Genomic DNA, 70644 nt, shown 5'->3' with positions numbered 1-70644 from the left:
GGCAGGGCTATTCTAGGCTTTACCTTGAGGAGAGGACTCACGTCAAGTTTCCTTTTAGCTCTAGAGTGTCTCAGGCGAGGCTCCTACCCAGTCTATGAAAGCACCCTGTTGATGTACAGAACACTCGTTCCCTTCCCAGAGCCCTGCCTACAGACACTAGAGACCCGTCCTAAAATTGTAATTTAGGTAGCTTCAAGGCAGCTTGAATGGAGCATTCAAAAGTGGTAAGCACGGCTTGTGCCATAAGTTCCCCGTTTCCAGCGAACATGCAGCCTACCTCCTTGTGATTTCTACCAAGTAAATATACACTCTAGCTACACACTGGGCCCTTCCTTGAATAAAGTTTATTTGGCACGGAATTCTGCGTGTAGCCAACCGCCTCCCCTTGGGAGCGCTCTGGGTAGGCTATCGGGCTCTGCTTCTTCTAAAACCCTGGAGTGTAAGAGGAAGAACTGTGCTTTGGTTACAGCAGGAAAGCAAGCCGACTTTCTCCTGTAAGGATGGGGTCTTAAGGTTTGACTTTAAAGAAGGAATGCGTTGCAGTTTTGGTTTCTCAGTGCTGCTCAGCCTAGGGCAATGAGGGAGATTTGCATGACATATAGGAATTGAGAGAACACATTGCCTGGAGTTGTTGGAGAGCTGAGGAAATCTAGCTCTTCCAAGGAAGAGTGCAGTGTGTTGCCCTACACACAAAATACACAGTGACTGGGAAACGTTTCCGGGCCTGGATGTTTCTTAGTAGCCCAGTGGAGCCTGCTGGTACTCGGTGCTCTTGCAGGGAATAGGGTGCCCACGAGAGGTCCTCGGTGTCTTGACAAGCTTACTAACCTTAAAAGAAAACAGACCTAAAACAAATGCCACAAGGAAACTGCTTCAAGCTCAGCTTCGGCAGGGCTAGTCAAGGCTTTACCTGGAGGAAAGAACTCACGTCAAGTTTCCTTTATCTCTAGGGCGTCTGAGGAGAGGCTCCCACCCAGGCTATGAAAGCACCCTGTTGATGCAGAGAACACTCGTTCCCTTCCCAGAGCCCTGCCTACAATGACTAAAGACTCGTCCTAAAACTGTTATTTAGGTAACTTCAAGGCAGCATGCATGGAGCATTCAAAATGGGAAAGCAAGGCTTGTGCCATAAGGTCACCGTTTCCAGCGAACACGCGGCCTACCTACTTGTGATTTCTACCAAGTAAATATACACTCTAGCTAAACACTGGTCCCTTCCTTGAATAAAGTTTATTTGGCACGGAGTTCTGCGTGTAGCCAACAGCCTCCCCCAAGGAGCGCTCTAGGTAGGCTATCTGGCTTAGCTTCTTCTAAAACCCTGCAGTGTAAGAGGAAGATCTGTGCTTTGGTTACAGCAGAAACGCAAGCTGACTTTCTCCTGTAAGGATGGGGTCTTAAGGTATGACTTTGTAGAAGGAATGCGAAGCAGTTTTGGTTTCTCAGAGCTGCTCAGCCTAGGGCAATGAGGCAGATTTGCATGATATGTAGGACGTGAGAGAACACATTTCCTGGGGCTGTTGGAGAGCTGCGGAAATCTAGCTCTTCCAAGGAAGAGTGCAGTGTGTTGGCCTACACACAAAATACACAGAGTGACTGGGAAAGGTGTCCGGGCCTGGATGTTTCTTAGTAGCCCAGTGGAGACTGCCGGTACTCGGTGGTCTTCCAGGGAATAAGGTGCCCAGGCGAGGTCCTCGGTGTCCTGAAAAGCTTACTAACCTTAAAAGGAAACAGACCTGAAACTAATGCCTCAAGGACTCCGCTCCAAGCTTCCACTTCGGCAGGGCTATTCTAGGCTTTACCTTGAGGAAAGGACTCACGTCAAGTTTCCTTTTAGCTGTAGAGCGTCTGAGGAGAGGCTCCCACCCAGGCTATGAAAGCACCCTGTTGATGTAGAGAACACTCGTTCCCTTCCCAGAGCCCTGCCTACAATGACTAAAGACTCGTCCTAAAACTGTTATTTAGGTAACTTCAAGGCAGCACGCATGGAGCATTCAAAATGGGAAAGCAAGGCTTGTGCCATAAGGTCACCGTTTCCAGCGAACACGCGGCCTACCTACTTGTGATTTCTACCAAGTAAATATACACTCTAGCTAAACACTGGTCCATTCCTTGAATAAAGTTTATTTGGCACGGAGTTCTGCGTGTAGCCAACAGCCTCCCCCAAGGAGCGCTCTAGGTAGGCTATCTGGCTTAGCTTCTTCTAAAACCCTGCAGTGTAAGAGGAAGATCTGTGCTTTGGTTACAGCAGAAACGCAAGCTGACTTTCTCCTGTAAGGATGGGGTCTTAAGGTATGACTTTGTAGAAGGAATGCGAAGCAGTTTTGGTTTCTCAGAGCTGCTCAGCCTAGGGCAATGAGGCAGATTTGCATGATATGTAGGACGTGAGAGAACACATTTCCTGGGGCTGTTGGAGAGCTGAGGAAATCTAGCTCTTCCAAGGAAGAGTGCCGTGTGTTGGCCTACACACAAAATACACAGAGTGACTGGGAAAGGTTTCCGGGCCTGGATGTTTCTTAGTAGCCCAGTGGAGACTGCCGGTACTCGGTGGTCTTCCAGGGAATAAGGTGCCCAGGCGAGGTCCTCGGTGTCCTGAAAAGCTTATTAACCTTAAAAGGAAACAGACCTGAAACTAATGCCTCAAGGACTCCGCTCCAAGCTTCCACTTCGGCAGGGCTATTCTAGGCTTTACCTTGAGGAAAGGACTCACGTCAAGTTTCCTTTTAGCTGTAGGGCGTCTGAGGAGAGGCTCCCACCCAGGCTATGAAAGCACCCTGTTGATGTAGAGAACACTCGTTCCCTTCCCAGAGCCTTGCCTACAGAGACTAGAGACCCGTCCTAAAATTGTTATTTAGGCAGCTTCAAGGCAGCTTGAATGGAGCATTCAAAATGGGTAAGCAAGGCTTGTGCCATACGTTCCCCATTTCCAGCGAACATGCAGCCTACCTCCTTGTGATTTCTACCAAGTAAATATACACTCTAGCTACACACTGGTCCCTTCCTTGAATAAAGTTTATTTGGCACGGAATTCTGCGTGTAGCCAACCGCCTCCCCCAGGGATCGCTCTGGGTAGGCTATCGGGCTTAGCTTCTTCTAAAACCCTGGAGTGTAAGAGGAAGAACTGTGCTGTGGTTACAGCAGAAACGCAAGCCGACTTTCTACTGTAAGGATGGGGTGTTAAGGTATGACTTTGTAGAAGGAATGTGAAGCAGTTTTGGTTTCTCAGTGCCGGTCAGCCTAGGGCAATGAGGCAGATTTGCATGATATGTAGGACGTGAGAGAACACATTTCCTGGAGCTGTTGGAGAGCTGAGGAAATCTAGCTCTTCCAAGGAAGAGTGTAGTGTGTTGGCCTACACACAAAATACAAAGAGTGAATGGGAAAAGTTTCCGGGCCTGGATGTTTCTTAGTAGCCCAGTGGAGCCTGCCGGTACTGGGTGTTCTTGCAGGGAATAGGGTGCCCAGGCGAGGTCCTCAGGGCCTTGAAAAGCTTACTAACCTTAAAAGAAAACAGACCTGAAACTAATGCCTCAAGCACTCCGCTCCAAGCTTCCACTTCGGCAGGGCTATTCTAGGCTTTACCTTGAGGAGAGGACTCACGTCAAGTTTCCTTTTAGCTCTAGAGTGTCTCAGGCGAGGCTCCTACCCAGTCTATGAAAGCACCCTGTTGATGTACAGAACACTCGTTCCCTTCCCAGAGCCCTGCCTACAGACACTAGAGACCCGTCCTAAAATTGTAATTTAGGTAGCTTCAAGGCAGCTTGAATGGAGCATTCAAAAGTGGTAAGCACGGCTTGTGCCATAAGTTCCCCGTTTCCAGCGAACATGCAGCCTACCTCCTTGTGATTTCTACCAAGTAAATATACACTCTAGCTACACACTGGGCCCTTCCTTGAATAAAGTTTATTTGGCACGGAATTCTGCGTGTAGCCAACCGCCTCCCCTTGGGAGCGCTCTGGGTAGGCTATCGGGCTCTGCTTCTTCTAAAACCCTGGAGTGTAAGAGGAAGAACTGTGCTTTGGTTACAGCAGGAAAGCAAGCCGACTTTCTCCTGTAAGGATGGGGTCTTAAGGTTTGACTTTAAAGAAGGAATGCGTTGCAGTTTTGGTTTCTCAGTGCTGCTCAGCCTAGGGCAATGAGGGAGATTTGCATGACATATAGGAATTGAGAGAACACATTGCCTGGAGTTGTTGGAGAGCTGAGGAAATCTAGCTCTTCCAAGGAAGAGTGCAGTGTGTTGCCCTACACACAAAATACACAGTGACTGGGAAACGTTTCCGGGCCTGGATGTTTCTTAGTAGCCCAGTGTAGCCTGCTGGTACTCGGTGCTCTTGCAGGGAATAGGGTGCCCACGAGAGGTCCTCGGTGTCTTGACAAGCTTACTAACCTTAAAAGAAAACAGACCTAAAACAAATGCCACAAGGAAACTGCTTCAAGCTCAGCTTCGGCAGGGCTAGTCAAGGCTTTACCTGGAGGAAAGAACTCACGTCAAGTTTCCTTTATCTCTAGGGCGTCTGAGGAGAGGCTCCCACCAAGGCTATGAAAGCACCCTGTTGATGCAGAGAACACTCGTTCCCTTCCCAGAGCCCTGCCTACAATGACTAAAGACTCGTCCTAAAACTGTTATTTAGGTAACTTCAAGGCAGCATGCATGGAGCATTCAAAATGGGAAAGTAAGGCTTGTGCCATAAGGTCACCGTTTCCAGCGAACACGCGGCCTACCTCCTTGTGATTTCTACCAAGTAAATATACACTCTAGCTACACACTGGTCCCTTCCTTGAATAAAGTTTATTTGGCACGTAATTCTGCGTGTAGCCAACCGCCTCCCCCAGGGATGGCTCTGGGTAGGCTATCGGGCTTAGCTTCTTCTAAAACCCTGGAGTGTAAGAGGAAGAACTGTGCTGTGGTTACAGCAGAAACGCAAGCCGACTTTCTACTGTAAGGATGGGGTGTTAAGGTATGACTTTGTAGAAGGAATGTGAAGCAGTTTTGGTTTCTCAGTGCCGGTCAGCCTAGGGCAATGAGGCAGATTTGCATGATATGTAGGACGTGAGAGAACACATATCCTGGAGCTGTTGGAGAGCTGAGGAAATCTAGCTCTTCCAAGGAAGAGTGTAGTGTGTTGGCCTACACACAAAATACAAAGAGTGAATGGGAAAAGTTTCCGGGCCTGGATGTTTCTTAGTAGCCCAGTGGAGCCTGCCGGTACTGGGTGTTCTTGCAGGGAATAGGGTGCCCAGGCGAGGTCCTCAGGGCCTTGAAAAGCTTACTAACCTTAAAAGAAAACAGACCTGAAACTAATGCCTCAAGAACTCCGCTCCAAGCTTCCACTTCGGCAGGGCTATTCTAGGCTTTACCTTGAGGAGAGGACTCACGTCAAGTTTCCTTTTAGCTCTAGAGTGTCTCAGGCGAGGCTCCTACGCAGTCTATGAAAGCACCCTGTTGATGTAGAGAACACTCGTTCCCTTCCCAGAGCCCTGCCTACAGACACTAGAGACCCGTCCTAAAATTGTAATTTAGGCAGCTTCAAGGCAGCTTGAATGGAGCATTCAAAAGTGGTAAGCAAAGCTTGTGCCATAAGTTCCCCGTTTCCAGCGAACATGCAGCCTACCTCCTTGTGATTTCTACCAAGTAAATATACACTCTAGCTACACACTGGTCCCTTCCTTGAATAAAGTTTATTTGGCACGGAATTCTGCGTGTAGCCAACCGCCTCCCCTTGGGAGCGCTCTGGGTAGGCTATCGGGCTCTGCTTCTTCTAAAACCCTGGAGTGTAAGAGGAAGAACTGTGCTTTGGTTACAGCAGGAAAGCAAGCCGACTTTCTCCTGTAAGGATGGGGTCTTAAGGTTTGACTTTAAAGAAGGAATGCGTTGCAGTTTTGGTTTCTCAGTGCTGCTCAGCCTAGGGCAATGAGGGAGATTTGCATGACATATAGGAATTGAGAGAACACATTGCCTGGAGTTGTTGGAGAGCTGAGGAAATCTAGCTCTTCCAAGGAAGAGTGCAGTGTGTTGCCCTACACACAAAATACACAGTGACTGGGAAACGTTTCCGGGCCTGGATGTTTCTTAGTAGCCCAGTGGAGCCTGCTGGTACTCGGTGCTCTTGCAGGGAATAGGGTGCCCACGAGAGGTCCTCGGTGTCTTGACAAGCTTACTAACCTTAAAAGAAAACAGACCTAAAACAAATGCCACAAGGAAACTGCTTCAAGCTCAGCTTCGGCAGGGCTAGTCAAGGCTTTACCTGGAGGAAAGAACTCACGTCAAGTTTCCTTTATCTCTAGGGCGTCTGAGGAGAGGCTCCCACCCAGGCTATGAAAGCACCCTGTTGATGCAGAGAACACTCGTTCCCTTCCCAGAGCCCTGCCTACAATGACTAAAGACTCGTCCTAAAACTGTTATTTAGGTAACTTCAAGGCAGCATGCATGGAGCATTCAAAATGGGAAAGCAAGGCTTGTGCCATAAGGTCACCGTTTCCAGCGAACACGCGGCCTACCTACTTGTGATTTCTACCAAGTAAATATACACTCTAGCTAAACACTGGTCCCTTCCTTGAATAAAGTTTATTTGGCACGGAGTTCTGCGTGTAGCCAACAGCCTCCCCCAAGGAGCGCTCTAGGTAGGCTATCTGGCTTAGCTTCTTCTAAAACCCTGCAGTGTAAGAGGAAGATCTGTGCTTTGGTTACAGCAGAAACGCAAGCTGACTTTCTCCTGTAAGGATGGGGTCTTAAGGTATGACTTTGTAGAAGGAATGCGAAGCAGTTTTGGTTTCTCAGAGCTGCTCAGCCTAGGGCAATGAGGCAGATTTGCATGATATGTAGGACGTGAGAGAACACATTTCCTGGGGCTGTTGGAGAGCTGCGGAAATCTAGCTCTTCCAAGGAAGAGTGCAGTGTGTTGGCCTACACACAAAATACACAGAGTGACTGGGAAAGGTGTCCGGGCCTGGATGTTTCTTAGTAGCCCAGTGGAGACTGCCGGTACTCGGTGGTCTTCCAGGGAATAAGGTGCCCAGGCGAGGTCCTCGGTGTCCTGAAAAGCTTACTAACCTTAAAAGGAAACAGACCTGAAACTAATGCCTCAAGGACTCCGCTCCAAGCTTCCACTTCGGCAGGGCTATTCTAGGCTTTACCTTGAGGAAAGGCCTCACGTCAAGTTTCCTTTTAGCTGTAGAGCGTCTGAGGAGAGGCTCCCACCCAGGCTATGAAAGCACCCTGTTGATGTAGAGAACACTCGTTCCCTTCCCAGAGCCCTGCCTACAATGACTAAAGACTCGTCCTAAAACTGTTATTTAGGTAACTTCAAGGCAGCACGCATGGAGCATTCAAAATGGGAAAGCAAGGCTTGTGCCATAAGGTCACCGTTTCCAGCGAACACGCGGCCTACCTACTTGTGATTTCTACCAAGTAAATATACACTCTAGCTAAACACTGGTCCATTCCTTGAATAAAGTTTATTTGGCACGGAGTTCTGCGTGTAGCCAACAGCCTCCCCCAAGGAGCGCTCTAGGTAGGCTATCTGGCTTAGCTTCTTCTAAAACCCTGCAGTGTAAGAGGAAGATCTGTGCTTTGGTTACAGCAGAAACGCAAGCTGACTTTCTCCTGTAAGGATGGGGTCTTAAGGTATGACTTTGTAGAAGGAATGCGAAGCAGTTTTGGTTTCTCAGAGCTCCTCAGCCTAGGGCAATGAGGCAGATTTGCATGATATGTAGGACGTGAGAGAACACATTTCCTGGGGCTGTTGGAGAGCTGAGGAAATCTAGCTCTTCCAAGGAAGAGTGCCGTGTGTTGGCCTACACACAAAATACACAGAGTGACTGGGAAAGGTTTCCGGGCCTGGATGTTTCTTAGTAGCCCAGTGGAGACTGCCGGTACTCGGTGGTCTTCCAGGGAATAAGGTGCCCAGGCGAGGTCCTCGGTGTCCTGAAAAGCTTACTAACCTTAAAAGGAAACAGACCTGAAACTAATGCCTCAAGGACTCCGCTCCAAGCTTCCACTTCGGCAGGGCTATTCTAGGCTTTACCTTGAGGAAAGGACTCACGTCAAGTTTCCTTTTAGCTGTAGGGCGTCTGAGGAGAGGCTCCCACCCAGGCTATGAAAGCACCCTGTTGATGTAGAGAACACTCGTTCCCTTCCCAGAGCCTTGCCTACAGAGACTAGAGACCCGTCCTAAAATTGTTATTTAGGCAGCTTCAAGGCAGCTTGAATGGAGCATTCAAAATGGGTAAGCAAGGCTTGTGCCATACGTTCCCCATTTCCAGCGAACATGCAGCCTACCTCCTTGTGATTTCTACCAAGTAAATATACACTCTAGCTACACACTGGTCCCTTCCTTGAATAAAGTTTATTTGGCACGGAATTCTGCGTGTAGCCAACCGCCTCCCCCAGGGATCGCTCTGGGTAGGCTATCGGGCTTAGCTTCTTCTAAAACCCTGGAGTGTAAGAGGAAGAACTGTGCTGTGGTTACAGCAGAAACGCAAGCCGACTTTCTACTGTAAGGATGGGGTGTTAAGGTATGACTTTGTAGAAGGAATGTGAAGCAGTTTTGGTTTCTCAGTGCCGGTCAGCCTAGGGCAATGAGGCAGATTTGCATGATATGTAGGACGTGAGAGAACACATTTCCTGGAGCTGTTGGAGAGCTGAGGAAATCTAGCTCTTCCAAGGAAGAGTGTAGTGTGTTGGCCTACACACAAAATACAAAGAGTGAATGGGAAAAGTTTCCGGGCCTGGATGTTTCTTAGTAGCCCAGTGGAGCCTGCCGGTACTGGGTGTTCTTGCAGGGAATAGGGTGCCCAGGCGAGGTCCTCAGGGCCTTGAAAAGCTTACTAACCTTAAAAGAAAACAGACCTGAAACTAATGCCTCAAGCACTCCGCTCCAAGCTTCCACTTCGGCAGGGCTATTCTAGGCTTTACCTTGAGGAGAGGACTCACGTCAAGTTTCCTTTTAGCTCTAGAGTGTCTCAGGCGAGGCTCCTACCCAGTCTATGAAAGCACCCTGTTGATGTACAGAACACTCGTTCCCTTCCCAGAGCCCTGCCTACAGACACTAGAGACCCGTCCTAAAATTGTAATTTAGGTAGCTTCAAGGCAGCTTGAATGGAGCATTCAAAAGTGGTAAGCACGGCTTGTGCCATAAGTTCCCCGTTTCCAGCGAACATGCAGCCTACCTCCTTGTGATTTCTACCAAGTAAATATACACTCTAGCTACACACTGGGCCCTTCCTTGAATAAAGTTTATTTGGCACGGAATTCTGCGTGTAGCCAACCGCCTCCCCTTGGGAGCGCTCTGGGTAGGCTATCGGGCTCTGCTTCTTCTAAAACCCTGGAGTGTAAGAGGAAGAACTGTGCTTTGGTTACAGCAGGAAAGCAAGCCGACTTTCTCCTGTAAGGATGGGGTCTTAAGGTTTGACTTTAAAGAAGGAATGCGTTGCAGTTTTGGTTTCTCAGTGCTGCTCAGCCTAGGGCAATGAGGGAGATTTGCATGACATATAGGAATTGAGAGAACACATTGCCTGGAGTTGTTGGAGAGCTGAGGAAATCTAGCTCTTCCAAGGAAGAGTGCAGTGTGTTGCCCTACACACAAAATACACAGTGACTGGGAAACGTTTCCGGGCCTGGATGTTTCTTAGTAGCCCAGTGGAGCCTGCTGGTACTCGGTGCTCTTGCAGGGAATAGGGTGCCCACGAGAGGTCCTCGGTGTCTTGACAAGCTTACTAACCTTAAAAGAAAACAGACCTAAAACAAATGCCACAAGGAAACTGCTTCAAGCTCAGCTTCGGCAGGGCTAGTCAAGGCTTTACCTGGAGGAAAGAACTCACGTCAAGTTTCCTTTATCTCTAGGGCGTCTGAGGAGAGGCTCCCACCCAGGCTATGAAAGCACCCTGTTGATGCAGAGAACACTCGTTCCCTTCCCAGAGCCCTGCCTACAATGACTAAAGACTCGTCCTAAAACTGTTATTTAGGTAACTTCAAGGCAGCATGCATGGAGCATTCAAAATGGGAAAGTAAGGCTTGTGCCATAAGGTCACCGTTTCCAGCGAACACGCGGCCTACCTCCTTGTGATTTCTACCAAGTAAATATACACTCTAGCTACACACTGGTCCCTTCCTTGAATAAAGTTTATTTGGCACGTAATTCTGCGTGTAGCCAACCGCCTCCCCCAGGGATCGCTCTGGGTAGGCTATCGGGCTTAGCTTCTTCTAAAACCCTGGAGTGTAAGAGGAAGAACTGTGCTGTGGTTACAGCAGAAACGCAAGCCGACTTTCTACTGTAAGGATGGGGTGTTAAGGTATGACTTTGTAGAAGGAATGTGAAGCAGTTTTGGTTTCTCAGTGCCGGTCAGCCTAGGGCAATGAGGCAGATTTGCATGATATGTAGGACGTGAGAGAACACATTTCCTGGAGCTGTTGGAGAGCTGAGGAAATCTAGCTCTTCCAAGGAAGAGTGTAGTGTGTTGGCCTACACACAAAATACAAAGAGTGAATGGGAAAAGTTTCCGGGCCTGGATGTTTCTTAGTAGCCCAGTGGAGCCTGCCGGTACTGGGTGTTCTTGCAGGGAATAGGGTGCCCAGGCGAGGTCCTCAGGGCCTTGAAAAGCTGACTAACCTTAAAAGAAAACAGACCTGAAACTAATGCCTCAAGAACTCCGCTCCAAGCTTCCACTTCGGCAGGGCTATTCTAGGCTTTACCTTGAGGAAAGGACTCACGTCAAGTTTCCTTTTAGCTGTAGAGCGTCTAAGGAGAGGCTCCCACCCAGGCTATGAAAGCACCCTGTTGATGTAGAGAACACTCGTTCCCTTCCCAGAGCCTTGCCTACAGAGACTAGAGACCCGTCCTAAAATTGTTATTTAGGCAGCTTCAAGGCAGCTTGAATGGAGCATTCAAAAGTGGTAAGCAAGGCTTGTGCCATAAGTTCCCCGGTTCCAGCGAACATGCAGCCTACCTCCTTGTGATTTCTACCAAGTAAATATACACTCTAGCTACACACTGGTCCCTTCCTTGAATAAAGTTTATTTGGCACGGAATTCTGCGTGTAGCCAACCGCCTCCCCTTGGGAGCGCTCTGGGTAGGCTATCGGGCTCTGCTTCTTCTAAAACCCTGGAGTGTAAGAGGAAGAACTGTGCTTTGGTTACAGCAGGAAAGAAAGCCGACTTTCTCCTGTAAGGATGGGGTCTTAAGGTTTGACTTTAAAGAAGGAATGCGTTGCAGTTTTGGTTTCTCAGTGCTGCTCAGCCTAGGGCAATGAGGGAGATTTGCATGACATATAGGAATTGAGAGAACACATTGCCTGGAGTTGTTGGAGAGCTGAGGAAATCTAGCTCTTCCAAGGAAGAGTGCAGTGTGTTGCCCTACACACAAAATACACTGTGACTGGGAAACGTTTCCGGGCCTGGATGTTTCTTAGTAGCCCAGTGGAGCCTGCTGGTACTCGGTGCTCTTGCAGGGAATAGGGTGCCCACGAGAGGTCCTCGGTGTCTTGACAAGCTTACTAACCTTAAAAGAAAACAGACCTAAAACAAATGCCACAAGGAAACTGCTTCAAGCTCAGCTTCGGCAGGGCTAGTCAAGGCTTTACCTGGAGGAAAGAACTCACGTCAAGTTTCCTTTATCTCTAGGGCGTCTGAGGAGAGGCTCCCACCCAGGCTATGAAAGCACCCTGTTGATGCAGAGAACACTCGTTCCCTTCCCAGAGCCCTGCCTACAATGACTAAAGACTCGTCCTAAAACTGTTATTTAGGTAACTTCAAGGCAGCATGCATGGAGCATTCAAAATGGGAAAGCAAGGCTTGTGCCATAAGGTCACCGTTTCCAGCGAACACGCGGCCTACCTACTTGTGATTTCTACCAAGTAAATATACACTCTAGCTAAACACTGGTCCCTTCCTTGAATAAAGTTTATTTGGCACGGAGTTCTGCGTGTAGCCAACAGCCTCCCCCAAGGAGCGCTCTAGGTAGGCTATCTGGCTTAGCTTCTTCTAAAACCCTGCAGTGTAAGAGGAAGATCTGTGCTTTGGTTACAGCAGAAACGCAAGCTGACTTTCTCCTGTAAGGATGGGGTCTTAAGGTATGACTTTGTAGAAGGAATGCGAAGCAGTTTTGGTTTCTCCGAGCTGCTCAGCCTAGGGCAATGAGGCAGATTTGCATGATATGTAGGACGTGAGAGAACACATTTCCTGGGGCTGTTGGAGAGCTGAGGAAATCTAGCTCTTCCAAGGAAGAGTGCAGTGTGTTGGCCTACACACAAAATACACAGAGTGACTGGGAAAGGTGTCCGGGCCTGGATGTTTCTTAGTAGCCCAGTGGAGACTGCCGGTACTCGGTGGTCTTCCAGGGAATAAGGTGCCCAGGCGAGGTCCTCGGTGTCCTGAAAAGCTTACTAACCTTAAAAGGAAACAGACCTGAAACTAATGCCTCAAGGATTCCGCTCCAAGCTTCCACTTCGGCAGGGCTATTCTAGGCTTTACCTTGAGGAAAGGACTCACGTCAAGTTTCCTTTTAGCTGTAGAGCGTCTGAGGAGAGGCTCCCACCCAGGCTATGAAAGCACCCTGTTGATGTAGAGAACACTCGTTCCCTTCCCAGAGCCTTGCCTACAGAGACTAGAGACCCGTCCTAAAATTGTTATTTAGGCAGATTCAAGGCCGCTTGAATGGAGCATTCAAAATGTGTAAGCAAGGCTTGTGCCATAAGTTCCCCGTTTCCAGCGAACATGCAGCCTACCTCCTTGTGATTTCTACCAAGTAAATATACACTCTAGCTACACACTGGTCCCTTCCTTGAATAAAGCTTATTTGGCACGGAATTCTGCGTGTAGCCAACCGCCTCCCCCAGGGATCGCTCTGGGTAGGCTATCGGGCTCTGCTTCTTCTAAAACCCTAGAGTGTAAGAGGAAGAACTGTGCTGTGGTTACAGCAGAAACGCAAGCCGACTTTCTACTGTAAGGATGGGGTGTTAAGGTATGACTTTGTGGAAGGAATGTGAAGCAGTTTTGGTTTCTCAGTGCCGGTCTGCCTAGGGCAATGAGGCAGATTTGCATGATATGTAGGACGTGAGAGAACACATTTCCTGGAGCTGTTGGAGAGCTGAGGAAATCTAGCTCTTCCAAGGAAGAGTGTAGTGTGTTGGCCTACACACAAAATACAAAGAGTGAATGGGAAAAGTTTCCGGGCCTGGATGTTTCTTAGTAGCCCAGTGGAGCCTGCCGGTACTGGGTGTTCTTGCAGGGAATAGGGTGCCCAGGCGAGGTCCTCAGGGCCTTGAAAAGCTTACTAACCTTAAAAGAAAACAGACCTGAAACTAATGCCTCAAGAACTCCGCTCCAAGCTTCCACTTCGGCAGGGCTATTCTAGGCTTTACCTTGAGGAGAGGACTCACGTCAAGTTTCCTCAGGCGAGGCTCCTACCCAGGCTATGAAAGCACCCTGTTGATGCAGAGAACACTCGTTCCCTTCCCAGAGCCCTGCCTACAATGCCTAAAGACTGGTCCTAAAACTGTTATTTAGGTAACTTCAAGGCAGCATGCATGGAGCATTCAAAATGGGAAAGCAAGGCTTGTGCCATAAGGTCACCGTTTCCAGCGAACACGCGGCCTACCTACTTGTGATTTCTACCAAGTAAATATAAACTCTAGCTAAACACTGGTCCCTTCCTTGAATAAAGTTTATTTGGCACGGAGTTCTGCGTGTAGCCAACAGCCTCCCCCAAGGAGCGCTCTAGGTAGGCTATCTGGCTTAGCTTCTTCTAAAACCCTGCAGTGTAAGAGGAAGATCTGTGCTTTGGTTACAGCAGAAACGCAAGCTGACTTTCTCCTGTAAGGATGGGGTCTTAAGGTATGACTTTGTAGAAGGAATGCGAAGCAGTTTTGGTTTCTCAGAGCTGCTCAGCCTAGGGCAATGAGGCAGATTTGCATGATATGTAGGACGTGAGAGAACACATTTCCTGGGGCTGTTGGAGAGCTGAGGAAATCTAGCTCTTCCAAGGAACAGTGCAGTGTGTTGGCCTACACACAAAATACACAGAGTGACTGGGAAAGGTGTCCGGGCCTGGATGTTTCTTAGTAGCCCAGTGGAGACTGCCGGTACTCGTTGGTCTTCCAGGGAATAAGGTGCCCAGGCGAGGTCCTCGGTGTCCTGAAAAGCTTACTAACCTTAAAAGGAAACAGACCTGAAACTAATGCCTCAAGGACTCCGCTCCAAGCTTCCACTTCGGCAGGGCTATTCTAGGCTTTACCTTGAGGAAAGGACTCACGTCAAGTTTCCTTTTAGGTGTAGAGCGTCTGAGGAGAGGCTCCCACCCAGGCTATGAAAGCACCCTGTTGATGTAGAGAACACTCGTTCCCTTCCCAGAGCCTTGCCTACAGAGACTAGAGACTCGTCCTAAAATTGTTATTTAGGCAGCTTCAAGGCAGCTTGAATGGAGCATTCAAAATGGGTAAGCAAGGCTTGTGCCATACGTTCCCCGTTTCCAGCGAACATGCAGCCTACCTCCTTGTGATTTCTACCAAGTAAATATACACTCTAGCTACACACTGGTCCCTTCCTTAAATAAAGTTTATTTGGCACGTAATTCTGCGTGTAGCCAACCGCCTCCCCCAGGGATCGCTCTGGGTAGGCTATCGGGCTTAGCTTCTTCTAAAACCCTGGAGTGTAAGAGGAAGAACTGTGCTGTGGTTACAGCAGAAACGCAAGCCGACTTTCTACTGTAAGGATGGGGTGTTAAGGTATGACTTTGTAGAAGGAATGTGAAGCAGTTTTGGTTTCTCAGTGCCGGTCAGCCTAGGGCAATGAGGCAGATTTGCATGATATGTAGGACGTGAGAGAACACATTTCCTGGAGCTGTTGGAGAGCTGAGGAAATCTAGCTCTTCCAAGGAAGAGTGTAGTGTGTTGGCCTACACACAAAATACAAAGAGTGAATGGGAAAAGTTTCCGGGCCTGGATGTTTCTTAGTAGCCCAGTGGAGCCTGCCGGTACTGGGTGTTCTTGCAGGGAATAGGGTGGCCAGGCGAGGTCCTCAGGGCCTTGAAAAGCTTACTAACCTTAAAAGAAAACAGACCTGAAACTAATGCCTCAAGAACTCCTCTCCAAGCTTCCACTTCGGCAGGGCTATTCTAGGCTTTACCTTGAGGAGAGGACTCACGTCAAGTTTCCTTTTAGCTCTAGAGTGTCGCAGGCGAGGCTCTTACCCAGTCTATGAAAGCACCCTGTTGATGTAGAGAACACTCGTTCCCTTCCCAGAGCCCTGCCTACAGACACTAGAGACCCGTCCTAAAATTGTAATTTAGGTAGCTTCAAGGCAGCTTGAAGGGAGCATTCAAAAGTGGTAAGCAAGGCTTGTGCCATAAGTTCCCCGTTTCCAGCGAACATGCAGCCTACCTCCTTGTGATTTCTACCAAGTAAATATACACTCTAGCTACACACTGGTCCCTTCCTTGAATAAAGTTTATTTGGCACGGAATTCTGCGTGTAGCCAACCGCCTCCCCTTGGGAGCGCTCTGGGTAGGCTATCGGGCTCTGCTTCTTCTAAAACCCTGGAGTGTAAGAGGAAGAACTGTGCTTTGGTTACAGCAGGAAAGCAAGCCGACTTTCTCCTGTAAGGATGGGGTCTTAAGGTTTGACTTTAAAGAAGGAATGCGTTGCAGTTTTGGTTTCTCAGTGCTGCTCAGCCTAGGGCAATGAGGGAGATTTGCATGACATATAGGAATTGAGAGAACACATTGCCTGGAGTTGTTGGAGAGCTGAGGAAATCTAGCTCTTCCAAGGAAGAGTGCAGTGTGTTGCCCTACACACAAAATACACAGTGACTGGGAAACGTTTCCGGGCCTGGATGTTTCTTAGTAGTCCAGTGGAGCCTGCTGGTACTCGGTGCTCTTGCAGGGAATAAGGTGCCCACGAGAGGTCCTCGGTGTCTTGACAAGCTTACTAACCTTAAAAGAAAACAGACCTATAACTAATGCCACAAGGAAACTGCTTCAAGCTCAGCTTCGGCAGGGCTAGTCAAGGCTTTACCTGGAGGAAAGAACTCACGTCAAGTTTCCTTTATCTCTAGGGCGTCTGAGGAGAGGCTCCCACCCAGGCTATGAAAGCACCCTGTTGATGCAGAGAACACTCGTTCCCTTCCCAGAGCCCTGCCTACAATGACTAAAGACTCGTCCTAAAACTGTTATTTAGGTAACTTCAAGGCAGCATGCATGGAGCATTCAAAATGGGAAAGCAAGGCTTGTGCCATAAGGTCACCGTTTCCAGCGAACACGCGGCCTACCGACTTGTGATTTCTACCAAGTAAATATACACTCTAGCTAAACACTGGTCCCTTCCTTGAATAAAGTTTATTTGGCACGGAGTTCTGCGTGTAGCCAACAGCCTCCCCCAAGGAGCGCTCTAGGTAGGCTATCTGGCTTAGCTTCTTCTAAAACCCTGCAGTGTAAGAGGAAGATCTGTGCTTTGGTTACAGCAGAAACGCAAGCTGACTTTCTCCTGTAAGGATGGGGTCTTAAGGTATGACTTTGTAGAAGGAATGCGAAGCAGTTTTGGTTTCTCAGAGCTGCTCAGCCTAGGGCAATGAGGCAGATTTGCATGATATGTAGGACGTGAGAGAACACATTTCCTGGGGCTGTTGGAGAGCTGAGGAAATCTAGCTCTTCCAAGGAAGAGTGCAGTGTGTTGGCCTACACACAAAATACAGAGAGTGACTGGGAAATGGGTCCGGGCCTGGATGTTTCTTAGTAGCCCAGTGGAGACTGCCGGTACTCGGTGGTCTTCCAGGGAATAAGGTGCCCAGCGAGGTCCTCGGTGTCCTGAAAAGCTTACTAACCTTAAAAGGAAACAGACCTGAAACTAATGCCTCAAGGACTCCGCTCCAAGCTTCCACTTCGGCAGGGCTATTCTAGGCTTTACCTTGAGGAAAGGACTCACGTCAAGTTTCCTTTTAGCTGTAGAGCGTCTGAGGAGAGGCTCCCACCCAGGCTATGAAAGCACCCTGTTGATGTAGAGAACACTCGTTCCCTTCCCAGAGCCTTGCCTACAGAGACTAGAGACCCGTCCTAAAATTCTTATTTAGGCAGCTTCAAGGCAGCTTGAATGGAGCATTCAAAATGGGTAAGCAAGGCTTGTGCCATAAGTTCCCCGTTTCCAGCGAACATGCAGCCTACCTCCTTGTGATTTCTACCAAGTAAATATACACTCTAGCTACACACCGGTCCCTTCCTTGAATAAAGTTTATTTGGCACGGAATTCTGCGTGTAGCCAACCGCCTCCCCTTGGGAGCGCTCTGGGTAGGCTATCGGGCTCTGCTTCTTCTAAAACCCTGGAGTGTAAGAGGAAGAACTGTGCTTTGGTTACAGCAGAAACGCAAGCCGACTTTCTACTGTAAGGATGAGGTGTTAAGGTATGACTTTGTAGAAGGAATGTGAAGCAGTTTTGGTTTCTCAGTGCCGGTCAGCCTAGGGCAATGAGGCAGATTTGCATGATATGTAGGACGTGAGAGAACACATTTCCTGGAGCTGTTGGAGAGCTGAGGAAATCTAGCTCTTCCAAGGAAGAGTGTAGTGTGTTGGCCTACACACAAAATACAAAGAGTGAATGGGAAAAGTTTCCGGGCCTGGATGTTTCTTAGTAGCCCAGTGGAGCCTGCCGGTACTGGGTGTTCTTGCAGGGAATAGGGTGGCCAGGCGAGGTCCTCAGGGCCTTGAAAAGCTTACTAACCTTAAAAGAAAACAGACCTGAAACTAATGCCTCAAGAACTCCTCTCCAAGCTTCCACTTCGGCAGGGCTATTCTAGGCTTTACCTTGAGGAGAGGACTCACGTCAAGTTTCCTTTTAGCTCTAGAGTGTCGAAGGCGAGGCTCCTACCTAGTCTATGAAAGCACCCTGTTGATGTAGAGAACACTCGTTCCCTTCCCAGAGCCCTGCCTACAGACACTAGAGACCCGTCCTAAAATTGTAATTTAGGTAGCTTCAAGGCAGCTTGAAGGGAGCATTCAAAAGTGGTAAGCAAGGCTTGTGCCATAAGTTCCCCGTTTCCAGCGAACATGCAGCCTACCTCCTTGTGATTTCTACCAAGTAAATATACACTCTAGCTACACACTGGTCCCTTCCTTGAATAAAGTTTATTTGGCACGGAATTCTGCGTGTAGCCAACCGCCTCCCCTTGGGAGCGCTCTGGGTAGGCTATCGGGCTCTGCTTCTTCTAAAACCCTGGAGTGTAAGAGGAAGAACTGTGCTTTGGTTACAGCAGGAAAGCAAGCCGACTTTCTCCTGTAAGGATGGGGTCTTAAGGTTTGACTTTAAAGAAGGAATGCGTTGCAGTTTTGGTTTCTCAGTGCTGCTCAGCCTAGGGCAATGAGGGAGATTTGCATGACATATAGGAATTGAGAGAACACATTGCCTGGAGTTGTTGGAGAGCTGAGGAAATCTAGCTCTTCCAAGGAAGAGTGCAGTGTGTTGCCCTACACACAAAATACACAGTGACTGGGAAACGTTTCCGGGCCTGGATGTTTCTTAGTAGTCCAGTGGAGCCTGCTGGTACTCGGTGCTCTTGCAGGGAATAAGGTGCCCACGAGAGGTCCTCGGTGTCTTGACAAGCTTACTAACCTTAAAAGAAAACAGACCTATAACTAATGCCACAAGGAAACTGCTTCAAGCTCAGCTTCGGCAGGGCTAGTCAAGGCTTTACCTGGAGGAAAGAACTCACGTCAAGTTTCCTTTATCTCTAGGGCGTCTGAGGAGAGGCTCCCACCCAGGCTATGAAAGCACCCTGTTGATGCAGAGAACACTCGTTCCCTTCCCAGAGCCCTGCCTACAATGACTAAAGACTCGTCCTAAAACTGTTATTTAGGTAACTTCAAGGCAGCATGCATGGAGCATTCAAAATGGGAAAGCAAGGCTTGTGCCATAAGGTCACCGTTTCCAGCGAACACGCGGCCTACCGACTTGTGATTTCTACCAAGTAAATATACACTCTAGCTAAACACTGGTCCCTTCCTTGAATAAAGTTTATTTGGCACGGAGTTCTGCGTGTAGCCAACAGCCTCCCCCAAGGAGCGCTCTAGGTAGGCTATCTGGCTTAGCTTCTTCTAAAACCCTGCAGTGTAAGAGGAAGATCTGTGCTTTGGTTACAGCAGAAACGCAAGCTGACTTTCTCCTGTAAGGATGGGGTCTTAAGGTATGACTTTGTAGAAGGAATGCGAAGCAGTTTTGGTTTCTCAGAGCTGCTCAGCCTAGGGCAATGAGGCAGATTTGCATGATATGTAGGACGTGAGAGAACACATTTCCTGGGGCTGTTGGAGAGCTGAGGAAATCTAGCTCTTCCAAGGAAGAGTGCAGTGTGTTGGCCTACACACAAAATACAGAGAGTGACTGGGAAATGGGTCCGGGCCTGGATGTTTCTTAGTAGCCCAGTGGAGACTGCCGGTACTCGGTGGTCTTCCAGGGAATAAGGTGCCCAGCGAGGTCCTCGGTGTCCTGAAAAGCTTACTAACCTTAAAAGGAAACAGACCTGAAACTAATGCCTCAAGGACTCCGCTCCAAGCTTCCACTTCGGCAGGGCTATTCTAGGCTTTACCTTGAGGAAAGGACTCACGTCAAGTTTCCTTTTAGCTGTAGAGCGTCTGAGGAGAGGCTCCCACCCAGGCTATGAAAGCACCCTGTTGATGTAGAGAACACTCGTTCCCTTCCCAGAGCCTTGCCTACAGAGACTAGAGACCCGTCCTAAAATTCTTATTTAGGCAGCTTCAAGGCAGCTTGAATGGAGCATTCAAAATGGGTAAGCAAGGCTTGTGCCATAAGTTCCCCGTTTCCAGCGAACATGCAGCCTACCTCCTTGTGATTTCTACCAAGTAAATATACACTCTAGCTACACACCGGTCCCTTCCTTAAATAAAGTTTATTTGGCACGTAATTCTGCGTGCAGCCAACCGCCTCCCCCAGTGATCGCTCTGGGTAGGCTATCGGGCTTAGCTTCTTCTAAAACCCTGGAGTGTAAGAGGAAGAACTGTGCTGTGGTTACAGCAGAAACGCAAGCCGACTTTCTACTGTAAGGATGGGGTGTTAAGGTATGACTTTGTAGAAGGAATGTGAAGCAGTTTTGGTTTCTCAGTGCCGGTCAGCCTAGGGCAATGAGGCAGATTTGCATGATATGTAGGACGTGAGAGAACACATTTCCTGGAGCTGTTGGAGAGCTGAGGAAATCTAGCTCTTCCAAGGAAGAGTGTAGTGTGTTGGCCTACACACAAAATACAAAGAGTGAATGGGAAAAGTTTCCGGGCCTGGATGTTTCTTAGTAGCCCAGTGGAGCCTGCCGGTACTGGGTGTTCTTGCAGGGAATAGGGTGCCCAGGCGAGGTCCTCAGGGCCTTGAAAAGCTTACTAACCTTAAAAGAAAACAGACCTGAAACTAATGCCTCAAGAACTCCTCTCCAAGCTTCCACTTCGGCAGGGCTATTCTAGGCTTTACCTTGAGGAGAGGACTCACGTCAAGTTTCCTTTTAGCTCTAGAGTGTCGCAGGCGAGGCTCCTACCCAGTCTATGAAAGCACCCTGTTGATGTAGAGAACACTCGTTCCCTTCCCAGAGCCCTGCCTACAGACACTAGAGACCCATCCTAAAATTGTAATTTAGGTAGCTTCAAGGCAGCTTGAATGGAGCATTCAAAAGTGGTAAGCAAGGCTTGTGCCATAAGTTCCCCGTTTCCAGCGAACATGCAGCCTACCTCCTTGTGATTTCTACCAAGTAAATATACACTCTAGCTACACACTGGTCCCTTCCTTGAATAAAGTTTATTTGGCACGGAATTCTGCGTGTAGCCAACCGCCTCCCCTCGGGAGCGCTCTGGGTAGGCTATCGGGCTCTGCTTCTTCTAAAACCCTGGAGTGTAAGAGGAAGAACTGTGCTTTGGTTACAGCAGGAAAGCAAGCCGACTTTCTCCTGTAAGGATGGGGTCTTAAGGTTTGACTTTAAAGAAGGAATGCGTTGCAGTTTTGGTTTCTCAGTGCTGCTCAGCCTAGGGCAATGAGGGAGATTTGCATGACATATAGGAATTGAGAGAACACATTGCCTGGAGTTGTTGGAGAGCTGAGGAAATCTAGCTCTTCCAAGGAAGAGTGCAGTGTGTTGCCCTACACACAAAATACACAGTGACTGGGAAACGTTTCCGGGCCTGGATGTTTCTTAGTAGCCCAGTGGAGCCTGCTGGTACTCGGTGCTCTTGCAGGGAATAGGGTGCCCACGAGAGGTCCTCGGTGTCTTGACAAGCTTACTAACCTTAAAAGAAAACAGACCTAAAACAAATGCCACAAGGAAACTGCTTCAAGCTCAGCTTCGGCAGGGCTAGTCAAGGCTTTACCTGGAGGAAAGAACTCACGTCAAGTTTCCTTTATCTCTAGGGCGTCTGAGGAGAGGCTCCCACCCAGGCTATGAAAGCACCCTGTTGATGCAGAGAACACTCGTTCCCTTCCCAGAGCCCTGCCTACAATGACTAAAGACTCGTCCTAAAACTGTTATTTAGGTAACTTCAAGGCAGCATGCATGGAGCATTCAAAATGGGAAAGCAAGGCTTGTGCCATAAGGTCACCGTTTCCAGCGAACACGCGGCCTACCTACTTGTGATTTCTACCAAGTAAATATACACTCTAGCTAAACACTGGTCCCTTCCTTGAATAAAGTTTATTTGGCACGGAGTTCTGCGTGTAGCCAACAGCCTCCCCCAAGGAGCGCTCTAGGTAGGCTATCTGGCTTAGCTTCTTCTAAAACCCTGCAGTGTAAGAGGAAGATCTGTGCTTTGGTTACAGCAGAAACGCAAGCTGACTTTCTCCTGTAAGGATCGGGTCTTAAGGTATGACTTTGTAGAAGGAATGTGAAGCAGTTTTGGTTTCTCAGTGCCGGTCAGCCTAGGGCAATGAGGCAGATTTGCATGATATGTAGGACGTGAGAGAACACATTTCCTGGAGCTGTTGGAGAGCTGAGGAAATCTAGCTCTTCCAAGGAAGAGTGTAGTGTGTTGGCCTACACACAAAATACAAAGAGTGAATGGGAAAAGTTTCCGGGCCTGGATGTTTCTTAGTAGCCCAGTGGAGCCTGCCGGTACTGGGTGTTCTTGCAGGGAATAGGGTGCCCAGGCGAGGTCCTCAGGGCCTTGAAAAGCTTACTAACCTTAAAAGAAAACAGACCTGAAACTAATGCCTCAAGAACTCCTCTCCAAGCTTCCACTTCGGCAGGGCTATTCTAGGCTTTACCTTGAGGAGAGGACTCACGTCAAGTTTCCTTTTAGCTCTAGAGTGTCTCAGGCGAGGCTCCTACCCAGTCTATGAAAGCACCCTGTTGATGTAGAGAACACTCGTTCCCTTCCCAGAGCCCTGCCTACAGACACTAGAGACCCGTCCTAAAATTGTAATTTAGGTAGCTTCAAGGCAGCTTGAATGGAGCATTCAAAAGTGGTAAGCAAGGCTTGTGCCATAAGTTCCCCGTTTCCAGCGAACATGCAGCCTACCTCCTTTTGATTTCTACCAAGTAAATATACACTCTAGCTACACACTGGTCCCTTCCTTGAATAAAGTTTATTTGGCACGGAATTCTGCGTGTAGCCAACCGCCTCCCCTCGGGAGCGCTCTGGGTAGGCTATCGGGCTCTGCTTCTTCTAAAACCCTGGAGTGTAAGAGGAAGAACTGTGCTTTGGTTACAGCAGGAAAGCAAGCCGACTTTCTCCTGTAAGGATGGGGTCTTAAGGTTTGACTTTAAAGAAGGAATGCGTTGCAGTTTTGCTTTCTCAGTGCTGCTCAGCCTAGGGCAATGAGGGAGATTTGCATGACATATAGAAATTGAGAGAACACATTTCCTGGAGTTGTTGGAGAGCTGAGGAAATCTAGCTCTTCCAAGGAAGAGTGCAGTGTGTTGCCCTACACACAAAATACACAGTGACTGGGAAACGTTTCCGGGCCTGGATGTTTCTTAGTAGCCCAGTGGAGCCTGCTGGTACTCGGTGCTCTTGCAGGGAATAGGGTGCCCACGAGAGGTCCTCGGTGTCTTGACAAGCTTACTAACCTTAAAAGAAAACAGACCTAAAACAAATGCCACAAGGAAACTGCTTCAAGCTCAGCTTCGGCAGGGCTAGTCAAGGCTTTACCTGGAGGAAAGAACTCACGTCAAGTTTCCTTTATCTCTAGGGCGTCTGAGGAGAGGCTCCCACCCAGGCTATGAAAGCACCCTGTTGATGCAGAGAACACTCGTTCCCTTCCCAGAGCCCTGCCTACAATGACTAAAGACTCGTCCTAAAACTGTTATTTAGGTAACTTCAAGGCAGCACGCATGGAGCTTTCAAAATGGGAAAGCAAGGCTTGTGCCATAAGGTCACCGTTTCCAGCGAACACGCGGCCTACCTACTTGTGATTTCTACCAAGTAAATATACACTCTAGCTAAACACTGGTCCATTCCTTGAATAAAGTTTATTTGGCACGGAATTCTGCGTGTAGCCAACAGCCTCCCCCAAGGAGCGCTCTAGGTAGGCTATCTGGCTTAGCTTCTTCTAAAACCCTGCAGTGTAAGAGGAAGATATGTGCTTTGGTTACAGCAGAAACGCAAGCTGACTTTCTCCTGTAAGGATGGGGTCTTAAGGTATGACTTTGTAGAAGGAATGCGAAGCAGTTTTGGTTTCTCAGAGCTGCTCAGCCTAGGGCAATGAGGCAGATTTGCATGATATGTAGGACGTGAGAGAACACATTTCCTGGGGCTGTTGGAGAGCTGAGGAAATCTAGCTCTTCCAAGGAAGAGTGCAGTGTGTTGGCCTACACACAAAATACACAGAGTGACTGGGAAAGGTTTCCGGGCCTGGATGTTTCTTAGTAGCCCAGTGGAGACTGCCGGTACTCGGTGGTCTTCCAGGGAATAAGGTGCCCAGGCGAGGTCCTCGGTGTCCTGAAAAGCTTACTAACCTTAAAAGGAAACAGACCTGAAACTAATGCCTCAAGGACTCCGCTCCAAGCTTCCACTTCGGCAGGGCTATTCTAGGCTTTACCTTGAGGAAAGGACTCACGTCAAGTTTCCTTTTAGCTGTAGGGCGTCTGAGGAGAGGCTCCCACCCAGGCTATGAAAGCACCCTGTTGATGTAGAGAACACTCGTTCCCTTCCCAGAGCCTTGCCTACAGAGACTAGAGACCCGTCCTAAAATTCTTATTTAGGCAGCTTCAAGGCAGCTTGAATGGAGCATTCAAAATGGGTAAGCAAGGCTTGTGCCATAAGTTCCCCGTTTCCAGCGAACATGCAGCCTACCTCCTTGTGATTTCTACCAAGTAAATATACACTCTAGCTACACACCGGTCCCTTCCTTAAATAAAGTTTATTTGGCACGTAATTCTGCGTGTAGCCAACCGCCTCCCCCAGTGATCGCTCTGGGTAGGCTATCGGGCTTAGCTTCTTCTAAAACCCTGGAGTGTAAGAGGAAGAACTGTGCTGTGGTTACAGCAGAAAGGCAAGCCGACTTTCTACTGTAAGGATGGGGTGTTAAGGTATGACTTTGTAGAAGGAATGTGAAGCAGTTTTGGTTTCTCAGTGCCGGTCAGCCTAGGGCAATGAGGCAGATTTGCATGATATGTAGGACGTGAGAGAACACATTTCCTGGAGCTGTTGGAGAGCTGAGGAAATCTAGCTCTTCCAAGGAAGAGTGTAGTGTGTTGGCCTACACACAAAATACAAAGAGTGAATGGGAAATGTTTCCGGGCCTGGATGTTTCTTAGTAGCCCAGTGGAGCCTGCCGGTACTGGGTGTTCTTGCAGGGAATAGGGTGCCCAGGCGAGGTCCTCAGGGCCTTGAAAAGCTTACTAACCTTAAAAGAAAACAGACCTGAAACTAATGCCTCAAGAACTCCTCTCCAAGCTTCCACTTCGGCAGGGCTATTCTAGGCTTTACCTTGAGGAGAGGACTCACGTCAAGTTTCCTTTTAGCTCTAGAGTGTCTCAGGCGAGGCTCCTACCCAGTCTATGAAAGCACCCTGTTGATGTAGAGAACACTCGTTCCCTTCCCAGAGCCCTGCCTACAGACACTAGAGACCCGTCCTAAAATTGTAATTTAGGTAGCTTCAAGGCAGCTTGAATGGAGCATTCAAAAGTGGTAAGCAAGGCTTGTGCCATAAGTTCCCCGTTTCCAGCGAACATGCAGCCTACCTCCTTTTGATTTCTACCAAGTAAATATACACTCTAGCTACACACTGGTCCCTTCCTTGAATAAAGTTTATTTGGCACGGAATTCTGCGTGTAGCCAACCGCCTCCCCTCGGGAGCGCTCTGGGTAGGCTATCGGGCTCTGCTTCTTCTAAAACCCTGGAGTGTAAGAGGAAGAACTGTGCTGTGGTTACAGCAGAAACGCAAGCCGACTTTCTACTGTAAGGATGGGGTGTTAAGGTATGACTTTGTAGAAGGAATGTGAAGCAGTTTTGGTTTCTCAGTGCCGGTCAGCCTAGGGCAATGAGGCAGATTTGCATGATATGTAGGACGTGAGAGAACACATTTCCTGGAGCTGTTGGAGAGCTGAGGAAATCTAGCTCTTCCAAGGAAGAGTGTAGTGTGTTGGCCTACACACAAAATACAAAGAGTGAATGGGAAAAGTTTCCGGGCCTGGATGTTTCTTAGTAGCCCAGTGGAGCCTGCCGGTACTGGGTGTTCTTGCAGGGAATAGGGTGCCCAGGCGAGGTCCTCAGGGCCTTGAAAAGCTTACTAACCTTAAAAGAAAACAGACCTGAAACTAATGCCTCAAGCACTCCGCTCCAAGCTTCCACTTCGGCAGGGCTATTCTAGGCTTTACCTTGAGGAAAGGACTCACGTCAAGTTTCCTTTTAGCTCTAGAGTGTCTCAGGCGAGGCTCCTACCCAGTCTATGAAAGCACCCTGTTGATGTAGAGAACACTCGTTCCCTTCCCAGAGCCCTGCCTACAGACACTAGAGACCCGTCCTAAAATTGTAATTTAGGTAGCTTCAAGGCAGCTTGAATGGAGCATTCAAAAGTGGTAAGCACGGCTTGTGCCATAAGTTCCCCGTTTCCAGCGAACATGCAGCCTACCTCCTTGTGATTTCTACCAAGTAAATATACACTCTAGCTACACCCTGGTCCCTTCCATGATTAAAGTTTATTTGGCACGGAATTCTGCGTGTAGCCAACCGCCTCCCCTTGGGATCGCTCTGGGTAGGGTATCGGGCTCTGCTTCTTCTAAAACCCTGGAGTGTAAGAGGAAGAACTGTGCTTTGGTTACAGCAGGAAAGTAAGCCGACTTTCTCCTGTAAGGATGGGGTCTTAAGGTTTGACTTTAAAGAAGGAATGCGTTGCAGTTTTGGTTTCTCAGTGCTGCTCAGCCTAGGGCAATGAGGGAGATTTGCATGACATATAGGAATTGAGAGAACACATTGCCTGGAGTTGTTGGAGAGCTGAGGAAATCTAGCTCTTCCAAGGAAGAGTGCAGTGTGTTGCCCTACACACAAAATACACAGTGACTGGGAAACGTTTCCGGGCCTGGATGTTTCTTAGTAGCCCAGTGGAGCCTGCTGGTACTCGGTGCTCTTGCAGGGAATAGGGTGCCCACGAGAGGTCCTCGGTGTCTTGACAAGCTTACTAACCTTAAAAGAAAACAGACCTAAAACAAATGCCACAAGGAAACTGCTTCAAGCTCAGCTTCGGCAGGGCTAGTCAAGGCTTTACCTGGAGGAAAGAACTCACGTCAAGTTTCCTTTATCTCTAGGGCGTCTGAGGAGAGGCTCCCACCCAGGCTATGAAAGCACCCTGTTGATGCAGAGAACACTCGTTCCCTTCCCAGAGCCCTGCCTACAATGACTAAAGACTGGTCCTAAAACTGTTATTTAGGTAACTTCAAGGCAGCATGCATGGAGCATTCAAAATGGGAAAGCAAGGCTTGTGCCATAAGGTCACCGTTTCCAGCGAACACGCGGCCTACCTACTTGTGATTTCTACCAAGTAAATATACACTCTAGCTAAACACTGGTCCCTTCCTTGAATAAAGTTTATTTGGCACGGAGTTCTGCGTGTAGCCAACAGCCTCCCCCAAGGAGCGCTCTAGGTAGGCTATCTGGCTTAGCTTCTTCTAAATCCCTGCAGTGTAAGAGGAAGATCTGTGCTTTGGTTACAGCAGAAACGCAAGCTGACTTTCTCCTGTAAGGATGGGGTCTTAAGGTATGACTTTGTAGAAGGAATGCGAAGCAGTTTTGGTTTCTCAGAGCTGCTCAGCCTAGGGCAATGAGGCAGATTTGCATGATATGTAGGACGTGAGAGAACACATTTCCTGGGGCTGTTGGAGAGCTGAGGAAATCTAGCTCTTCCAAGGAAGAGTGCAGTGTGTTGGCCTACACACAAAATACACAGAGTGACTGGGAAAGGTTTCCGGGCCTGGATGTTTCTTAGTAGCCCAGTGGAGACTGCCGGTACTCGGTGGTCTTCCAGGGAATAAGGTGCCCAGGCGAGGTCCTCGGTGTCCTGAAAAGCTTACTAACCTTAAAAGGAAACAGACCTGAAACTAATGCCTCAAGGACTCCGCTCCAAGCTTCCACTTCGGCAGGGCTATTCTAGGCTTTACCTTGAGGAAAGGACTCACGTCAAGTTTCCTTTTAGCTGTAGGGCGTCTGAGGAGAGGCTCCCACCCAGGCTATGAAAGCACCCTGTTGATGTAGAGAACACTCGTTCCCTTCCCAGAGCCTTGCCTACAGAGACTAGAGACCCGTCCTAAAATTGTTATTTAGGCAGCTTCAAGGCAGCTTGAATGGAGCATTCAAAATGGGTAAGCAAGGCTTGTGCCATACGTTCCCCATTTCCAGCGAACATGCAGCCTACCTCCTTGTGATTTCTACCAAGTAAATATACACTCTAGCTACACACTGGTCCCTTCCTTGAATAAAGTTTATTTGGCACGGAATTCTGCGTGTAGCCAACCGCCTCCCCCAGGGATCGCTCTGGGTAGGCTATCGGGCTTAGCTTCTTCTAAAACCCTGGAGTGTAAGAGGAAGAACTGTGCTGTGGTTACAGCAGAAACGCAAGCCGACTTTCTACTGTAAGGATGGGGTGTTAAGGTATGACTTTGTAGAAGGAATGTGAAGCAGTTTTAGTTTCTCAGTGCCGGTCAGCCTAGGGCAATGAGGCAGATTTGCATGATATGTAGGACGTGAGAGAACACATTTCCTGGAGCTGTTGGAGAGCTGAGGAAATCTAGCTCTTCCAAGGAAGAGTGTAGTGTGTTGGCCTACACACAAAATACAAAGAGTGAATGGGAAAAGTTTCCGGGCCTGGATGTTTCTTAGTAGCCCAGTGGAGCCTGCCGGTACTGGGTGTTCTTGCAGGGAATAGGGTGCCCAGGCGAGGTCCTCAGGGCCTTGAAAAGCTTACTAACCTTAAAAGAAAACAGACCTGAAACTAATGCCTCAAGCACTCCGCTCCAAGCTTCCACTTCGGCAGGGCTATTCTAGGCTTTACCTTGAGGAGAGGACTCACGTCAAGTTTCCTTTTAGCTCTAGAGTGTCTCAGGCGAGGCTCCTACCCAGTCTATGAAAGCACCCTGTTGATGTAGAGAACACTCGTTCCCTTCCCAGAGCCCTGCCTACAGACACTAGAGACCCGTCCTAAAATTGTAATTTAGGTAGCTTCAAGGCAGCTTGAATGGAGCATTCAAAAGTGGTAAGCAAGGCTTGTGCCATAAGTTCCCCGTTTCCAGCGAAAATGCAGCCTACCTCCTTGTGATTTCTACCAAGTAAATATACACTCTAGCTACACACTGGTCCCTTCCTTGAATAAAGTTTATTTGGCACGGAATTCTGCGTGTAGCCAACCGCCTCCCCTTGGGATCGCTCTGGGTAGGCTATCGGGCTCTGCTTCTTCTAAAACCCTGGAGTGTAAGAGGAAGAACTGTGCTTTGGTTACAGCAGGAAAGCAAGCCGACTTTCTCCTGTAAGGATGGGGTCTTAAGGTTTGACTTTAAAGAAGGAATGCGTTGCAGTTTTGGTTTCTCAGTGCTGCTCAGCCTAGGGCAATGAGGGAGATTTGCATGACATATAGGAATTGAGAGAACACATTGCCTGGAGTTGTTGGAGAGCTGAGGAAATCTAGCTCTTCCAAGGAAGAGTGCAGTGTGTTGCCCTACACACAAAATACACAGTGACTGGGAAACGTTTCCGGGCCTGGATGTTTCTTAGTAGCCCAGTGGAGCCTGCTGGTACTCGGTGCTCTTGCAGGGAATAGGGTGCCCACGAGAGGTCCTCGGTGTCTTGACAAGCTTACTAACCTTAAAAGAAAACAGACCTAAAACAAATGCCACAAGGAAACTGCTTCAAGCTCAGCTTCGGCAGGGCTAGTCAAGGCTTTACCTGGAGGAAAGAACTCACGTCAAGTTTCCTTTATCTCTAGGGCGTCTGAGGAGAGGCTCCCACCCAGGCTATGAAAGCACCCTGTTGATGCAGAGAACACTCGTTCCCTTCCCAGAGCCCTGCCTACAATGACTAAAGACTCGTCCTAAAACTGTTATTTAGGTAACTTCAAGGCAGCATGCATGGAGCATTCAAAATGGGAAAGTAAGGCTTGTGCCATAAGGTCACCGTTTCCAGCGAACACGCGGCCTACCTCCTTGTGATTTCTACCAAGTAAATATACACTCTAGCTACACACTGGTCCCTTCTTTGAATAAAGTTTATTTGGCACGTAATTCTGCGTGTAGCCAACCGCCTCCCCCAGGGATCGCTCTGGGTAGGCTATCGGGCTTAGCTTCTTCTAAAACCCTGGAGTGTAAGAGGAAGAACTGTGCTGTGGTTACAGCAGAAACGCAAGCCGACTTTCTACTGTAAGGATGGGGTGTTAAGGTATGACTTTGTAGAAGGAATGTGAAGCAGTTTTGGTTTCTCAGTGCCGGTCAGCCTAGGGCAATGAGGCAGATTTGCATGATATGTAGGACGTTAGAGAACACATTTCCTGGAGCTGTTGGAGAGCTGAGGAAATCTAGCTCTTCCAAGGAAGAGTGTAGTGTGTTGGCCTACACACAAAATACAAAGAGTGAATGGGAAAAGTTTCCGGGCCTGGATGTTTCTTAGTAGCCCAGTGGAGCCTGCCGGTACTGGGTGTTCTTGCAGGGAATAGGGTGCCCAGGCGAGGTCCTCAGGGCCTTGAAAAGCTTACTAACCTTAAAAGAAAACAGACCTGAAACTAATGCCTCAAGCACTCCGCTCCAAGCTTCCACTTCGGCTGGGCTATTCTAGGCTTTACCTTGAGGAGAGGACTCACGTCAAGTTTCCTTTTAGCTCTAGAGTGTCTCAGGCGAGGCTCCTACCCAGTCTATGAAAGCACCCTGTTGATGTAGAGAACACTCGTTCCCTTCCCAGAGCCCTGCCTACAGACACTAGAGACCCGTCCTAAAATTGTAATTTAGGTAGCTTCAAGGCAGCTTGAATGGAGCATTCAAAAGTGGTAAGCACGGCTTGTGCCATAAGTTCCCCGTTTCCAGCGAACATGCAGCCTACCTCCTTGTGATTTCTACCAAGTAAATATACACTCTAGCTACACACTGGTCCCTTCCTTGAATAAAGTTTATTTGGCACGGAATTCTGCGTGTAGCCAACCGCCTCCCCTTGGGATCGCTCTGGGTAGGCTATCGGGCTCTGCTTCTTCTAAAACCCTGGAGTGTAAGAGGAAGAACTGTGCTTTGGTTACAGCAGGAAAGCAAGCCGACTTTCTCCTGTAAGGATGGGGTCTTAAGGTTTGACTTTAAAGGAGGAATGCGTTGCAGTTTTGGTTTCTCAGTGCTGCTCAGCCTAGGGCAATGAGGGAGATTTGCATGACATATAGGAATTGAGAGAACACATTGCCTGGAGTTGTTGGAGAGCTGAGGAAATCTAGCTCTTCCAAGGAAGAGTGCAGTTTGTTGCCCTACACACAAAATACACAGTGACTGGGAAACGTTTCCGGGCCTGGATGTTTCTTAGTAGCCCAGTGGAGCCTGCTGGTACTCGGTGCTTTTGCAGGGAATAGGGTGCCCACGAGAGGTCCTCGGTGTCTTGACAAGCTTACTAACCTTAAAAGAAAACAGACCTAAAACAAATGCCACAAGGAAACTGCTTCAAGCTCAGCTTCGGCAGGGCTAGTCAAGGCTTTACCTGGAGGAAAGAACTCACGTCAAGTTTCCTTTATCTCTAGGGCGTCTGAGGAGAGGCTCCCACCCAGGCTATGAAAGCACCCTGTTGATGCAGAGAACACTCGTTCCCTTCCCAGAGCCCTGCCTACAATGACTAAAGACTCGTCCTAAAACTGTTACTTAGGTAACTTCAAGGCAGCATGCATGGAGCATTCAAAATGGGAAAGTAAGGCTTGTGCCATAAGGTCACCGTTTCCAGCGAACACGCGGCCTACCTCCTTGTGATTTCTACCAAGTAAATATACACTCTAGCTACACACTGGTCCCTTCCTTGAATAAAGTTTATTTGGCACGTAATTCTGCGTGTAGCCAACCGCCTCCCCCAGGGATCGCTCTGGGTAGGCTATCGGGCTTAGCTTCTTCTAAAACCCTGGAGTGTAAGAGGAAGAACTGTGCTGTGGTTACAGCAGAAACGCAAGCCGACTTTCTACTGTAAGGATGGGGTGTTAAGGTATGACTTTGTAGAAGGAATGTGAAGCAGTTTTGGTTTCTCAGTGCCGGTCAGCCTAGGGCAATGAGGCAGATTTGCATGATATGTAGGACGTTAGAGAACACATTTCCTGGAGCTGTTGGAGAGCTGAGGAAATCTAGCTCTTCCAAGGAAGAGTGTAGTGTGTTGGCCTACACACAAAATACAAAGAGTGAATGGGAAAAGTTTCCGGGCCTGGATGTTTCTTAGTAGCCCAGTGGAGCCTGCCGGTACTGGGTGTTCTTGCAGGGAATAGGGTGCCCAGGCGAGGTCCTCAGGGCCTTGAAAAGCTTACTAACCTTAAAAGAAAACAGACCTGAAACTAATGCCTCAAGCACTCCGCTCCAAGCTTCCACTTCGGCTGGGCTATTCTAGGCTTTACCTTGAGGAGAAGACTCACGTCAAGTTTCCTTTTAGCTCTAGAGTGTCTCAGGCGAGGCTCCTACCCAGTCTATGAAAGCACCCTCTTGATGTAGAGAACACTCGTTCCCTTCCCAGAGCCCTGCCTACAGACACTAGAGACCCGTCCTAAAATTGTAATTTAGGTAGCTTCAAGGCAGCTTGAATGGAGCATTCAAAAGTGGTAAGCACGGCTTGTGCCATAAGTTCCCCGTTTCCAGCGAACATGCAGCCTACCTCCTTGTGATTTCTACCAAGTAAATATACACTCTAGCTACACACTGGTCCCTTCCTTGAATAAAGTTTATTTGGCACGGAATTCTGCGTGTAACCAACCGCCTCCCCTTGGGATCGCTCTGGGTAGGCTATCGGGCTCTGCTTCTTCTAAAACCCTGGAGTGTAAGAGGAAGAACTGTGCTTTGGTTACAGCAGGAAAGCAAGCCGACTTTCTCCTGTAAGGATGGGGTCTTAAGGTTTGACTTTAAAGAAGGAATGCGTTGCAGTTTTGGTTTCTCAGTGCTGCTCAGCCTAGGGCAATGAGGGAGATTTGCATGACATATAGGAATTGAGAGAACACATTGCCTGGAGTTGTTGGAGAGCTGAGGAAATCTAGCTCTTCCAAGGAAGAGTGCAGTGTGTTGCCCTACACACAAAATACACAGTGACTGGGAAACGTTTCCGGGCCTGGATGTTTCTTAGTAGCCCAGTGGAGCCTGCTGGTACTCGGTGCTCTTGCAGGGAATAGGGTGCCCACGAGAGGTCCTCGGTGTCTTGACAAGCTTACTAACCTTAAAAGAAAACAGACCTAAAACAAATGCCACAAGGAAACTGCTTAAAGCTCAGCTTCGGCAGGGCTAGACAAGGCTTTACCTGGAGGAAAGAACTCACGTCAAGTTTCCTTTATCTCTAGGGCGTCTGAGGAGAGGCTCCCACCCAGGCTATGAAAGCACCCTGTTGATGCAGAGAACACTCGTTCCCTTCCCAGAGCCCTGCCTACAATGACTAAAGACTCGTCCTAAAACTGTTATTTAGGTAACTTCAAGGCAGCACGCATGGAGCATTCAAAATGGGAAAGCAAGGCTTGTGCCATAAGGTCACCGTTACCAGCGAACACGTGGCCTACCTACTTGTGATTTCTACCAAGTAAATATACACTCTAGCTAAACACTGGTCCCTTCCTTGAATAAAGTTTATTTGGCACGGAGTTCTGCGTGTAGCCAACAGCCACCCCCAAGGAGCGCTCTAGGTAGGCTATCTGGCTTAGCTTCTTCTAAAACCTTTCAGTGTATGAGGAAGATCTGTGCTTTGGTTACAGCAGAAACGCAAGCTGACTTTCTCCTGTAAGGATGGGGTCTTGAGGTATGACTTTGTAGAAGGAATGCGAAGCAGTTTTGGTTTCTCAGAGCTGCTCAGCCTAGGGCAATGAGGCAGATTTGCATGATATGTAGGACGTGAGAGAACACATTTCCTGGGGCTGTTGGAGAGCTGAGGAAATCTAGCTCTTCCAAGGAAGAGTGCAGTGTGTTGGCCTACACACAAAATACACAGAGTGACTGGGAAAGGTGTCCGGGCCTGGATGTTTCTTAGTAGCCCAGTGGAGACTGCCGGTACTCGGTGGTCTTCCAGGGAATAAGGTGCCCAGGCGAGGTCCTCGGTGTCCTGAAAAGCTTACTAACCTTAAAAGGAAACAGACCTGAAACTAATGCCTCAAGGACTCCGCTCCAAGCTTCCACTTCGGCAGGTCTATTCTAGGCTTTACCTTGAGGAAAGGACTCACGTCAAGTTCCTTTTAGCTGTAGGGCGTCTGAGGAGAGGCTCCCACCCAGGCTATGAAAGCACCCTGTTGATGTAGAGAACACTCGTTCCCTTCCCAGAGCCTTGCCTACAGAGACTAGAGACCCGTCCTAAAATTGTTATTTAGGCAGCTTCAAGGCAGCTTGAATGGAGCATTCAAAATGGGTAAGCAAGGCTTGTGCCATACGTTCCCCATTTCCAGCGAACATGCAGCCTACCTCCTTGTGATTTCTACCAAGTAAATATACACTCTAGCTACACACTGGTCCCTTCCTTGAATAAAGTTTATTTGGCACGGAATTCTGCGTGTAGCCAACCGCCTCCCCCAGGGATCGCTCTGGGTAGGCTATCGGGCTTAGCTTCTTCTAAAACCCTGGAGTGTAAGAGGAAGAACTGTGCTGTGGTTACAGCAGAAACGCAAGCCGACTTTCTACTGTAAGGATGGGGTGTTAAGGTATGACTTTGTAGAAGGAATGTGAAGCAGTTTTGGTTTCTCAGTGCCGGTCAGCCTAGGGCAATGAGGCAGATTTGCATGATATGTAGGACGTGAGAGAACACATTTCCTGGAGCTGTTGGAGAGCTGAGGAAATCTAGCTCTTCCAAGGAAGAGTGTAGTGTGTTGGCCTACACACAAAATACAAAGAGTGAATGGGAAAAGTTTCCGGGCCTGGATGTTTCTTAGTAGCCCAGTGGAGCCTGCCGGTACTGGGTGTTCTTGCAGGGAATAGGGTGCCCAGGCGAGGTCCTCAGGGCCTTGAAAACCTTACTAACCTTAAAAGAAAACAGACCTGAAACTAATGCCTCAAGCACTCCGCTCCAAGCTTCCACTTCGGCAGGGCTATTCTAGGCTTTACCTTGAGGAAAGGACTCACGTCAAGTTTCCTTTTAGCTCTAGAGTGTCTCAGGCGAGGCTCCTACCCAGTCTATGAAAGCACCCTGTTGATGTAGAGAACACTCGTTCCCTTCCCAGAGCCCTGCCTACAGACACTAGAGACCCGTCCTAAAATTGTAATTTAGGTAGCTTCAAGGCAGCTTGAATGGAGCATTCAAAAGTGGTAAGCACGGCTTGTGCCATAAGTTCCCCGTTTCCAGCGAACATGCAGCCTACCTCCTTGTGATTTCTACCAAGTAAATATACACTCTAGCTACACCCTGGTCCCTTCCATGATTAAAGTTTATTTGGCACGGAATTCTGCGTGTAGCCAACCGCCTCCCCTTGGGATCGCTCTGGGTAGGCTATCGGGCTCTGCTTCTTCTAAAACCCTGGAGTGTAAGAGGAAGAACTGTGCTTTGGTTACAGCAGGAAAGTAAGCCGACTTTCTCCTGTAAGGATGGGGTCTTAAGGTTTGACTTTAAAGAAGGAATGCGTTGCAGTTTTGGTTTCTCAGTGCTGCTCAGCCTAGGGCAATGAGGGAGATTTGCATGACATATAGGAATTGAGAGAACACATTGCCTGGAGTTGTTGGAGAGCTGAGGAAATCTAGCTCTTCCAAGGAAGAGTGCAGTGTGTTGCCCTACACACAAAATACACAGTGACTGGGAAACGTTTCCGGGCCTGGATGTTTCTTAGTAGCCCAGTGGAGCCTGCTGGTACTCGGTGCTCTTGCAGGGAATAGGGTGCCCACGAGAGGTCCTCGGTGTCTTGACAAGCTTACTAACCTTAAAAGAAAACAGACCTAAAACAAATGCCACAAGGAAACTGCTTCAAGCTCAGCTTCGGCAGGGCTAGTCAAGGCTTTACCTGGAGGAAAGAACTCACGTCAAGTTTCCTTTATCTCTAGGGCGTCTGAGGAGAGGCTCCCACCCAGGCTATGAAAGCACCCTGTTGATGCAGAGAACACTCGTTCCCTTCCCAGAGCCCTGCCTACAATGACTAAAGACTGGTCCTAAAACTGTTATTTAGGTAACTTCAAGGCAGCATGCATGGAGCATTCAAAATGGGAAAGCAAGGCTTGTGCCATAAGGTCACCGTTTCCAGCGAACACGCGGCCTACCTACTTGTGATTTCTACCAAGTAAATATACACTCTAGCTAAACACTGGTCCCTTCCTTGAATAAAGTTTACTTGGCACGGAGTTCTGCGTGTAGCCAACAGCCTCCCCCAAGGAGCGCTCTAGGTAGGCTATCTGGCTTAGCTTCTTCTAAAACCCTGCAGTGTAAGAGGAAGATCTGTGCTTTGGTTACAGCAGAAACGCAAGCTGACTTTCTCCTGTAAGGATGGGGTCTTAAGGTATGACTTTGTAGAAGGAATGCGAAGCAGTTTTGGTTTCTCAGAGCTGCTCAGCCTAGGGCAATGAGGCAGATTTGCATGATATGTAGGACGTGAGAGAACACATTTCCTGGAGCTGTTGGAGAGCTGAGGAAATCTAGCTCTTCCAAGGAAGAGTGCAGTGTGTTGGCCTACACACAAAATACACAGAGTGACTGGGAAAGGTTTCCGGGCCTGGATGTTTCTTAGTAGCCCAGTGGAGACTGCCGGTACTCGGTGGTCTTCCAGGGAATAAGGTGCCCAGGCGAGGTCCTCGGTGTCCTGAAAAGCTTACTAACCTTAAAAGGAAACAGACCTGAAACTAATGCCTCAAGGACTCCGCTCCAAGCTTCCACTTCGGCAGGGCTATTCTAGGCTTTACCTTGAGGAAAGGACTCACGTCAAGTTTCCTTTTAGCTGTAGGGCGTCTGAGGAGAGGCTCCCACCCAGGCTATGAAAGCACCCTGTTGATGTAGAGAACACTCGTTCCCTTCCCAGAGCCCTGCCTACAGACACTAGAGACCCGTCCTAAAATTGTAATTTAGGTAGCTTCAAGGCAGCTTGAATGGAGCATTCAAAAGTGGTAAGCACGGCTTGTGCCATAAGTTCCCCGTTTCCAGCGAACATGCAGCCTACCTCCTTGTGATTTCTACCAAGTAAATATACACTCTAGCTACACACTGGTCCCTTCCTTGAATAAAGTTTATTTGGCACGGAATTCTGCGTGTAGCCAACCGCCTCCCCTTGGGATCGCTCTGGGTAGGCTATCGGGCTCTGCTTCTTCTAAAACCCTGGAGTGTAAGAGGAAGAACTGTGCTTTGGTTACAGCAGGAAAGCAAGCCGACTTTCTCCTGTAAGGATGGGGTCTTAAGGTTTGACTTTAAAGAAGGAATGCGTTGCAGTTTTGGTTTCTCAGTGCTGCTCAGCCTAGGGCAATGAGGGAGATTTGCATGACATATAGGAATTGAGAGAACACATTGCCTGGAGTTGTTGGAGAGCTGAGGAAATCTAGCTCTTCCAAGGAAGAGTGCAGTGTGTTGCCCTACACACAAAATACACAGTGACTGGGAAACGTTTCCGGGCCTGGATGTTTCTTAGTAGCCCAGTGGAGCCTGCTGGTACTCGGTGCTCTTGCAGGGAATAGGGTGCCCACGAGAGGTCCTCGGTGTCTTGACAAGCTTACTAACCTTAAAAGAAAACAGACCTAAAACAAATGCCACAAGGAAACTGCTTCAAGCTCAGCTTCGGCAGGGCTAGTCAAGGCTTTACCTGGAGGAAAGAACTCACGTCAAGTTTCCTTTATCTCTAGGGCGTCTGAGGAGAGGCTCCCACCCAGGCTATGAAAGCACCCTGTTGATGCAGAGAACACTCGTTCCCTTCCCAGAGCCCTGCCTACAATGACTAAAGACTCGTCCTAAAACTGTTATTTAGGTAACTTCAAGGAAGCATGCATGGAGCATTCAAAATGGGAAAGTAAGGCTTGTGCCATAAGGTCACCGTTTCCAGCGAACACGCGGCCTACCTCCTTGTGATTTCTACCAAGTAAATATACACTCTAGCTACACACTGGTCCCTTCCTTGAATAAAGTTTATTTGGCACGTAATTCTGCGTGTAGCCAACCGCCTCCCCCAGGGATCGCTCTGGGTAGGCTATCGGGCTTAGCTTCTTCTAAAACCCTGGAGTGTAAGAGGAAGAACTGTGCTGTGGTTACAGCAGAAACGCAAGCCGACTTTCTACTGTAAGGATGGGGTGTTAAGGTATGACTTTGTAGAAGGAATGTGAAGCAGTTTTGGTTTCTCAGTGCCGGTCAGCCTAGGGCAATGAGGCAGATTTGCATGATATGTAGGACGTTAGAGAACACATTTCCTGGAGCTGTTGGAGAGCTGAGGAAATCTAGCTCTTCCAAGGAAGAGTGTAGTGTGTTGGCCTACACACAAAATACAAAGAGTGAATGGGAAAAGTTTCCGGGCCTGGATGTTTCTTAGTAGCCCAGTGGAGCCTGCCGGTACTGGGTGTTCTTGCAGGGAATAGGGTGCCCAGGCGAGGTCCTCAGGGCCTTGAAAAGCTTACTAACCTTAAAAGAAAACAGACCTGAAACTAATGCCTCAAGCACTCCGCTCCAAGCTTCCACTTCGGCTGGGCTATTCTAGGCTTTACCTTGAGGAGAGGACTCACGTCAAGTTTCCTTTTAGCTCTAGAGTGTCTCAGGCGAGGCTCCTACCCAGTCTATGAAAGCACCCTGTTGATGTAGAGAACACTCGTTCCCTTCCCAGAGCCCTGCCTACAGACACTAGAGACCCGTCCTAAAATTGTAATTTAGGTAGCTTCAAGGCAGCTTGAATGGAGCATTCAAAAGTGGTAAGCACGGCTTGTGCCATAAGTTCCCCGTTTCCAGCGAACATGCAGCCTACCTCCTTGTGATTTCTACCAAGTAAATATACACTCTAGCTACACACTGGTCCCTTCCTTGAATAAAGTTTATTTGGCACGGAATTCTGCGTGTAGCCAACCGCCTCCCCTTGGGATCGCTCTGGGTAGGCTATCGGGCTCTGCTTCTTCTAAAACCCTGGAGTGTAAGAGGAAGAACTGTGCTTTGGTTACAGCAGGAAAGCAAGCCGACTTTCTCCTGTAAGGATGGGGTCTTAAGGTTTGACTTTAAAGAAGGAATGCGTTGCAGTTTTGGTTTCTCAGTGCTGCTCAGCCTAGGGCAATGAGGGAGATTTGCATGACATATAGGAATTGAGAGAACACATTGCCTGGAGTTGTTGGAGAGCTGAGGAAATCTAGCTCTTCCAAGGAAGAGTGCAGTGTGTTGCCCTACACACAAAATACACAGTGACTGGGAAACGTTTCCGGGCCTGGATGTTTCTTAGTAGCCCAGTGGAGCCTGCTGGTACTCGGTGCTCTTGCAGGGAATAGGGTGCCCACGAGAGGTCCTCGGTGTCTTGACAAGCTTACTAACCTTAAAAGAAAACAGACCTAAAACAAATGCCACAAGGAAACTGCTTCAAGCTCAGCTTCGGCAGGGCTAGTCAAGGCTTTACCTGGAGGAAAGAACTCACGTCAAGTTTCCTTTATCTCTAGGGCGTCTGAGGAGAGGCTCCCACCCAGGCTATGAAAGCACCCTGTTGATGCAGAGAACACTCGTTCCCTTCCCAGAGCCCTGCCTACAATGACTAAAGACTCGTCCTAAAACTGTTACTTAGGTAACTTCAAGGCAGCATGCATGGAGCATTCAAAATGGGAAAGTAAGGCTTGTGCCATAAGGTCACCGTTTCCAGCGAACACGCCCCCTACCTCGTTGTGATTTCTACCAAGTAAATATACACTCTAGCTACACACTGGTCCCTTCCTTGAATAAAGTTTATTTGGCACGTAATTCTGCGTGTAGCCAACCGCCTCCCCCAGGGATCGCTCTGGGTAGGCTATCGGGCTTAGCTTCTTCTAAAACCCTGGAGTGTAAGAGGAAGAACTGTGCTGTGGTTACAGCAGAAACGCAAGCCGACTTTCTACTGTAAGGATGGGGTGTTAAGGTATGACTTTGTAGAAGGAATGTGAAGCAGTTTTGGTTTCTCAGTGCCGGTCAGCCTAGGGCAATGAGGCAGATTTGCATGATATGTAGGACGTGAGAGAACACATTTCCTGGAGCTGTTGGAGAGCTGAGGAAATCTAGCTCTTCCAAGGAAGAGTGTAGTGTGTTGGCCTACACACAAAATACAAAGAGTGAATGGGAAAAGTTTCCGGGCCTGGATGTTTCTTAGTAGCCCAGTGGAGCCTGCCGGTACTGGGTGTTCTTGCAGGGAATAGGGTGCCCAGGCGAGGTCCTCAGGGCCTTGAAAAGCTTACTAACCTTAAAAGAAAACAGACCTGAAACTAATGCCTCAAGAACTCCGCTCCAAGCTTCCACTTCGGCAGGGCTATTCTAGGCTTTACCTTGAGGAAAGGACTCACGTCAAGTTTCCTTTTAGCTCTAGAGTGTCTCAGGCGAGGCTCCTACCCAGTCTATGAAAGCACCCTGTTGATGTAGAGAACACTCGTTCCCTTCCCAGAGCCCTGCCTACAGACACTAGAGACCCGTCCTAAAATTGTAATTTAGGTAGCTTCAAGGCAGCTTGAATGGAGCATTCAAAAGTGGTAAGCACGGCTTGTGCCATAAGTTCCCCGTTTCCAGCGAACATGCAGCCTACCTCCTTGTGATTTCTACCAAGTAAATATACACTCTAGCTACACACTGGTCCCTTCCTTGAATAAAGTTTATTTGGCACGGAATTCTGCGTGTAGCCAACCGCCTCCCCTTGGGATCGCTCTGGGTAGGCTATCGGGCTCTGCTTCTTCTAAAACCCTGGAGTGTAAGAGGAAGAACTGTGCTTTGGTTACAGCAGGAAAGCAAGCCGACTTTCTCCTGTAAGGATGGGGTCTTAAGGTTTGACTTTAAAGAAGGAATGCGTTGCAGTTTTGGTTTCTCAGTGCTGCTCAGCCTAGGGCAATGAGGGAGATTTGCATGACATATAGGAATTGAGAGAACACATTGCCTGGAGTTGTTGGAGAGCTGAGGAAATCTAGCTCTTCCAAGGAAGAGTGCAGTGTGTTGCCCTACACACAAAATACACAGTGACTGGGAAACGTTTCCGGGCCTGGATGTTTCTTAGTAGCCCAGTGGAGCCTGCTGGTACTCGGTGCTCTTGCAGGGAATAGGGTGCCCACGAGAGGTCCTCGGTGTCTTGACAAGCTTACTAACCTTAAAAGAAAACAGACCTAAAACAAATGCCACAAGGAAACTGCTTCAAGCTCAGCTTCGGCAGGGCTAGACAAGGCTTTACCTGGAGGAAAGAACTCACGTCAAGTTTCCTTTATCTCTAGGGCGTCTGAGGAGAGGCTCCCACCCAGGCTATGAAAGCACCCTGTTGATGCAGAGAACACTCGTTCCCTTCCCAGAGCCCTGCCTACAATGACTAAAGACTCGTCCTAAAACTGTTATTTAGGTAACTTCAAGGCAGCACGCATGGAGCATTCAAAATGGGAAAGCAAGGCTTGTGCCATAAGGTCACCGTTACCAGCGAACACGTGGCCTACCTACTTGTGATTTCTACCAAGTAAATATACACTCTAGCTAAACACTGGTCCCTTCCTTGAATAAAGTTTATTTGGCACGGAGTTCTGCGTGTAGCCAACAGCCACCCCCAAGGAGCGCTCTAGGTAGGCTATCTGGCTTAGCTTCTTCTAAAACCTTGCAGTGTATGAGGAAGATCTGTGCTTTGGTTACAGCAGAAACGCAAGCTGACTTTCTCCTGTAAGGATGGGGTCTTGAGGTATGACTTTGTAGAAGGAATGCGAAGCAGTTTTGGTTTCTCAGAGCTGCTCAGCCTAGGGCAATGAGGCAGATTTGCATGATATGTAGGACGTGAGAGAACACATTTCCTGGGGCTGTTGGAGAGCTGAGGAAATCTAGTTCTTCCAAGGAAGAGTGCAGTGTGTTGGCCTACACACAAAATACACAGAGTGACTGGGAAAGGTGTCCGGGCCTGGATGTTTCTTAGTAGCCCAGTGGAGACTGCCGGTACTCGGTGGTCTTCCAGGGAATAAGGTGCCCAGGCGAGGTCCTCGGTGTCCTGAAAAGCTTACTAACCTTAAAAGGAAACAGACCTGAAACTAATGCCTCAAGGACTCCGCTCCAAGCTTCCACTTCGGCAGGTCTATTCTAGGCTTTACCTTGAGGAAAGGACTCACGTCAAGTTCCTTTTAGCTGTAGGGCGTCTGAGGAGAGGCTCCCACCCAGGCTATGAAAGCACCCTGTTGATGTAGAGAACACTCGTTCCCTTCCCAGAGCCTTGCCTACAGAGACTAGAGACCCGTCCTAAAATTGTTATTTAGGCAGCTTCAAGGCAGCTTGAATGGAGCATTCAAAATGGGTAAGCAAGGCTTGTGCCATACGTTCCCCATTTCCAGCAAACATGCAGCCTACCTCCTTGTGATTTCTACCAAGTAAATATACACTCTAGCTACACACTGGTCCCTTCCTTGAATAAAGTTTATTTGGCACGGAATTCTGCGTGTAGCCAACCGCCTCCCCCAGGGATCGCTCTGGGTAGGCTATCGGGCTTAGCTTCTTCTAAAACCCTGGAGTGTAAGAGGAAGAACTGTGCTGTGGTTACAGCAGAAACGCAAGCCGACTTTCTACTGTAAGGATGGGGTGTTAAGGTATGACTTTGTAGAAGGAATGTGAAGCAGTTTTGGTTTTTCAGTGCCGGTCAGCCTAGGGCAATGAGGCAGATTTGCATGATATGTAGGACGTGAGAGAACACATTTCCTGGAGCTGTTGGAGAGCTGAGGAAATCTAGCTCTTCCAAGGAAGAGTGTAGTGTGTTGGCCTACACACAAAATACAAAGAGTGAATGGGAAAAGTTTCCGGGCCTGGATGTTTCTTAGTAGCCCAGTGGAGCCTGCCGGTACTGGGTGTTCTTGCAGGGAATAGGGTGCCCAGGCGAGGTCCTCAGGGCCTTGAAAAGCTTACTAACCTTAAAAGAAAACAGACCTGAAACTAATGCCTCAAGCACTCCGCTCCAAGCTTCCACTTCGGCAGGGCTATTCTAGGCTTTACCTTGAGGAAAGGACTCACGTCAAGTTTCCTTTTAGCTCTAGAGTGTCTCAGGCGAGGCTCCTACCCAGTCTATGAAAGCACCCTGTTGATGTAGAGAACACTCGTTCCCTTCCCAGAGCCCTGCCTACAGACACTAGAGACCCGTCCTAAAATTGTAATTTAGGTAGCTTCAAGGCAGCTTGAATGGAGCATTCAAAAGTGGTAAGCACGGCTTGTGCCATAAGTTCCCCGTTTCCAGCGAACATGCAGCCTACCTCCTTGTGATTTCTACCAAGTAAATATACACTCTAGCTACACCCTGGTCCCTTCCATGATTAAAGTTTATTTGGCACGGAATTCTGCGTGTAGCCAACCGCCTCCCCTTGGGATCGCTCTGGGTAGGCTATCGGGCTCTGCTTCTTCTAAAACCCTGGAGTGTAAGAGGAAGAACTGTGCTTTGGTTACAGCAGGAAAGTAAGCCGACTTTCTCCTGTAAGGATGGGGTCTTAAGGTTTGACTTTAAAGAAGGAATGCGTTGCAGTTTTGGTTTCTCAGTGCTGCTCAGCCTAGGGCAATGAGGGAGATTTGCATGACATATAGGAATTGAGAGAACACATTGCCTGGAGTTGTTGGAGAGCTGAGGAAATCTAGCTCTTCCAAGGAAGAGTGCAGTGTGTTGCCCTACACACAAAATACACAGTGACTGGGAAACGTTTCCGGGCCTGGATGTTTCTTAGTAGCCCAGTGGAGCCTGCTGGTACTCGGTGCTCTTGCAGGGAATAGGGTGCCCACGAGAGGTCCTCGGTGTCTTGACAAGCTTACTAACCTTAAAAGAAAACAGACCTAAAACAAATGCCACAAGGAAACTGCTTCAAGCTCAGCTTCGGCAGGGCTAGTCAAGGCTTTACCTGGAGGAAAGAACTCACGTCAAGTTTCCTTTATCTCTAGGGCGTCTGAGGAGAGGCTCCCACCCAGGCTATGAAAGCACCCTGTTGATGCAGAGAACACTCGTTCCCTTCCCAGAGCCCTGCCTACAATGACTAAAGACTGGTCCTAAAACTGTTATTTAGGTAACTTCAAGGCAGCATGCATGGAGCATTCAAAATGGGAAAGCAAGGCTTGTGCCATAAGGTCACCGTTTCCAGCGAACACGCGGCCTACCTACTTGTGATTTCTACCAAGTAAATATACACTCTAGGTAAACACTGGTCCCTTCCTTGAATAAAGTTTATTTGGCACGGAGTTCTGCGTGTAGCCAACAGCCTCCCCCAAGGAGGGCTCTAGGTAGGCTATCTGGCTTAGCTTCTTCTAAAACCCTGCAGTGTAAGAGGAAGATCTGTGCTTTGGTTACAGCAGAAACGCAAGCTGACTTTCTCCTGTAAGGATGGGGTCTTAAGGTATGACTTTGTAGAAGGAATGCGAAGCAGTTTTGGTTTCTCAGAGCTGCTCAGCCTAGGGCAATGAGGCAGATTTGCATGATATGTAGGACGTGAGAGAACACATTTCCTGGGGCTGTTGGAGAGCTGAGGAAATCTAGCTCTTCCAAGGAAGAGTGCAGTGTGTTGGCCTACACACAAAATACACAGAGTGACTGGGAAAGGTTTCCGGGCCTGGATGTTTCTTAGTAGCCCAGTGGAGACTGCCGGTACTCGGTGGTCTTCCAGGGAATAAGGTGCCCAGGCGAGGTCCTCGGTGTCCTGAAAAGCTTACTAACCTTAAAAGGAAACAGACCTGAAACTAATGCCTCAAGGACTCCGCTCGAAGCTTCCACTTCGGCAGGGCTATTCTAGGCTTTACCTTGAGGAAAGGACTCACGTCAAGTTTCCTTTTAGCTGTAGGGCGTCTGAGGAGAGGCTCCCACCCAGGCTATGAAAGCACCCTGTTGATGTAGAGAACACTCGTTCCCTTCCCAGAGCCTTGCCTACAGAGACTAGAGACCCGTCCTAAAATTGTTATTTAGGCAGCTTCAAGGCAGCTTGAATGGAGCATTCAAAATGGGTAAGCAAGGCTTGTGCCATACGTTCCCCATTTCCAGCGAACATGCAGCCTACCTCCTTGTGATTTCTACCAAGTAAATATACACTCTAGCTACACACTGGTCCCTTCCTTGAATAAAGTTTATTTGGCACGGAATTCTGCGTGTAGCCAACCGCCTCCCCCAGGGATCGCTCTGGGTAGGCTATCGGGCTTAGCTTCTTCTAAAACCCTGGAGTGTAAGAGGAAGAACTGTGCTGTGGTTACAGCAGAAATGCAAGCCGACTTTATACTGTAAGGATGGGGTGTTAAGGTATGACTTTGTAGAAGGAATGTGAAGCAGTTTTAGTTTCTCAGTGCCGGTCAGCCTAGGGCAATGAGGCAGATTTGCATGATATGTAGGACGTGAGAGAACACATTTCCTGGAGCTGTTGGAGAGCTGAGGAAATCTAGCTCTTCCAAGGAAGAGTGTAGTGTGTTGGCCTACACACAAAATACAAAGAGTGAATGGGAAAAGTTTCCGGGCCTGGATGTTTCTTAGTAGCCCAGTGGAGCCTGCCGGTACTGGGTGTTCTTGCAGGGAATAGGGTGCCCAGGCGAGGTCCTCAGGGCCTTGAAAAGCTTACTAACCTTAAAAGAAAACAGACCTGAAACTAATGCCTCAAGAACTCCGCTCCAAGCTTCCACTTCGGCAGGGCTATTCTAGGCTTTACCTTGAGGAGAGGACTCACGTCAAGTTTCCTTTTAGCTCTAGAGTGTCTCAGGCGAGGCTCCTACCCAGTCTATGAAAGCACCCTGTTGATGTAGAGAACACTCGTTCCCTTCCCAGAGCCCTGCCTACAGACACTAGAGACCCGTCCTAAAATTGTAATTTAGGTAGCTTCAAGGCAGCTTGAATGGAGCATTCAAAAGTGGTAAGCAAGGCTTGTGCCATAAGTTCCCCGTTTCCAGCGAACATGCAGCCTACCTCCTTGTGATTTCTACCAAGTAAATATACACTCTAGCTACACACTGGTCCCTTCCTTGAATAAAGTTTATTTGGCACGGAATTCTGCGTGTAGCCAACCGCCTCCCCTTGGGATCGCTCTGGGTAGGCTATCGGGCTCTGCTTCTTCTAAAACCCTGGAGTGTAAGAGGAAGAACTGTGCTTTGGTTACAGCAGGAAAGCAAGCCGACTTTCTCCTGTAAGGATGGGGTCTTAAGGTTTGACTTTAAAGAAGGAATGCGTTGCAGTTTTGGTTTCTCAGTGCTGCTCAGCCTAGGGCAATGAGGGAGATTTGCATGACATATAGGAATTGAGAGAACACATTGCCTGGAGTTGTTGGAGAGCTGAGGAAATCTAGCTCTTCCAAGGAAGAGTGCAGTGTGTTGCCCTACACACAAAATACACAGTGACTGGGAAACGTTTCCGGGCCTGGATGTTTCTTAGTAGCCCAGTGGAGCCTGCTGGTACTCGGTGCTCTTGCAGGGAATAGGGTGCCCACGAGAGGTCCTCGGTGTCTTGACAAGCTTACTAACCTTAAAAGAAAACAGACCTAAAACAAATGCCACAAGGAAACTGCTTCAAGCTCAGCTTCGGCAGGGCTAGTCAAGGCTTTACCTGGAGGAAAGAACTCACGTCAAGTTTCCTTTATCTCTAGGGCGTCTGAGGAGAGGCTCCCACCCAGGCTATGAAAGCACCCTGTTGATGCAGAGAACACTCGTTCCCTTCCCAGAGCCCTGCCTACAATGACTAAAGACTCGTCCTAAAACTGTTATTTAGGTAACTTCAAGGCAGCATGCATGGAGCATTCAAAATGGGAAAGCAAGGCTTGTGCCATAAGGTCACCGTTTCCAGCGAACACGCGGCCTACTTACTTGTGATTTCTACCAAGTAAATATACACTCTAGCTACACACTGGTCCCTTCCTTAAATAAAGTTTATTTGGCACGTAATTCTGCGTGTAGCCAACCGCCTCCCCCAGGGATCGCTCTGGGTAGGCTATCGGGCTTAGCTTCTTCTAAAACCCTAGAGTGTAAGAGGAAGAACTGTGCTGTGGTTACAGCAGAAACGCAAGCCGACTTTCTACTGTAAGGATGGGGTGTTAAGGTATGACTTTGTAGAAGGAATGTGAAGCAGTTTTGGTTTCTCAGTGCCGGTCAGCCTAGGGCAATGAGGCAGATTTGCATGATATGTAGGACGTGAGAGAACACATTTCCTGGAGCTGTTGGAGAGCTGAGGAAATCTAGCTCTTCCAAGGAAGAGTGTAGTGTGTTGGCCTACACACAAAATACAAAGAGTGAATGGGAAAAGTTTCCGGGCCTGGATGTTTCTTAGTAGCCCAATGGAGCCTGCGGGTACTGGGTGTTCTTGCAGGGGATAGGGTGCCCAGGCGAGGTCCTCAGGGCCTTGAAAAGCTTACTAACCTTAAAAGAAAACAGACCTGAAACTAATGCCTCAAGAACTCCGCTCCAAGCTTCCACTTCGGCAGGGCTATTCTAGGCTTTACCTTGAGGAGAGGACTCACGTCAAGTTTCCTTTTAGCTCTAGAGTGTCTCAGGCGAGGCTCCTACCCAGTCTATGAAAGCACCCTGTTGATGTAGAGAACACTCGTTCCCTTCCCAGAGCCCTGCCTACAGACACTAGAGACCCGTCCTAAAATTGTAATTTAGGTAGCTTCAAGGCAGCTTGAATGGAGCATTCAAAAGTGGTAAGCAAGGCTTGTGCCATAAGTTCCCCGTTTCCAGCGAACATGCAGCCTACCTCCTTGTGATTTCTACCAAGTAAATATACACTCTAGCTACACACTGGTCCCTTCCTTGAATAAAGTTTATTTGGCACGGAATTCTGCGTGTAGCCAACCGCCTCCCCTTGGGAGCGCTCTGGGTAGGCTATCGGGCTCTGCTTCTTCTAAAACCCTGGAGTGTAAGAGGAAGAACTGTGCTTTGGTTACAGCAGGAAAGTAAGCCGACTTTCTCCTGTAAGGATGGGGTCTTAAGGTTTGACTTTAAAGAAGGAATGCGTTGCAGTTTTGGTTTCTCAGTGCTGCTCAGCCTAGGGCAATGAGGGAGATTTGCATGACATATAGGAATTGAGAGAACACATTGCCTGGAGTTGTTGGAGAGCTGAGGAAATCTAGCTCTTCCAAGGAAGAGTGCAGTGTGTTGCCCTACACACAAAATACACAGTGACTGGGAAACGTTTCCGGGCCTGGATGTTTCTTAGTAGCCCAGTGGAGACTGCCGGTACTCGTTGGTCTTCCAGGGAATAAGGTGCCCAGGCGAGGTCCTCGGTGTCCTGAAAAGCTTACTAACCTTAAAAGGAAACAGACCTGAAACTAATGCCTCAAGGACTCCGCTCCAAGCTTCCACTTCGGCAGGGCTATTCTAGGCTTTACCTTGAGGAAAGGACTCACGTCAAGTTTCCTTTTAGCTGTAGAGCGTCTGAGGAGAGGCTCCCACCCAGGCTATGAAAGCACCCTGTTGATGTAGAGAACACTCGTTCCCTTCCCAGAGCCTTGCCTACAGAGACTAGAGACCCGTCCTAAAATTGTTATTTAGGCAGCTTCAAGGCAGCTTGAATGGAGCATTCAAAATGGGTAAGCAAGGCTTGTGCCATAAGTTCCCCGTTTCCAGCGAACATGCAGCCTACCTCCTTGTGATTTCTACCAAGTAAATATACACTCTAGCTACACACTGGTCCCTTCCTTGAATAAAGTTTATTTGGCACGGAATTCTGCGTGTAGCCAACCGCCTCCCCCAGGGATCGCTCTGGGTAGGCTATCGGGCTTAGCTTCTTCTAAAACCCTGGAGTGTAAGAGGAAGAACTGTGCTGTGGTTACAGCAGAAACGCAAGCCGACTTTCTACTGTAAGGATGGGGTGTTAAGGTATGACTTTGTAGAAGGAATGTGAAGCAGTTTTGGTTTCTCAGTGCCGGTCAGCCTAGGGCAATGAGGCAGATTTGCATGATATGTAGGACGTGAGAGAACACATTTCTTGGAGCTGTTGGAGAGCTGAGGAAATCTAGCTCTTCCAAGGAAGAGTGTAGTGTGTTGGCCTACACACAAAATACAAAGAGTGAATGGGAAAAGTTTCCGGGCCTGGATGTTTCTTAGTAGCCCAGTGGAGCCTGCCGGTACTGGGTGTTCTTGCAGGGAATAGGGTGCCCAGGCGAGGTCCTCAGGGCCTTGAAAAGCTTTCTAACTTTAAAAGAAAACAGACCTGAAATTAATGCCTCAAGAACTCCTCTCCAAGCTTCCACTTCGGCAGGGCTATTCTAGGCTTTACCTTGAGGAGAGGACTCACGTCAAGTTTCCTTTTAGCTCTAGAGTGTCGCAGGCGAGGCTCCTACCCAGTCTATGAAAGCACCCTGTTGATGTAGAGAACACTCGTTCCCTTCCCAGAGCCCTGCCTACAGACACTAGAGACCCGTCCTAAAATTGTAATTTAGGTAGCTTCAAGGCAGCTTGAATGGAGCATTCAAAAGTGGTAAGCAAGGCTTGTGCCATAAGTTCCCCGGTTCCAGCGAACATGCAGCCTACCTCCTTGTGATTTCTACCAAGTAAATATACACTCTAGCTACACACTGGTCCCTTCCTTGAATAAAGTTTATTTGGCAGGGAATTCTGCGTGTAGCCAACCGCCTCCCCTTGGGAGCGCTCTGGGTAGGCTATCGGGCTCTGCTTCTTCTAAAACCCTGGAGTGTAAGAGGAAGAACTGTGCTTTGGTTACAGCAGGAAAGCAAGCCGACTTTCTCCTGTAAGGATGGGCTCTTAAGGTTTGACTTTAAAGAAGGAATACGTTGCAGTTTTGGTTTCTCAGTGCTGCTCAGCCTAGGGCAATGAGGGAGATTTGCATGACATATAGGAATTGAGAGAACACATTGCCTGGAGTTGTTGGAGAGCTGAGGAAATCTAGCTCTTCCAAGGAAGAGTGCAGTGTGTTGCCCTGCACACAAAATACACAGTGACTGGGAAACGTTTCCGGGCCTGGATGTTTCTTAGTAGCCCAGTGGAGCCTGCTGGTACTCGGTGCTCTTGCAGGGAATAGGGTGCCCACGAGAGGTCCTCGGTGTCTTGACAAGCTTACTAACCTTAAAAGAAAACAGACCTAAAACAAATGCCACAAGGAAACTGCTTCAAGCTCAGCTTCGGCAGGGCTAGTCAAGGCTTTACCTGGAGGAAAGAACTCACGTCAAGTTTCCTTTATCTCTAGGGCGTCTGAGGAGAGGCTCCCACCCAGGCTATGAAAGCACCCTGTTGATGCAGAGAACACTCGTTCCCTTCCCAGAGCCCTGCCTACAATGACTAAAGACTGGTCCTAAAACTGTTATTTAGGTAACTTCAAGGCAGCATGCATGGAGCATTCAAAATGGGAAAGCAAGGCTTGTGCCATAAGGTCACCGTTTCCAGCGAACACGCGGCCTACCTACTTGTGATTTCTACCAAGTAAATATACACTCTAGCTAAACACTGGTCCCTTCCTTGAATAAAGTTTATTTGGCACGGAGTTCTGCGTGTAGCCAACAGCCTCCCCCAAGGAGCGCTCTAGGTAGGCTATCTGGCTTAGCTTCTTCTAAAACCCTGCAGTGTAAGAGGAAGATCTGTGCTTTGGTTACAGCAGAAACGCAAGCTGACTTTCTCCTGTAAGGATGGGGTCTTAAGGTATGACTTTGTAGAAGGAATGCGAAGCAGTTTTGGTTTCTCAGAGCTGCTCAGCCTAGGGCAATGAGGCAGATTTGCATGATATGTAGGACGTGAGAGAACACATTTCCTGGGGCTGTTGGAGAGCTGAGGAAATCTAGCTCTTCCAAGGAAGAGTGCAGTGTGTTGGCCTACACACAAAATACACAGAGTGACTGGGAAAGGTGTCCGGGCCTGGATGTTTCTTAGTAGCCCAGTGGAGACTGCCGGTACTCGGTGGTCTTCCAGGGAATAAGGTGCCCAGGCGAGGTCCTCGGTGTCCTGAAAAGCTTACTAACCTTAAAAGGAAACAGACCTGAAACTAATGCCTCAAGGACTCCGCTCCAAGCTTCCACTTCGGCAGGGCTATTCTAGGCTTTACCTTGAGGAAAGGACTCACGTCAAGTTTCCTTTTAGCTGTAGAGCGTCTGAGGAGAGGCTCCCACCCAGGCTATGAAAGCACCCTGTTGATGTAGAGAACACTCGTTCCCTTCCCAGAGCCTTGCCTACAGAGACTAGAGACCCGTCCTAAAATTGTTATTTATGCAGCTTCAAGGCAGCTTCAATGGAGCATTCAAAATGGGTAAGCAAGGCTTGTGCCATAAGTTCCCCGTTTCCAGCGAACATGCAGCCTACCTCCTTGTGATTTCTACCAAGTAAATATACACTCTAGCTACACACCGGTCCCTTCCTTGAGTAAAGTTTATTTGGCACGTAATTCTGCGTGTAGCCAACCGCCTCCCCCAGGGATCGCTCTGGGTAGGCTATCGGGCTTAGCTTCTTCTAAAACCCTGGAGTGTAAGAGGAAGAACTGTGCTGTGGTTACAGCAGAAACGCAAGCCGACTTTCTACTGTAAGGATGGGGTGTTAAGGTATGACTTTGTAGAAGGAATGTGAAGCAGTTTTGGTTTCTCAGTGCCGGTCAGCCTAGGGCAATGAGGCAGATTTGCATGATATGTAGGACGTGAGAGAACACATTTCCTGGAGCTGTTGGAGAGCTGAGGAAATCTAGCTCTTCCAAGGAAGAGTGTAGTGTGTTGGCCTACACACAAAATACAAAGAGTGAATGGGAAAAGTTTCCGGGCCTGGATGTTTCTTAGTAGCCCAGTGGAGCCTGCCGGTACTGGGTGTTCTTGCAGGGAATAGGGTGCCCAGGCGAGGTCCTCAGGGCCTTGAAAAGCTTACTAACCTTAAAAGAAAACAGACCTGAAACTAATGCCTCAAGAACTCCTCTCCAAGCTTCCACTTCGGCAGGGCTATTCTAGGCTTTACCTTGAGGAGAGGACTCACGTCAAGTTTCCTTTTACCTCTAGAGTGTCGCAGGCGAGGCTCCTACCCAGTCTATGAAAGCACCCTGTTGATGTAGAGAACACTCGTTCCCTTCCCAGAGCCCTGCCTACAGACACTAGAGACCCGTCCTAAAATTGTAATTTAGGTAGCTTCAAGGCAGCTTGAATGGAGCATTCAAAAGTGGTAAGCAAGGCTTGTGCCATAAGTTCCCCGTTTCCAGCGAACATGCAGCCTACCTCCTTGTGATTTCTACCAAGTAAATATACACTCTAGCTACACACTGGTCCCTTCCTTGAATAAAGTTTATTTGGCACGGAATTCTGCGTGTAGCCAACCGCCTCCCCTTGGGAGCGCTCTGGGTAGGCTATCGGGCTCTGCTTCTTCTAAAACCCTGGAGTGTAAGAGGAAGAACTGTGCTTTGGTTACAGCAGGAAAGCAAGCCGACTTTCTCCTGTAAGGATGGGGTCTTAAGGTTTGACTTTAAAGAAGGAATGCGTTGCAGTTTTGGTTTCTCAGTGCTGCTCAGCCTAGGGCAATGAGGGAGATTTGCATGACGTATAGGAATTGAGAGAACACATTGCCTGGAGTTGTTGGAGAGCTGAGGAAATCTAGCTCTTCCAAGGAAGAGTGCAGTGTGTTGCCCTACACACAAAATACACAGTGACTGGGAAACGTTTCCGGGCCTGGATGTTTCTTAGTAGCCCAGTGGAGCCTGCTGGTACTCGGTGCTCTTGCAGGGAATAGGGTGCCCACGAGAGGTCCTCGGTGTCTTGACAAGCTTACTAACCTTAAAAGAAAACAGACCTAAAACAAATGCCACAAGGAAACTGCTTCAAGCTCAGCTTCGGCAGGGCTAGTCAAGGCTTTACCTGGAGGAAAGAACTCACGTCAAGTTTCCTTTATCTCTAGGGCGTCTGAGGAGAGGCTCCCACCCAGGCTATGAAAGCACCCTGTTGATGCAGAGAACACTCGTTCCCTTCCCAGAGCCCTGCCTACAATGACTAAAGACTGGTCCTAAAACTGTTATTTAGGTAACTTCAAGGCAGCATGCATGGAGCATTCAAAATGGGAAAGCAAGGCTTGTGCCATAAGGTCACCGTTTCCAGCGAACACGCGGCCTACCTACTTGTGATTTCTACCAAGTAAATATACACTCTAGCTAAACACTGGTCCCTTCCTTGAATAAAGTTTATTTGGCACGGAGTTCTGCGTGTAGCCAACAGCCTCCCCCAAGGAGCGCTCTAGGTAGGCTATCTGGCTTAGCTTCTTCTAAAACCCTGCAGTGTAAGAGGAAGATCTGTGCTTTGGTTACAGCAGAAACGCAAGCTGACTTTCTCCTGTAAGGATGGGGTCTTAAGGTATGACTTTGTAGAAGGAATGCGAAGCAGTTTTGGTTTCTCAGAGCTGCTCAGCCTAGGGCAATAAGGCAGATTTGCATGATATGTAGGATGTGAGAGAACACATTTCCTGGGGCTGTTGGAGAGCTGAGGAAATCTAGCTCTTCCAAGGAAGAGTGCAGTGTGTTGGCCTACACACAAAATACACAGAGTGACTGGGAATGGTGTCCGGGCCTGGATGTTTCTTAGTAGCCCAGTGGAGACTGCCGGTACTCGGTGGTCTTCCAGGGAATAAGGTGCCCAGGCGAGGTCCTCGGTGTCCTGAAAAGCTTACTAACCTTAAAAGGAAACAGACCTGAAACTAATGCCTCAAGGACTCCGCTCCAAGCTTCCACTTCGGCAGGGCTATTCTAGGCTTTACCTTGAGGAAAGGACTCACGTCAAGTTTCCTTTTAGCTGTAGAGCGTCTGAGGAGAGGCTCCCACCCAGGCTATGAAAGCACCCTGTTGATGTAGAGAACACTCGTTCCCTTCCCAGAGCCTTGCCTACAGAGACTAGAGACCCGTCCTAAAATTGTTATTTAGGCAGCTTCAAGGCAGCTTGAATGGAGCATTCAAAATGGGTAAGCAAGGCTTGTGCCATAAGTTCCCCGTTTCCAGCGAACATGCAGCCTACCTCCTTGTGATTTCTACCAAGTAAATATACACTCTAGCTACACACTGGTCCCTTCCTTGAATAAAGTTTATTTGGCACGTAATTCTGCGTGTAGCCAACCGCCTCCCCCAGGGATCGCTCTGGGTAGGCTATCGGGCTTAGCTTCTTCTAAAACCCTGGAGTGTAAGAGGAAGAACTGTGCTGTGGTTACAGCAGAAACGCAAGCCGACTTTCTACTGTAAGGATGGGGTGTTAAGGTATGACTTTGTAGAAGGAATGTGAAGCAGTTTTGGTTTCTCAGTGCCGGTCAGCCTAGGGCAATGAAGCAGATTTGCATGATATGTAGGACGTGAGAGAACACATTTCCTGGAGCTGTTGGAGAGCTGAGGAAATCTAGCTCTTCCAAGGAAGAGTGTAGTGTGTTGGCCTACACACAAAATACAAAGAGTGAATGGGAAAAGTTTCCGGGCCTGGATGTTTCTTAGTAGCCCAGTGGAGCCTGCCGGTACTGGGTGTTCTTGCAGGGAATAGGGTGCCCAGGCGAGGTCCTCAGGGCCTTGAAAAGCTTTCTAACTTTAAAAGAAAACAGACCTGAAATTAATGCCTCAAGAACTCCTCTCCAAGCTTCCACTTCGGCAGGGCTATTCTAGGCTTTACCTTGAGGAGAGGACTCACGTCAAGTTTCCTTTTAGCTCTAGAGTGTCGCAGGCGAGGCTCCTACCCAGTCTATGAAAGCACCCTGTTGATGTAGAGAACACTCGTTCCCTTCCCAGAGCCCTGCCTACAGACACTAGAGACCCGTCCTAAAATTGTAATTTAGGTAGCTTCAAGGCAGCTTGAATGGAGCATTCAAAAGTGGTAAGCAAGGCTTGTGCCATAAGTTCCCCGGTTCCAGCGAACATGCAGCCTACCTCCTTGTGATTTCTACCAAGTAAATATACACTCTAGCTACACACTGGTCCCTTCCTTGAATAAAGTTTATTTGGCAGGGAATTCTGCGTGTAGCCAACCGCCTCCCCTTGGGAGCGCTCTGGGTAGGCTATCGGGCTCTGCTTCTTCTAAAACCCTGGAGTGTAAGAGGAAGAACTGTGCTTTGGTTACAGCAGGAAAGCAAGCCGACTTTCTCCTGTAAGGATGGGCTCTTAAGGTTTGACTTTAAAGAAGGAATACGTTGCAGTTTTGGTTTCTCAGTGCTGCTCAGCCTAGGGCAATGAGGGAGATTTGCATGACATATAGGAATTGAGAGAACACATTGCCTGGAGTTGTTGGAGAGCTGAGGAAATCTAGCTCTTCCAAGGAAGAGTGCAGTGTGTTGCCCTGCACACAAAATACACAGTGACTGGGAAACGTTTCCGGGCCTGGATGTTTCTTAGTAGCCCAGTGGAGCCTGCTGGTACTCGGTGCTCTTGCAGGGAATAGGGTGCCCACGAGAGGTCCTCGGTGTCTTGACAAGCTTACTAACCTTAAAAGAAAACAGACCTAAAACAAATGCCACAAGGAAACTGCTTCAAGCTCAGCTTCGGCAGGGCTAGTCAAGGCTTTACCTGGAGGAAAGAACTCACGTCAAGTTTCCTTTATCTCTAGGGCGTCTGAGGAGAGGCTCCCACCCAGGCTATGAAAGCACCCTGTTGATGCAGAGAACACTCGTTCCCTTCCCAGAGCCCTGCCTACAATGACTAAAGACTGGTCCTAAAACTGTTATTTAGGTAACTTCAAGGCAGCATGCATGGAGCATTCAAAATGGGAAAGCAAGGCTTGTGCCATAAGGTCACCGTTTCCAGCGAACACGCGGCCTACCTACTTGTGATTTCTACCAAGTAAATATACACTCTAGCTAAACACTGGTCCCTTCCTTGAATAAAGTTTATTTGGCACGGAGTTCTGCGTGTAGCCAACAGCCTCCCCCAAGGAGCGCTCTAGGTAGGCTATCTGGCTTAGCTTCTTCTAAAACCCTGCAGTGTAAGAGGAAGATCTGTGCTTTGGTTACAGCAGAAACGCAAGCTGACTTTCTCCTGTAAGGATGGGGTCTTAAGGTATGACTTTGTAGAAGGAATGCGAAGCAGTTTTGGTTTCTCAGAGCTGCTCAGCCTAGGGCAATGAGGCAGATTTGCATGATATGTAGGACGTGAGAGAACACATTTCCTGGGGCTGTTGGAGAGCTGAGGAAATCTAGCTCTTCCAAGGAAGAGTGCCGTGTGTTGGCCTACACACAAAATACACAGAGTGACTGGGAAAGGTGTCCGGGCCTGGATGTTTCTTAGTAGCCCAGTGGAGACTGCCGGTACTCGGTGGTCTTCCAGGGAATAAGGTGCCCAGGCGAGGTCCTCGGTGTCCTGAAAAGCTTACTAACCTTAAAAGGAAACAGACCTGAAACTAATGCCTCAAGGACTCCGCTCCAAGCTTCCACTTCCGCAGGGCTATTCTAGGCTTTACCTTGAGGAAAGGACTCACGTCAAGTTTCCTTTTAGCTGTAGAGCGTCTGAGGAGAGGCTCCCACCCAGGCTATGAAAGCACCCTGTTGATGTAGAGAACACTCGTTCCCTTCCCAGAGCCTTGCCTACAGAGACTAGAGACCCGTCCTAAAATTGTTATTTAGGCAGCTTCAAGGCAGCTTGAAAGGAGCATTCAAAATGGGTAAGCAAGGCTTGTGCCATAAGTTCCCCGTTTCCAGCGAACATGCAGCCTACCTCCTTGTGATTTCTACCAAGTAAATATACACTCTAGCTACACACCGGTCCCTTCCTTGAGTAAAGTTTATTTGGCACGTAATTCTGCGTGTAGCCAACCGCCTCCCCCAGGGATCGCTCTGGGTAGGCTATCGGGCTTAGTTTCTTCTAAAACCCTGGAGTGTAAGAGGAAGAACTGTGCTGTGGTTACAGCAGAAACGCAAGCCGACTTTCTACTGTAAGGATGGGGTGTTAAGGTATGACTTTGTAGAAGGAATGTGAAGCAGTTTTGGTTTCTCAGTGCCGGTCAGCCTAGGGCAATGAGGCAGATTTGCATGATATGTAGGACGTGAGAGAACACAGTTCCTGGAGCTGTTGGAGAGCTGAGGAAATCTAGCTCTTCCAAGGAAGAGTGTAGTGTGTTGGCCTACACACAAAATACAAAGAGTGAATGGGAAAAGTTTCCGGGCCTGGATGTTTCTTAGTAGCCCAGTGGAGCCTGCCGGTACTGGGTGTTCTGGCAGGGAATAGGGTGCCCAGGCGAGGTCCTCAGGGCCTTGAAAAGCTTACTAACCTTAAAAGAAAACAGACCTGAAACTAATGCCTCAAGAACTCCTCTCCAAGCTTCCACTTCGGCAGGGCTATTCTAGGCTTTACCTTGAGGAGAGGACTCACGTCAAGTTTCCTTTTAGCTCTAGAGTGTCGCAGGCGAGGCTCCTACCCAGTCTATGAAAGCACCCTGTTGATGTAGAGAACACTCGTTCCCTTCCCAGAGCCCTGCCTACAGACACTAGAGACCCGTCCTAAAATTGTAATTTAGGTAGCTTCAAGGCAGCTTGAATGGAGCATTCAAAAGTGGTAAGCAAGGCTTGTGCCATAAGTTCCCCGTTTCCAGCGAACATGCAGCCTACCTCCTTGTGATTTCTACCAAGTAAATATACACTCTAGCTACACACTGGTCCCTTCCTTGAATAAAGTTTATTTGGCACGGAATTCTGCGTGTAGCCAACCGCCTCCCCTTGGGAGCGCTCTGGGTAGGCTATCGGGCTCTGCTTCTTCTAAAACCCTGGAGTGTAAGAGGAAGAACTGTGCTTTGGTTACAGCAGGAAAGCAAGCCGACTTTCTCCTGTAAGGATGGGGTCTTAAGGTTTGACTTTAAAGAAGGAATGCGTTGCAGTTTTGGTTTCTCAGTGCTGCTCAGCCTAGGGCAATGAGGGAGATTTGCATGACATATAGGAATTGAGAGAACACATTGCCTGGAGTTGTTGGAGAGCTGAGGAAATCTAGCTCTTCCAAGGAAGAGTGCAGTGTGTTGCCCTACACACAAAATACACAGTGACTGGGAAACGTTTCCGGGCCTGGATGTTTCTTAGTAGCCCAGTGGAGCCTGCTGGTACTCGGTGCTCTTGCAGGGAATAGGGTGCCCACGAGAGGTCCTCGGTGTCTTGACAAGCTTACTAACCTTAAAAGAAAACAGACCTAAAACAAATGCCACAAGGAAACTGCTTCAAGCTCAGCTTCGGCAGGGCTAGTCAAGGCTTTACCTGGAGGAAAGAACTCACGTCAAGTTTCCTTTATCTCTAGGGCGTCTGAGGAGAGGCTCCCACCCAGGCTATGAAAGCACCCTGTTGATGCAGAGAACACTCGTTCCCTTCCCAGAGCCCTGCCTACAATGACTAAAGACTCGTCCTAAAACTGTTATTTAGGTAACTTCAAGGCAGCATGCATGCAGCATTCAAAATGGGAAAGCAAGGCTTGTGCCATAAGGTCACCGTTTCCAGCGAACACGCGGCCTACCTACTTGTGATTTCTACCAAGTAAATATACACTCTAGCTAAACACTGGTCCCTCCCTTGAATAAAGTTTATTTGGCACGGAGTTCTGCGTGTAGCCAACAGCCTCCCCCAAGGAGCGCTCTAGGTAGGCTATCTGGCTTAGCTTCTTCTAAAACCCTGCAGTGTAAGAGGAAGATCTGTGCTTTGGTTACAGCAGAAACGCAAGCTGACTTTCTCCTGTAAGGATGGGGTCTTAAGGTATGACTTTGTAGAAGGAATGCGAAGCAGTTTTGGTTTCTCAGAGCTGCTCAGCCTAGGGCAATGAGGCAGATTTGCATGATATGTAGGACGTGAGAGAACACATTTCCTGGGGCTGTTGGAGAGCTGAGGAAATCTAGCTCTTCCAAGGAAGAGTGCCGTGTGTTGGCCTACACACAAAATACACAGAGTGACTGGGAAAGGTGTCCGGGCCTGGATGTTTCTTAGTAGCCCAGTGGAGACTGCCGGTACTCGGTGGTCTTCCAGGGAATAAGGTGCCCAGGCGAGGTCCTCGGTGTCCTGAAAAGCTTACTAACCTTAAAAGGAAACAGACCTGAAACTAATGCCTCAAGGACTCCGCTCCAAGCTTCCACTTCGGCAGGGCTATTCTAGGCTTTACCTTGAGGAAAGGACTCACGTCAAGTTTCCTTTTAGCTGTAGAGCGTCTGAGGAGAGGCTCCCACCCAGGCTATGAAAGCACCCTGTTGATGTAGAGAACACTCGTTCCCTTCCCAGAGCCTTGCCTACAGAGACTAGAGACCCGTCCTAAAATTGTTATTTAGGCAGCTTCAAGGCAGCTTGAATGGAGCATTCAAAATGGGTAAGCAAGGCTTGTGCCATACGTTCCCCGTTTCCAGCGAACATGCAGCCTACCTCCTTGTGATTTCTACCAAGTAAATATACACTCTAGCTACACACTGGTCCCTTCCTTAAATAAAGTTTATTTGGCACGTAATTCTGCGTGTAGCCAACGGCCTCCCCCAGGGATCGCTCTGGGTAGGCTATCGGGCTCTGCTTCTTCTAAAACCCTGGAGTGTGAGAGGAAGAACTGTGCTGTGGTTACAGCAGAAACGCAAGCCGACTTTCTACTGTAAGGATGAGGTGTTAAGGTATGACTTTGTAGAAGGAATGTGAAGCAGTTTTGGTTTCTCAGTGCCGGTCAGCCTAGGGCAATGAGGCAGATTTGCATGATATGTAGGACGTGAGAGAACACATTTCCTGGAGCTGTTGGAGAGCTGAGGAAATCTAGCTCTTCCAAGGAAGAGTGTAGTGTGTTGGCCTACACACAAAATACAAAGAGTGAATGGGAAAAGTTTCCGGGCCTGGATGTTTCTTAGTAGCCCAGTGGAGCCTGCCGGTACTGGGTGTTCTTGCAGGGAATAGGGTGCCCAGGCGAGGTCCTCAGGGCCTTGAAAAGCTTACTAACCTTAAAAGAAAACAGACCTGAAACTAATGCCTCAAGAACTCCTCTCCAAGCTTCCACTTCGGCAGGGCTATTCTAGGCTTTACCTTGAGGAGAGGACTCACGTCAAGTTTCCTTTTAGCTCTAGAGTGTCGCAGGCGAGGCTCCTACCCAGTCTATGAAAGCACCCTGTTGATGTAGAGAACACTCGTTCCCTTCCCAGAGCCCTGCCTACAGACACTAGAGACCCGTCCTAAAATTGTAATTTAGGTAGCTTCAAGGCAGCTTGAATGGAGCATTCAAAAGTGGTAAGCAAGGCTTGTGCCATAAGTTCCCCGTTTCCAGCGAACATGCAGCCTACCTCCTTGTGATTTCTACCAAGTAAATATACACTCTAGCTACACACTGGTCCCTTCCTTGAATAAAGTTTATTTGGCACGGAATTCTGCGTGTAGCCAACCGCCTCCCCTTGGGAGCGCTCTGGGTAGGCTATCGGGCTCTGCTTCTTCTAAAACCCTGGAGTGTAAGAGGAAGAACTGTGCTTTGGTTACAGCAGGAAAGCAAGCCGACTTTCTCCTGTAAGGATGGGGTCTTAAGGTTTGACTTTAAAGAAGGAATGCGTTGCAGTTTTGGTTTCTCAGTGCTGCTCAGCCTAGGGCAATGAGGGAGATTTGCATGACATATAGGAATTGAGAGAACACATTGCCTGGAGTTGTTGGAGAGCTGAGGAAATCTAGCTCTTCCAAGGAAGAGTGCAGTGTGTTGCCCTACACACAAAATACACAGTGACTGGGAAACGTTTCCGGGCCTGGATGTTTCTTAGTAGCCCAGTGGAGCCTGCTGGTACTCGGTGCTCTTGCAGGGAATAGGGTGCCCACGAGAGGTCCTCGGTGTCTTGACAAGCTTACTAACCTTAAAAGAAAACAGACCTAAAACAAATGCCACAAGGAAACTGCTTCAAGCTCAGCTTCGGCAGGGCTAGTCAAGGCTTTACCTGGAGGAAAGAACTCACGTCAAGTTTCCTTTATCTCTAGGGCGTCTGAGGAGAGGCTCCCACCCAGGCTATGAAAGCACCCTGTTGATGCAGAGAACACTCGTTCCCTTCCCAGAGCCCTGCCTACAATGACTAAAGACTCGTCCTAAAACTGTTATTTAGGTAACTTCAAGGCAGCATGCATGCAGCATTCAAAATGGGAAAGCAAGGCTTGTGCCATAAGGTCACCGTTTCCAGCGAACACGCGGCCTACCTACTTGTGATTTCTACCAAGTAAATATACACTCTAGCTAAACACTGGTCCCTCCCTTGAATAAAGTTTATTTGGCACGGAGTTCTGCGTGTAGCCAACAGCCTCCCCCAAGGAGCGCTCTAGGTAGGCTATCTGGCTTAGCTTCTTCTAAAACCCTGCAGTGTAAGAGGAAGATCTGTGCTTTGGTTACAGCAGAAACGCAAGCTGACTTTCTCCTTTAAGGATGGGGTCTTAAGGTATGACTTTGTAGAAGGAATGCGAAGCAGTTTTGGTTTCTCAGAGCTGCTCAGCCTAGGGCAATGAGGCAGATTTGCATGATATGTAGGACGTGAGAGAACACATTTCCTGGGGCTGTTGGAGAGCTGAGGAAATCTAGCTCTTCCAAGGAAGAGTGCCGTGTGTTGGCCTACACACAAAATACACAGAGTGACTGGGAAAGGTGTCCGGGCCTGGATGTTTCTTAGTAGCCCAGTGGAGACTGCCGGTACTCGGTGGTCTTCCAGGGAATAAGGTGCCCAGGCGAGGTCCTCGGTGTCCTGAAAAGCTTACTAACCTTAAAAGGAAACAGACCTGAAACTAATGCCTCAAGGACTCCGCTCCAAGCTTCCACTTCGGCAGGGCTATTCTAGGCTTTACCTTGAGGAAAGGACTCACGTCAAGTTTCCTTTTAGCTGTAGAGCGTCTGAGGAGAGGCTCCCACCCAGGCTATGAAAGCACCCTGTTGATGTAGAGAACACTCGTTCCCTTCCCAGAGCCTTGCCTACAGAGACTAGAGACCCGTCCTAAAATTGTTATTTAGGCAGCTTCAAGGCAGCTTGAATGGAGCATTCAAAATGGGTAAGCAAGGCTTGTGCCATACGTTCCCCGTTTCCAGCGAACATGCAGCCTACCTCCTTGTGATTTCTACCAAGTAAATATACACTCTAGCTACACACTGGTCCCTTCCTTAAATAAAGTTTATTTGGCACGTAATTCTGCGTGTAGCCAACCGCCTCCCCCAGGGATCGCTCTGGGTAGGCTATCGGGCTTAGCTTCTTCTAAAACCCTGGAGTGTGAGAGGAAGAACTGTGCTGTGGTTACAGCAGAAACGCAAGCCGACTTTCTACTGTAAGGATGAGGTGTTAAGGTATGACTTTGTAGAAGGAATGTGAAGCAGTTTTGGTTTCTCAGTGCCGGTCAGCCTAGGGCAATGAGGCAGATTTGCATGATATGTAGGACGTGAGAGAACACATTTCCTGGAGCTGTTGGAGAGCTGAGGAAATCTAGCTCTTCCAAGGAAGAGTGTAGTGTGTTGGCCTACACACAAAATACAAAGAGTGAATGGGAAAAGTTTCCGGGCCTGGATGTTTCTTAGTAGCCCAGTGGAGCCTGCCGGTACTGGGTGTTCTTGCAGGGAATAGGGTGCCCAGGCGAGGTCCTCAGGGCCTTGAAAAGCTTACTAACCTTAAAAGAAAACAGACCTGAAACTAATGCCTCAAGAACTCCTCTCCAAGCTTCCACTTCGGCAGGGCTATTCTAGGCTTTACCTTGAGGAGAGGACTCACGTCTAGTTTCCTTTTAGCTCTAGAGTGTCGCAGGCGAGGCTCCTACCCAGTCTATGAAAGCACCCTGTTGATGTAGAGAACACTCGTTCCCTTCCCAGAGCCCTGCCTACAGACACTAGAGACCCGTCCTAAAATAGTAATTTAGGTAGCTTCAAGGCAGCTTGAAGGGAGCATTCAAAAGTGGTAAGCAAGGCTTGTGCCATAAGTTCCCCGTTTCCAGCGAACATGCAGCCTACCTCCTTGTGATTTCTACCAAGTAAATATACACTCTAGCTACACACTGGTCCCTTCCTTGAATAAAGTTTATTTGGCACGGAATTCTGCGTGTAGCCAACCGCCTCCCCTTGGGAGCGCTCTGGGTAGGCTATCGGGCTCTGCTTCTTCTAAAACCCTGGAGTGTAAGAGGAAGAACTGTGCTTTGGTTACAGCAGGAAAGCAAGCCGACTTTCTCCTGTAAGGATGGGGTCTTAAGGTTTGACTTTAAAGAAGGAATGCGTTGCAGTTTTGGTTTCTCAGTGCTGCTCAGCCTAGGGCAATGAGGGAGATTTGCATGACATATAGGAATTGAGAGAACACATTGCCTGGAGTTGTTGGAGAGCTGAGGAAATCTAGCTCTTCCAAGGAAGAGTGCAGTGTGTTGCCCTACACACAAAATACACAGTGACTGGGAAACGTTTCCGGGCCTGGATGTTTCTTAGTAGCCCAGTGGAGCCTGCTGGTACTCGGTGCTCTTGCAGGGAATAGGGTGCCCACGAGAGGTCCTCGGTGTCTTGACAAGCTTACTAACCTTAAAAGAAAACAGACCTAAAACAAATGCCACAAGGAAACTGCTTCAAGCTCAGCTTCGGCAGGGCTAGTCAAGGCTTTACCTGGAGGAAAGAACTCACGTCAAGTTTCCTTTATCTCTAGGGCGTCTGAGGAGAGGCTCCCACCCAGGCTATGAAAGCACCCTGTTGATGCAGAGAACACTCGTTCCCTTCCCAGAGCCCTGCCTACAATGACTAAAGACTCGTCCTAAAACTATTATTTAGGTAACTTCAAGGCAGCATGCATGCAGCATTCAAAATGGGAAAGCAAGGCTTGTGCCATAAGGTCACCGTTTCCAGCGAACACGCGGCCTACCTACTTGTGATTTCTACCAAGTAAATATACACTCTAGCTAAACACTGGTCCCTCCCTTGAATAAAGTTTATTTGGCACGGAGTTCTGCGTGTAGCCAACAGCCTCCCCCAAGGAGCGCTCTAGGTAGGCTATCTGGCTTAGCTTCTTCTAAAACCCTGCAGTGTAAGAGGAAGATCTGTGCTTTGGTTACAGCAGAAACGCAAGCTGACTTTCTCCTTTAAGGATGGGGTCTTAAGGTATGACTTTGTAGAAGGAATGCGAAGCAGTTTTGGTTTCTCAGAGCTGCTCAGCCTAGGGCAATGAGGCAGATTTGCATGATATGTAGGACGTGAGAGAACACATTTCCTGGGGCTGTTGGAGAGCTGAGGAAATCTAGCTCTTCCAAGGAAGAGTGCCGTGTGTTGGCCTACACACAAAATACACAGAGTGACTGGGAAAGGTGTCCGGGCCTGGATGTTTCTTAGTAGCCCAGTGGACACTGCCGGTACTCGGTGGTCTTCCAGGGAATAAGGTGCCCAGGCGAGGTCCTCGGTGTCCTGAAAAGCTTACTAACCTTAAAAGGAAACAGACCTGAAACTAATGCCTCAAGGACTCCGCTCCAAGCTTCCACTTCGGCAGGGCTATTCTAGGCTTTACCTTGAGGAAAGGACTCACGTCAAGTTTCCTTTTAGCTGTAGAGCGTCTGAGGAGAGGCTCCCACCCAGGCTATGAAAGCACCCTGTTGATGGAGAGAACACTCGTTCCCTTCCCAGAGCCTTGCCTACAGAGACTAGAGACCCGTCCTAAAATTGTTATTTAGGCAGCTTCAAGGCAGCTTGAATGGAGCATTCAAAATGGGTAAGCAAGGCTTGTGCCATACGTTCCCCGTTTCCAGCGAACATGCAGCCTACCTCCTTGTGATTTCTACCAAGTAAATATACACTCTAGCTACACACTGGTCCCTTCCTTAAATAAAGTTTATTTGGCACGTAATTCTGCGTGTAGCCAACCGCCTCCCCCAGGGATCGCTCTGGGTAGGCTATCGGGCTTAGCTTCTTCTAAAACCCTGGAGTGTGAGAGGAAGAACTGTGCTGTGGTTACAGCAGAAACGCAAGCCGACTTTCTACTGTAAGGATGAGGTGTTAAGGTATGACTTTGTAGAAGGAATGTGAAGCAGTTTTGGTTTCTCAGTGCCGGTCAGCCTAGGGCAATGAGGCAGATTTGCATGATATGTAGGACGTGAGAGAACACATTTCCTGGAGCTGTTGGAGAGCTGAGGAAATCTAGCTCTTCCAAGGAAGAGTGTAGTGTGTTGGCCTACACACAAAATACAAAGAGTGAATGGGAAAAGTTTCCGGGCCTGGATGTTTCTTAGTAGCCCAGTGGAGCCTGCCGGTACTGGGTTTTCTTGCAGGGAATAGGGTGCCCAGGCGAGGTCCTCAGGGCCTTGAAAAGCTTACTAACCTTAAAAGAAAACAGACCTGAAACTAATGCCTCAAGAACTCCTCTCCAAGCTTCCACTTCGGCAGGGCTATTCTAGGCTTTACCTTGAGGAGAGGACTCACGTCTAGTTTCCTTTTAGCTCTAGAGTGTCGCAGGCGAGGCTCCTACCCAGTCTATGAAGGCACCCTGTTGATGTAGAGAACACTCGTTCCCTTCCCAGAGCCCTGCCTACAGACACTAGAGACCCGTCCTAAAATAGTAATTTAGGTAGCTTCAAGGCAGCTTGAAGGGAGCATTCAAAAGTGGTAAGCAAGGCTTGTGCCATAAGTTCCCCGTTTCCAGCGAACATGCAGCCTACCTCCTTGTGATTTCTACCAAGTAAATATACACTCTAGCTACACACTGGTCCCTTCCTTGAATAAAGTTTATTTGGCACGGAATTCTGTGTGTAGCCAACCGCCTCCCCTTGGGAGCGCTCTGGGTAGGCTATCGGGCTCTGCTTCTTCTAAAACCCTGGAGTGTAAGAGGAAGAACTGTGCTTTGGTTACAGCAGGAAAGCAAGCCGACTTTCTCCTGTAAGGATGGGGTCTTAAGGTTTGACTTTAAAGAAGGAATGCGTTGCAGTTTTGGTTTCTCAGTGCTGCTCAGCCTAGGGCAATGAGGGAGATTTGCATGACATATAGGAATTGAGAGAACACATTTCCTGGAGTTGTTGGAGAGCTGAGGAAATCTAGCTCTTCCAAGGAAGAGTGCAGTGTGTTGCCCTACACACAAAATACACAGTGACTGGGAAACGTTTCCGGGCCTGGATGTTTCTTAGTAGCCCAGTGGAGCCTGCTGGTACTCGGTGCTCTTGCAGGGAATAGGGTGCCCACGAGAGGTCCTCGGTGTCTTGACAAGCTTACTAACCTTAAAAGAAAACAGACCTAAAACAAATGCCACAAGGAAACTGCTTCAAGCTCAGCTTCGGCAGGGCTAGTCAAGGCTTTACCTGGAGGAAAGAACTCACGTCAAGTTTCCTTTATCTCTAGGGCGTCTGAGGAGAGGCTCCCACCCAGGCTATGAAAGCACCCTGTTGATGCAGAGAACACTCGTTCCCTTCCCAGAGCCCTGCCTACAATGACTAAAGACTCGTCCTAAAACTATTATTTAGGTAACTTCAAGGCAGCATGCATGCAGCATTCAAAATGGGAAAGCAAGGCTTGTGCCATAAGGTCACCGTTTCCAGCGAACACGCGGCCTACCTACTTGTGATTTCTACCAAGTAAATATACACTCTAGCTAAACACTGGTCCCTCCCTTGAATAAAGTTTATTTGGCACGGAGTTCTGCGTGTAGCCAACAGCCTCCCCCAAGGAGCGCTCTAGGTAGGCTATCTGGCTTAGCTTCTTCTAAAACCCTGCAGTGTAAGAGGAAGATCTGTGCTTTGGTTACAGCAGAAACGCAAGCTGACTTTCTCCTGTAAGGATGGGGTCTTAAGGTATGACTTTGTAGAAGGAATGCGAAGCAGTTTTGGTTTCTCAGAGCTGCTCAGCCTAGGGCAATGAGGCAGATTTGCATGATATGTAGGACGTGAGAGAACACATTTCCTGGGGCTGTTGGAGAGCTGAGGAAATCTAGCTCTTCCAAGGAAGAGTGCAGTGTGTTGGCCTACACACAAAATACACAGAGTGACTGGGAAAGGTGTCCGGGCCTGGATGTTTCTTAGTAGCCCAGTGGAGACTGCCGGTACTCGGTGGTCTTCCAGGGAATAAGGTGCCCAGGCGAGGTCCTCGGTGTCCTGAAAAGCTTACTAACCTTAAAAGGAAACAGACCTGAAACTAATGCCTCAAGGACTCCGCTCCAAGCTTCCACTTCGGCAGGGCTATTCTAGGCTTTACCTTGAGGAAAGGACTCACGTCAAGTTTCCTTTTAGCTGTAGAGCGTCTGAGGAGAGGCTCCCACCCAGGCTATGAAAGCACCCTGTTGATGTAGAGAACACTCGTTCCCTTCCCAGAGCCTTGCCTACAGAGACTAGAGACCCGTCCTAAAATTGTTATTTAGGCAGCTTCAAGGCAGCTTGAATGGAGCATTCAAAATGGGTAAGCAAGGGTTGTGCCATACGTTCCCTGTTTCCAGCGAACATGCAGCCTACCTCCTTGTGATTTCTACCAAGTAAATATACACTCTAGCTACACACCGGTCCCTTCCTTGAATAAAGTTTATTTGGCACGTAATTCTGCGTGTAGCCAACCGCCTCCCCCAGGGATCGCTCTGGGTAGGCTATCGGGCTTAGCTTCTTCTAAAACCCTGGAGTGTGAGGGGAAGAACTGTGCTGTGGTTACAGCAGAAACGCAAGCCGACTTTCTACTGTAAGGATGAGGTGTTAAGGTATGACTTTGTAGAAGGAATGTGAAGCAGTTTTGGTTTCTCAGTGCCGGTCAGCCTAGGGCAATGAGGCAGATTTGCATGATATGTAGGACGTGAGAGAACACATTTCCTGGAGCTGTTGGAGAGCTGAGGAAATCTAGCTCTTCCAAGGAAGAGGGTAGTGTGTTGGCCTACACACAAAATACAAAGAGTGAATGGGAAAAGTTTCCGGGCCTGGATGTTTCTTAGTAGCCCAGTGGAGCCTGCCGGTACTGGGTGTTCTTGCAGGGAATAGGGTGCCCAGGCGAGGTCCTCAGGGCCTTGAAAAGCTTACTAACCTTAAAAGAAAACAGACCTGAAACTAATGCCTCAAGAACTCCTCTCCAAGCTTCCACTTCGGCAGGGCTATTCTAGGCTTTACCTTGAGGAGAGGACTCACGTCTAGTTTCCTTTTAGCTCTAGAGTGTCGCAGGCGAGGCTCCTACCCAGTCTATGAAAGCACCCTGTTGATGTAGAGAACACTCGTTCCCTTCCCAGAGCCCTGCCTACAGACACTAGAGACCCGTCCTAAAATAGTAATTTAGGTAGCTTCAAGGCAGCTTGAAGGGAGCATTCAAAAGTGGTAAGCAAGGCTTGTGCCATAAGTTCCCCGTTTCCAGCGAACATGCAGCCTACCTCCTTGTGATTTCTACCAAGTAAATATACACTCTAGCTACACACTGGTCCCTTCCTTGAATAAAGTTTATTTGGCACGGAATTCTGCGTGTAGCCAACCGCCTCCCCTTGGGAGCGCTCTGGGTAGGCTATCGGGCTCTGCTTCTTCTAAAACCCTGGAGTGTAAGAGGAAGAACTGTGCTTTGGTTACAGCAGGAAAGCAAGCCGACATTCTCCTGTAAGGATGGGGTCTTAAGTTTTGACTTTAAAGAAGGAATGCGTTGCAGTTTTGGTTTCTCAGTGCTGCTCAGCCTAAGGGCAATGAGGGAGATTTGCATGACATATAGGAATTGAGAGAACACATTTCCTGGAGTTGTTGGAGAGCTGAGGAAATCTAGCTCTTCCAAGGAAGAGTGCAGTGTGTTGCCCTACACACAAAATACACAGTGACTGGGAAACGTTTCCGGGCCTGGATATTTCTTAGTAGCCCAGTGGAGCCTGCTGGTACTCGGTGCTCTTGCAGGGAATAGGGTGCCCACGAGAGGTCCTCGGTGTCTTGACAAGCTTACTAACCTTAAAAGAAAACAGACCTAAAACAAATGCCACAAGGAAACTGCTTCAAGCTCAGCTTCGGCAGGGCTAGTCAAGGCTTTACCTGGAGGAAAGAACTCACGTCAAGTTTCCTTTATCTCTAGGGCGTCTGAGGAGAGGCTCCCACCAAGGCTATGAAAGCACCCTGTTGATGCAGAGAACACTCGTTCCCTTCCCAGAGCCCTGCCTACAATGACTAAAGACTCGTCCTAAAACTGTTATTTAGGTAACTTCAAGGCAGCATGCATGCAGCATTCAAAATGGGAAAGCAAGGCTTGTGCCATAAGGTCACCGTTTCCAGCGAACACGCGGCCTACCTACTTGTGATTTCTACCAAGTAAATATACACTCTAGCTAAACACTGGTCCCTCCCTTGAATAAAGTTTATTTGGCAGGGAGTTCTGCGTGTAGCCAACAGCCTCCCCCAAGGAGCGCTCTAGGTAGGCTATCTGGCTTAGCTTCTTCTAAAACCCTGCAGTGTAAGAGGAAGATCTGTGCTTTGGTTACAGCAGAAACGCAAGCTGACTTTCTCCTGTAAGGATGGGGTCTTAAGGTATGACTTTGTAGAAGGAATGCGAAGCAGTTTTGGTTTCTCAGAGCTGCTCAGCCTAGGGCAATGAGGCAGATTTGCATGATATGTAGGACGTGAGAGAACACATTTCCTGGGGCTGTTGGAGAGCTGAGGAAATCTAGCTCTTCCAAGGAAGAGTGCAGTGTGTTGGCCTACACACAAAATACACAGAGTGACTGGGAAAGGTGTCCGGGCCTGGATGTTTCTTAGTAGCCCAGTGGAGACTGCCGGTACTCGGTGGTCTTCCAGGGAATAAGGTGCCCAGGCGAGGTCCTCGGTGTCCTGAAAAGCTTACTAACCTTAAAAGGAAACAGACCTGAAACTAATGCCTCAAGGACTCCGCTCCAAGCTTCCACTTCCGCAGGGCTATTCTAGGCTTTACCTTGAGGAAAGGACTCACGTCAAGTTTCCTTTTAGCTGTAGAGCGTCTGAGGAGAGGCTCCCACCCAGGCTATGAAAGCACCCTGTTGATGGAGAGAACACTCGTTCCCTTCCCAGAGCCTTGCCTACAGAGACTAGAGACCCGTCCTAAAATTGTTATTTAGGCAGCTTCAAGGCAGCTTGAATGGAGCATTCAAAATGGGTAAGCAAGGCTTGTGCCATAAGTTCCCCGTTTCCAGCGAACATGCAGCCTACCTCCTTGTGATTTCTACCAAGTAAATATACACTCTAGCTACACACCGGTCCCTTCCTTGAATAAAGTTTATTTGGCACGTAATTCTGCGTGTAGCCAACCGCCTCCCCCAGGGATCGCTCTGGGTAGGCTATCGGGCTTAGCTTCTTCTAAAACCCTGGAGTGTAAGAGGAAGAACTGTGCTGTGGTTACAGCAGAAACGCAAGCCGACTTTCTACTGTAAGGATGAGGTGTTAAGGTATGACTTTGTAGAAGGAATGTGAAGCAGTTTTGGTTTCTCAGTGCCGGTCAGCCTAGGGCAATGAGGCAGATTTGCATGATATGTAGGACGTGAGAGAACACATTTCCTGGGGCTGTTGGAGAGCTGAGGAAATCTAGCTCTTCCAAGGAAGAGTGTAGTGTGTTGGCCTACACACAAAATACAAAGAGTGAATGGGAAAAGTTTCCGGGCCTGGATGTTTCTTAGTAGCCCAGTGGAGCCTGCCGGTACTGGGTGTTCTTGCAGGGAATAGGGTGCCCAGGCGAGGTCCTCAGGGCCTTGAAAAGCTTACTAACCTTAAAAGAAAACAGACCTGAAACTAATGCCTCAAGAACTCCTCTCCAAGCTTCCACTTCGGCAGGGCTATTCTAGGCTTTACCTTGAGGAGAGGACTCACGTCAAGTTTCCTTTTAGCTCTAGAGTGTCGCAGGCGAGGCTCCTACCCAGTCTATGAAAGCACCCTGTTGATGTAGAGAACACTCGTTCCCTTCCCAGAGCCCTGCCTACAGACACTAGAGACCCGTCCTAAAATTGTAATTTAGGTAGCTTCAAGGCAGCTTGAAGGGAGCATTCAAAAGTGGTAAGCAAGGCTTGTGCCATAAGTTCCCCGTTTCCAGCGAACATGCAGCCTACCTCCTTGTGATTTCTACCAAGTAAATATACACTCTAGCTACACACTGGTCCCTTCCTTGAATAAAGTTTATTTGGCACGGAATTCTGCGTGTAGCCAACCGCCTCCCCTTGGGAGCGCTCTGGGTAGGCTATCGGGCTCTGCTTCTTCTAAAACCCTGGAGTGTAAGAGGAAGAACTGTGCTTTGGTT

This window comes from Balaenoptera physalus, assembly GCF_965194825.1.
Source record: "Balaenoptera physalus genome assembly, chromosome: 17".
NCBI classification, from domain to species: Eukaryota; Metazoa; Chordata; class Mammalia; order Artiodactyla; family Balaenopteridae; genus Balaenoptera; species Balaenoptera physalus.
Note: the sequence above shows the minus strand (reverse complement) of the source record.